Source organism: Dreissena polymorpha, chromosome 15 (assembly GCF_020536995.1).
Source record: "Dreissena polymorpha isolate Duluth1 chromosome 15, UMN_Dpol_1.0, whole genome shotgun sequence".
Classification (NCBI taxonomy): Eukaryota; Metazoa; Mollusca; class Bivalvia; order Myida; family Dreissenidae; genus Dreissena; species Dreissena polymorpha.
In genome coordinates, this window is record NC_068369.1 from 9413938 (window position 1) to 9486026 (window position 72089).

The following is a 72089-nucleotide window of genomic DNA, read 5'->3' on the forward strand; positions in this document are numbered from 1 at the left end:
TCAAAAACTAGGTCACGGGGTCACTTAGTGCGTTTTAAACCGAAAGTTTGTCCGGACCATAACTATGTCATTTATCGTTAGATTTTAAAATGACCTGGTACATTAGTTCACCATCATGGGACGGTGTGTCATGCGAAAGAAGTACGTCGATATCCCCAATGTCAAGGTCACACTTGGAGTTCAAAGGTCAAAGTGCTTGTCCGGACCATGACTATGCCATTTATCGTTAGATTTTAAAATGACTTGATACATTTGTTCACCATCATGGGACGGTGTGTCATGCGAAAGAATTACGTCGATATCTCCAAGGTCAAGGTCACACTTGGAGCTCAAAGGTCAAAATGGCTATAAATGAGCTTGTCCGGGCCATAACTTTGTCATTTATTGTGATACTTTAAAATCATTCGGCACATTTGTTCACCATCATTGGACGGTGTGTCATGCGAAAGAATTTCGTCGATATCTCCAAGGTCAAAGTCACACTTTGAGTTCAAAGGTCAAAAATGGCCATGAATGAACTTGTCTGGGCCATAACCATGTCACTAATTGTGAGATTTTAAACTCATTTTGCTCATTCATTTTGTTCACCATCATCGAACGGTGTGTCATGCGAAAGAATAATGTCGATATCTCCAAGGTCAAGGTCACACTTAGAGTTCAAAGGTCAAATATGACCATAAATGAGTTTGTCCGGGCCATAACTATGTCGTTGTGAGATTATAAAATCAATTGGCACATTTGTTCACCATCATTGGACGGTGTGTCATGCGAAAGAATTACGTCGATATCTGCAGCGTCAATGTCACACTTTGAGTTCAAAGGTCAAAAATGGCCATAAATGATCTTTCCGGACCATAACTACGTCTTTCATTGTGAGATTTTAAATTTACTCGGTGCATTTGTTCACAATCATTGGACAATGTGTCATGCGAAAGAATTACGTCGATATCTCCAAGGTCAAGGTAACACTTGGAGTTCAAAAGTAAAAAATGGCCATAAATGAGCTTGTCCGGGACATAACTATGTCATTCATTGTGAGATTTGAAAATGACTGTGTACATTAATTTTGTTCACAGTCATTTGACGGCTGTCATGCGAAAGTATTCAAGAGTTCAAAGGTCAAAATTGCCATAAATTATAATGGCATAATAATTCTTAAAAATCGCCATAAATTAGCTTCTCTTGCTTTGTGAAGAAAGCATGCAAAATATTCAGTGTCAATGCAGCATGTGGGGGTATACGTCACGTCTGTGACAAAACTTTAGTTAGCTACTGCACATGGGTCCGTGAAGTTCATGTTGAACACGTGTCTTTCCTGGTTCATAAGTGTATGCGCCGTTTCAATTTTCTTTTTTTTAATGCAGTTATTGATATAGGGAAATATCCTAGTAAGTTTTGATATAAGGAATGCGATCGAATTATTGGTATCAATAAACATTTTTAGCAAGAAGTAGTTTTTCACAAAGAAATCTAATTATTGACCTAAAACATCAATTCTTGAAAAAAAGAAAACGAAAATTTTACATGATACATATATAAAGTTCGTATAACTACGATTATGTTTAATTCTTATTGTTTTTTAATGCAACCCTTTCCCGTCTTTCAATCCCAGTCGCTCATTCCGACGTTATATTCTTGCAAATTTGAGAGTCAACAACAGGCGGATTTCCTGCACACCATGCCCGCATTTGTCTTGAAAACACGCTTGTTTTACACGCAGATCAGTGCACAACTCGCTTTGAATGTAATTATCAGGCCTGGTTTGTATCGTTTCTGGACATTATATGTCTACGTAGATCTATATTTTTATAGAGGCTTATTGTTATAAATATGCGATTAAATGATGTCCAGAAATGACGTCTTGGTATAAAAAATCTATTTCATGATATCAGAAAACACGGCAGATTTATTGATATAAAGACTTGTTTCTATTAAAAAGAATAATGATATCAATAAATTCATGTTTAATATCAATAATTCATTTTTATCAAGATATGTCTAAACAATAGTAAATAGATTAAGGATTTAATACCATACGTTTGTTTATTAATAATATTTTACATGGTCACATACATTATTGTCCAATTTCATTCCTATTTCGGAGGTACTTTATAAAACGTGCACGTACTGGTAATATCTTGCGTACAATGTTTAAAAAAATAAATAAAGATATGTTAATGCCGCGTAACTTAAACAATAGATTGATTTTTAACCTGCCATTCAATGATGACGTCATAATGTTGTTATATATGACGTCACATTGAAGTGTTTACAAATGGCGAATAATTTTCACAACATCGTTTTCTTAACGTGCTCATTATTAATATTATTTACCGTTCGTGTATCGAAATGCAGTCCCGTAACACCAGGTATGTTATAACGACAACGCTCTTAAGAAATGGATGCGCTACGATTAATTCATTCCAGTTAACCCATTATTATTCTCCTTCGATCAAGATAAAACAGATCTAATTTTGAAACGTATGCCATGAATGAAAGATCAATTTTACAAAAAATAATAAGGATGGTTGTTTAGGCTGTAGCTTCTTTTCGTACTTACCACCACAGGCACATTACGAAAGGACCGAGAGTCATCGCTCATGGTCAGACCCAGATTCAAGCGGTGCCCTCGAGGGTCTGTCCTAGGTCACATTGTCGGGAGTTGTATTATAACCATGGACCGTTGCTGTCGTTCATTCTTTTCATATAGATACATCGTCAGTTACAAGCAGCATTACAATAATGTTGCCATATTACTGTCACGGAAGCAATTTAGTCGTTGCCGAATGGTGTGAAAATTGATTGGCCATTGTATACTTGCATTATTTATAACTTTTTTTACTATTGCACCTCTATACACATTAACTACTATTATTTTACCAATTGAACGCTTAAATTACTGTTTATATTTTCTCGCGCACCGTCGTACAGATGTCAATATGACATACGTTTGTAGATGTTTATATATGGTCACTTTAGAGCTAAATTAACTGAATACCCAAAATGAACAATTTAAACACACGTGAGACATTAACGATTATATTTAATTGTGTTTCTAACAAAAATAAAGGCAAACTTAATAAGATAACTGACCTATTTGTATAAAGGCATCGCAGTAGTTCGAATTTTTCACATGCTTTTAGTAATTCAGTTCCGTCTTAATTTTGAAAAGAACAAACACTTAAATTATGTTAGGATTTTTATATAATTGATTATCAATGCCCCTTAGTCGACTAGTTAAATAATTAGTTATTTAACACACGACTTGTTACTATAAAACTAACCCGGGTTATATATGAAATAACATGTATATTTCTTCAATTCCATTATCCGGGATTGCTGAATATATATGACATGGCATAACTATAGCTGCAACAGGTGGACCTTTGCCAAATGTCGAAAGTAGTCGTTCCACTGGGGCCTCAACAGATGGACCATTGCCCACGACCTCAAGTAGCCATTATACTGTAGCCCAACCAGGTGGACCTTTACCAACGACCCCAAGAAGTCATTTCAGACAAGTCATACCCCTCGTCCTGAATAAACTGGGTTTGTCAGCTACGATACTTTCTCATGGTTAAAATTTAAATGTTTAATACCAGGATATCTTAGATTATACCCAATAGTTGAACATCTAAATTGCTGTATCTTACATTTTAGAAATGAAAAATTAAAGGGGCATTTTCACAGATTTTAGCATGTATTGAAGTGTGTCATTAAATGCTTTATATTGATACATAAACACGTTGGATCTAAAAAGCTCGAGTAAAACAAACAAGAATACACTAAAAGAAAGAAAAAGAAATCTTCAACTAGGCTCGAACCACTAACCCCTGGAGTCAAAGTCTATAGCTTAGACCACTCGGCCATACGTGCTCATTTGTGTGTATGTCAGAGTTTATTTACAGGTTATCGCTGAGTCTTCGCGACTACCTTATGTGCTGCAAATTAAACCCCGGCTGCCCGGCTTTGTGCCAAAAAAATATTACTAATTAGTATTTGTTTTGAGTACAAATACACCATTGCACAGTGGCAAATGAGACCTTAATGTTCACTGGTAGTCATCATTATCATCACAATCATCGCAAGCAGTACCATCATCATCATTATTTATATTATTCTCCTTACTGCCACCCGGCCATCCGTGCTCATGCAACGAGTGATGTATTTTATACTCTATATTAAGCAATCCTCGTAGTATAACAAAATATAACGACAACAACAGAACTCTCCAAATTATTCAATCGTTTCGCGTTGCAACGCTTTATAATTTTCAGGTTTTTAAATCGTCAAAAGATATATATAATGGATATTTTAATGCATTGTAAATGTTCAGTATTACTGTTTCCTCACAAATATCATAACTTTAACTTAAGTTTGCGAATCTCAAACATTTTTTTTAATTTTGTCAATTTTCCAAAACGTGAAAAGGTCCCTTTAATTCTAGTTTATATTGTAACTTGCTTAACTTCATTTGAACACATGTATGCTGATGTGACTTGTATTTCCGTTAAAAAAATCCTGCGACACTGTCGAATTAATGGAAAATATAATTTTACTGCAACTGTTTAGACGTCTCAGAGATGAATGATCCATGCGAACCCAACCCATGTCTGCACAGAGGACAGTGCCATCTGAACCCATCCCATAAACCCGAGAAGTACATGTGCGCATGCCCACTCGGCAGGATGGGACAGATCTGCAACGAAAGTAGGCGATATGATTTCGAGAATTCACATTTGAAATTGCAATAGGCGGGGAGCGAATATACTTATGATAAACTATGCTTTTTATGATGCCCCTAATAGTTTTAGGCATTCATTGTTGTATTTGTGTGTCCGTTAGTGTTGTGATGATAATAAAGAAAATAATTGTGCGATTCATTTGGCAGAATTATGACCCTTTGTCTTTGTTTCCACTTTAAAGTATATTTAGTATCAATATTTTGTTGTTTCAACTCCTCGTTAACTACAGAAGAAATCACCCTTAACCTTTCGAACTTGAATGACCTGAATGCGCAGATGCGTGTAAAGACAGGAATTTCGACTGCAAGAAGTTTTGATTGTCACTTTTTCACTGTAGAATATATATCTTCCTGATTTTGTTTTATTTTCAACTTCTCTATAACCTCTTGGCAGATTGCGCTCAAACTTTCTCAGCTTAATAACCTTAATCTGTGCATGATAGTTAAGAAAGGAAGAAAAGCTGTCTCAAAGTTTTGCACAATTTAGCTCTTTGTCTTTTTAACAACTGTAGAAATATAGGGTATTTGTATATGTCTAGGCACGTATTGTAGGGTCATTATTGTCTGAGGCACATTTAAACTTGTCTTTAACCTAGTCAGGGTTCGCACAGGGCTTGAAAAGTGCTTGAAAACGAGTCCAAGGCTTGAAAAGCCCTTGAACAAAGGTTGGCCTTGAAAAAGTGCTTGAAAAGTGCTTATTTCATGTAAAAAAGCCTTGAAAATGTTTATTTATGCTCAAAATTACTTTTATCATCGCTTTAATTATTTTACTTAAATCGTTCTTAAGGGAAATATTATGAAAATTTATCATAAATTCCTTCGCGCAAAAAAGTTGAAAACGAAATATAAGTTTTGTACACTATTTAGTACGAAACGTTATGTGTACACGTCACAGATTATGTGTACTACGTCAGAGGTTCTCCATTGTGATCAATTTTTGCAAGTGAAAACGCAGGGATGGGGAAGTGTCATTTCAAACCAGGGTGGTTAACTGAATAAGAGGAGAGAGCTGGAAGAACTGGAAAAGGAAATCAATTCTGTTAAAGACAAAATGTTATAGTAACTGACTGCTGTTCAAATGTAATGAACTAGTCTGTTTGATGTGAGCATAGAAAAAGACAATGTGTTTGTTTGTAGTAACTTAAAAGTAAATACAGTACAGCCAATGCGGAACAAACGTATTTCGCGATCCGCGGCGGCAAGGCGAAACGAGTCGATGCCGCGTCAGTCGTTGAAGCCGCGTCAGTATGCGGCGGCAAGTCGCATTTCGCCACGAAACTTCGCATCTGTCCGCCGAGGCATGCCGCGATCCGCGACATGATGCCGAGTCGATGCGCATCATGAAATAAAAAATCTTTTTAAAATTTTTAGTTACATGTAGTTAACAAATTTTGAAAGAACAATTATAATAATAATTAATAGTGCTGCAACAATATACCGGTATATCGGTATATATCGCAATACGCAATCCGCATATTGTATTGCGATACGATTTTCATCATACCGGTACAAAAATTTTACAAAAATTCATTCACATTCCGTCCAGAAAAGCCATCCGAAATAACGATATCAAGGTAAACAAAGCAAAGCGGTGTGAATAAAATTTTTACGTAAAAATAGCATTCTAAAAAGTGTATTATACGGAGTAGCGTTGTTACATGGGAGCATTCCTTCGATGCTTTTGAACAGATTATCGTTAAATTAATTGCGCACAACTGTGAATGTTTCGTTCGATTCTGAATTGAGCATTTTTAATTTGTAATCCAAATTTCGGAAACACACTTCCAAATTTTAATGCTTACGCGACAATAAAAAATATCGTCAAATAAAAAGTGCTTTATCCTTTGTCTCAATAAAAAACGCGCGAAAATTATGCAGACATGTAGAACGTCGCATGAAAAGTATGGGTGTATTTTGTACAAAAACCAGAATAAAACATCTGGATATTTTCGCAAAACATCACATCAGGCGAATTACGCGTGTTCAGTGAAAACAAAAACGTCCCGGTAGGACGTTATTTCATCACATCTTTAAATAGTAACGAATGCCATAATGTTTTTGATACTTAAGAAAATTTGCGAATGTTTGTGTTTCTTGTTATTCTAGAGCACATTTATAGTAAATATTTACCAGAATTTGTTTTAAAACTGGAGTATACGGGATTATCGGGTAATTGGCGAGTTATAATTCTGGTACAAGTTTGCAATATATTGCGATACGGGTTTTTGTACTGACAATATATTGCAATACGGTTTTGGGCGTATTGTTGCAGCACTAATAATTAAAATCATAATAAATTTATTGTGCGCGGAGTGTATTAGCATATACATGTAAGCATAGTTAATGTGTCTGGCCAATTAAGTTTGTTTCCCGCCCGTAGTGTATGTATTTCACACATAAACAATGTCACGTAATTATGTTTTCGCACATACAAGTGGTCAAGGCTCCAGCATATGGTGGATTTATAAATTAATTGCATGTTGATTTTGCTATTATATTTAAGCTGAGAAAATTAGCTGTTTGAAGCCACATCAATAATCAAGACGGTGAGGACGTATTTGTTGTTTTGTTAATTATCAGCTTATTATAAATATTGTTTGAATATGTGTATGTAAACACATTTTATTTTGTTCATATTATACAGTTAATATCGCTACTAATTACCCGATAATTCTGTATATTCCAGTTTTAAAGCAAATGCTGGTAAATATTTACGATACACAAACATTCTCGATATTTCCTTAAGTATCAAATACATTTTGGCATGTGTTACTATTTATAGAGATGATGAAATAACGTCTAATCGGGGCTTATTTTTCAACTGAACACGCGATTTACGCGTGACGTGATGTTCATGTATTTATACAACACAAAATACACCCAAACTTTCCAAATGACGTTCTTCATGTCTGCATAATTTTCGCGCGCTTTTTATGAAACAAAGGATATTTTAGCACTGTTTATTTGACGCTAGAATTTGCTAAAGGTCGCGTTAGCATTATAATTCGGAAGTGTGTTTCGGATTACAAATTAAATAATGATAATCAAACGAAACATTAACAGTTGCGCTTAATTAATTCTACGCTTCACATACATGTATGTACATATAGGTGGATAACTTTTCACTCGATCCGCCGCGTACGTATGCGGCGGATTTACTCCGCGAAAGTACGCGAGGTTAATACAGACTCTGCGTCGTTGCGCGGATCGATGCCGATTGCCACGGCGATACGCCGCGTGAACACACGATTCGGCGGCCGCGTACTAATAATCTGGCCGTGGCGTAGCCGCGGATTATGTTTGTGCCGCATTGGCTGTACCGTACATATGTGAGACTCATTGACTTATGGATGGATAACCTGTATTTCTATGTAATAACTAGAAATAACATGTATGAGTTATTGTGGAATAAGTGTAATGTGTTTGAGCAAATAAAAAAAAGATATTTACTATGTTAATCTGGTTTGAAAATGCAGTTTCAAAAAGAAACTAACGTACGGTTCTCGGCCTTGAAAATGAAAATTTGGCCTTGAAAAGTCCTTGAAAAGTGCTTGAATTTAGGTTTGAGATTTCTGTTTGAACCATGCTAGTGACCCAGTATTTTGAATATATTTAAAGCTCAGGTTACAAATCGTTCTAGGATTGGTAACGGGCAATGATGCTAACATTTGAGCCGCGCTGTGCGAAAACCGGACCAAATGCATGTGCGTTAGGTGTCATCACAGACTAGCCTGTGCATTTCGTACAAGCTAATCAGAGACGACACGTCCCATCTGAATTTCATTATCGCTACGAAGAACAATATCATAATATCGGAACTTGCCTTCTCTGAAAAGCCTGTACTGACTTTGCGCACATGCATTAATTAATGATTAAGCCCTGTGCCTAGCGTCTAGAAAAAAAGGTTTTGGCAAACAGCGTAGACACAGAAGAGATCTGGGTCTACGCCGTTTGCTTAAAGGAATTTCTGTAATAAATATTCTAAATATAGAAATAAGTATACTAGAAATCCATAATTTTGAAAATACATTGATCCAATTTAGAAGGATGAGAGAGTCCACTAGGCTTAAATGGGTAAAACAAGATATGTTTATAATATACGTTATTGTTGTACCGGTACTCACGTGAGAGGAATTTGTTGATTTGATATAATCTTGTAAAAGATATGCAGAAAAAAGTCAATTTGATAAGACTTGTATCAAATGCAGTGCTTCGTTTCTTAATAATGGCTTAACTCGATGGACATAATAAAAAAAAGATTTTAATATGTTATTTAAATATAATTCAGGTGTCGTCCCTGATTAATCCGTGCGGACTGCACAAGCTTATCTGGGACGACGCTTTGCAAACATGCAATTATCGCCGTTTTCATAGCGCGAGGCCCGTATCATTCTGAGATTGTTTCTTTTCCTTAGCCGTATCGGACTGTGACCGTCTTGACTGCATCACCCTCTCTGACTGCCTCTCCACGCCGGATGGCGCTCTGTGCGTCTGCGATTCTGGGGACTTTGGGCATTTCTGTTCATTATCCATGCGGAAAACTACGGAATGGCGTAAGTATGGCTACATCTCAAACTCATCGCGGTGTTATACACTGCATTCACAAGTAAAAATCTTCAAGATCTAAACGGATTTAAATCTTGTATTTCTTTCTTGTTTTGTGTAAATCTTGTTTTTTCATAATTGTACTGTGAATGTATGTTTAATAGTTTCAACTGTAACATGTAAAATAAAACAAGTGGATTTTGAATCGTATAAAATACCGATAACAATAATATTATAATTTGCAATCATCACGTTTAAGTGTATTACAATTTTTTTGCCTAATGAAGAGATCTATAAAATAAGACCCGTCATGCGGAAATGGATCTTATGACATATGCGATCAGCGCGGGGCTACCATGTCCGCTATTGAGACCACGAAACTGTGTGATATATACCGGGCAGCAATTGTGTAGGTTGGTCTGGAGCTACGCTTGCCACAGAATAAGATCCATCTTCGCATGACGCGGCCAAGATCACCTACTATATCGGAGAACTCGGTGTGAAGGGTCCAATCCACCTTTATCACTTAATTAAGTTTGACCTGTGCGTATTGCACAGGCTAATCTGGGACCACACTTTACGCACATGCATCAAGCTCAGTTTTTCCCAGAACGTGGATTATTACATGTGTATGTCTTTTCTAGAGAAAATTCGGAAGTCGCTCTTGGTCCAGACAGTGGTAATTTCGGAGGCCATTTTGTTTGGGATGGCGGTTGTCTTCGCTTTGGTTTTCGTCAGTTGCCTTATCCACTGTTGTCGTGTTGCGAAACTGCAGTAAGTGACCTTTCTGAGCCAGATGGTATGCTTGTTTTATGCTGCGCCATTGTTTTCAGACCATTTCTGTGTTCTTTTACACATGCATGTTGTTCAATTTTCCCTCGGCATCCGGTAAATCGACGGTTTTAGTATACACATTTAACTTGAACATATCAAATAACGAAATGAACCATTTGAACTGTACGTTATCAGATGGATCACTGATATTACGTGTATATTGTTTTCCAAAGAATCTAAGATATCATTTAATCATGTAAAATGATGATTTAACTTCTTCTGTTTGCAATTGTTTTGTTGTGCTGCTATTGTTCACAGCCAAACCCACATGGAGATGTATAAAGATGTTGTCGATAATGGCAAAGTGCCAACGGAGGTCCCACCGGGCTGGCCGGAAGTTAGTCGTGACCTCATCAAGACGACGATATGCTGTGGGAAGTCCTCTCTGCCAGTGAATTATGGAATTTCGATAACAAAGTCGGAGCAAAAGAACAAGAAGAAAGATAAAGATAAGGAAAAGAAAAGCAAGGAGAGTAAGAAAGGAAAAAAGGACCGAGACGACCAGAATGACAATTACCATAGAGGTATGACCCAATAATAATAGCCACGCTATGTGGAAACTGGTCTAATAAATGTGCGTAAAGTGTCATTCAAGATTAGTCTGTGCATTCCACACAGGCTTATTAGGGACGACACGCTCTGCTTATTTGGTAGTGTACGTTCAAATGAAGTTTTTTTTTAATCCAGAAAATCCAGTCTAGGCGGACGATACTTTACGCACGTACATTAAGCCCGGTTTTCCCAGAGCGCGGCTAAATTATAGAAAGCAGTATTGAGCTAAATCTTCATATTAGATATTTTAGTTTAAACCAATGAAATTAATTTCTTCAATGTTTGTTTTTGCCTTCTTGTGGTCGATATTCTATATTATGTTTTTGTGTTGTTTTTTTTATTTGAACTACCGGTAGATCTACCCCAAGTGAAAAATTATATATAGACATGTAAAGAAATCATTGGGTGTTTAAATTTCGTGACAGACTTCTCCGATGGAAACAGCGACACTGACTCGGTCCTGTACGACCGGAGACGGACGACCGACAGTCGCCGACGTGTTTCAAGGCACGCGCGATAACTCCAAAGAGGAACGCGCGTTAACTCCAACTGTTTAGAGAGTCGATATGTTCGGGATATAATTGCAGCAGCTAGATCTACTTTGAGCGGACTTGTTTAAAAAAAAGACACTGGGTGCTTAAAGAATTTCATTTTGTTTCGTGTCATTGCTTCTGTTGTTCTGTTATAAGCGATAATTTAAACTATTTCAAATGTTCATGTATTTTGGCAGGTAGTCCCTGTTATTGACGCTGTGGGCCATTTCACATGTTTTGGCAAATTACCAATATCCAAATAAGTGTCATATAAAAAAAGACATACTGAATAAGTTCAGAGAAACGAAAGATCTTTTTTTTATTAATAATCAATTGAAATTTGAAAAAAATAAAGCGTTTGTAAACGCTTTTTTCAACGGTAATTTGACATATACAGTGTACGTGTATTTATTTATATAATTATCATCATCATTTCCTTGACCGGTCTGACCGTTTGAGGAGGATATGAGAGACGAGGACACAGAGATCCTCCGCCAGCCAGGTCTTTTGTAAGCTGCTATAAATAGGTCATCCATGGGAAAGGACGTTTACTCTTTCACATTTTCCATCCAGTTTTTATTCTGACGGCCTCGACGTCGACCTTCCTATATGGTTCCCAGAGACACAGTCTTGCACATTGGGTCATGTCTGGTGGGATGTCCAAATCAGTTTCGCGGCCTTACTTTTTTTATCTGTTGATGATGATGCTGAGCATGACTTTGCTGTGATGGCTGGTGAGGCTGATGGTGCGATAGGGCTCACACAGCTTGTGGTTGCCCTTTTTCGGTAGAGGGATGACCAGAGACTGTGTCCACTCGTTGGGCCACTTCTTCTCCTGCCATTTTTTCTGGCAGCGCTGCGGTCGTTTCCTCACCTCCATGTTTAATCAGTTCAGAATTGATGGTGTCCACTCCCGGAGATTGTCCTGCTGTCAGACTGCGCACTGCCTCCTCCACCTCGTCCTTTAGTATGGACGGACTGATCACCAGGTAAGACAAACTTATTTTACTGTTCCTTAACAATGTTCGTTTTGAACTACAGGTATTCCACACATTGTTTTGTTGTTAGTTAACGCATTTAATGACATTTAAAAAATGTAAATATTTAAAACAAGTCCCTGTTAAGTGACTGGTTTTCACATTCAAATTTACGAAGTATGTGCGCTGTAGCGTTCGTTTGTTCAATATGAGGGTTCTTATCCCAGATTCCGCTTTTTTTCAACCTTATTCCTTGATTGTATGGTCTTTAAAGAAAAAACAACTATTCCCAAAAAATGTACTCTGAACAGTCTTTGAATATTTTAATTTCATAATGCCAAAATACGTTAATCTGTTAACAAGTATCATAATATACATTTATTATTCTTTGCTACGATCTCGTTATCGATACTCTCTATCATATATATATGGGTCGTGCTCGCGGAAAAAGGGGTGTAATGCATGTGCGTAAAGAGCCGTCCCAGATTAGCCCGTTCGATCCACACAGGCTTATCTGCGACGACACTTAACTAAACTTGATTTTTGCTACGAGGATACTTTTTTTAAACGAAAAATACCATAGAAGCGGAAAGTGCCGTCCTTGAATAGCCTGTGCGAAACGGACTTGTTTGAAAATATCTGGGCTAATATCTCAGGCGATTCTGGGACGACACTTTACGTACATGCATTTAACTTTTCTTATATTAAATAATAATAAGGTGCATCAACACACTTTTCGATCATCTCCCTTTGACTACCACATGTTAACTGGTTCCCCGTTGAATATAACCGTTGACTATAATATATATACATAGAGAGTAACGATAGATAAGGGGAGGTAACCAATCTATACCACATGATGCGATGCGGTTTATCTCCCTTTTACTACCCTATGATACAATACTGGTTATCTCCCTTTTACTACCCGATGATACGATACAATTTATTGGGTTCATACATTAATTGCTATTATTGCAAACTCAAAAACCTATATTTCAAAAGTATGGGAAAATCTGGAGCAGGACATGTAAAATACATAACAGAACCTTGATTTAAAAAAGGACAGAAAGTGCAAATTTCATTAAAATACCATATTTAACTTAGCGCATCATAAACAATACGATTTTAATCTTATCATCTTTAGTCTATCTGCTGGCATGCGAAAATGTATGTGTTGGATTGATTGATTAAAATTAATTAAATCGCTTTCTGGATTAACGGGGCTTAATGCTAAATGTGTCCCACAAATTGGCATGTGCAGTCCTAAACTGAATTAACGCTAAGAAGAGACCTTTAAGCGAAAAATACCATTAAAAATACCATTAAAAATACCATTAAAAATACCATTAAAACGGAAAGTGTCGTCCCTGAGCAGCTTGAGCGGACTGCTCAGATTAATTTCGGACGTACATTTATTTAATCATTATTGTCCTGAAATCGTTTTGAAATTTTCAGTTTAATAATTCATTGCTTACAATATCAATCTACTAAAGAATTGAGTCAGGAGCTTCTAATTAATAATAATTAACCTTCAATTCAATTAAATTCGGATGCCCATCACATACTGACTTTTTTTTAAAGTTTGAAGAATCAACTGAACGGAGATTAATTGTCTGCTACAATGACAGTAAAATTTGGCTGATCATATAGAAGGCATAAAGACGTAATAAAATCTTTTTATTTTAAAACATAAAACATTAAAATATTCTGTTAATTTTTAGAAAGACCCCGAAATTACATTATTACCTCTAATGTTGACAGTTTTATTTTCAAAACTTACGCATTTACTTTTCTTTTAGTTTCACATTTAAAATAAGACACCAATATGATATTCATAAATAAATAAAATACATTCAGAGACATAATTTCTGCAATACTTGTATTATGAAAAAATGTCAATAGACTTACTAATTCACAAGTCGATTAAAAACCTCTATAAAATGTCAACACCGACAAGAACTTGCGTACTTTAAAGCTAATTCTTCAACTTCGTATTATTGTTGTCATAATTTGTGATCCTCCAAGAATAAATGCCAGACAGTATCTCGGGGCATTATCTGACAATAACACTCGATTCGTACTTCGCCATTCCTAATCAAGACGAACATTACAATCGTCCAGGATATTGAGAATTAATCATTTAAATAGGATACGTGAAGCTATTTTCTTGGCTATCTTAACAAAAATCTTATTCTAATACTGTTATAAGACGTCCTGATTCGCAGATACTCGCTCGAAAGTACCGTCATTTACGTTTATAATTAACTGGAAGGGATTTTCGGATACATCTTTTGCCGGACATGTCGTCTGCTAAGACGCCTTTATAGCCATTTGCTGTCGAATTATTGTTCCCTGGCGTACTGGGAAGAACGATAGCTTTGCAAGTCTGACTACCAGAACGATCAGAAGACTTAGTGAATACCATTAAACCAAATTGAAGACAATTTGTTCGAACCCGGTAGTCGTTTTTCTGTTTGTTTTCCTGTTGTTTTCATTGTGTTCACATTGGCCATCGAGTTTGTGATTATCGGCGACGGGAAAGGAATATAACAGCTCCCTGTAACTGAGCTGTAGAATGTCAAATAAATTAAATTGTGGTACTTTCCCCCAGCTTTCGTCATTATTTCCTGTATTAATAATTAGAGATGGTAAATATGTTCTTACCTGGTACTCGGCTCGCACTAAGTACGCATGGCACACACTACATTTTGATCTTTTCTGGTACTCGGCTCGCACTAAGATAGTAGGCCTGGCACACACTACATTGTGATATTGTCTGGTACTCGGCTCGCACTAAGTTAGTACGCCTGGCACACACTATATTTTTATCTTTTCTGGTACTCGGCTCGCACTAAGATAGTAGGCCTGGCACACACTACAGTGTGATTTTGTCTGGTACTCGGCGCGCACTAAGATTGAATGCCTGGCACACACTACATTGTTATCTTGTCTGGTACTCGGCTCGCACTAAGATAGTACGCCTGGCACACACTACATTGTGATCTTGTCTGGTACTCGGCTCGCATTAAGATAGTACGCCTGGCACACACTACATTGTGATCTTGTCTGGTACTCGGCTCGCACTAAGATAGTACCCCTGGCACACACTTCAACAATATTGTCGGACGGGATGGTTAATTAGCATTTAGGTTAACTAACAAAACAGATGTTCATCCACGAATCGCAACGTCTAATGAAAGCAAATACCAATTGAATGCTATATAACAAAGCATATGTGAAGCTGGCGACCGGTTTGTGCTTAGATTGAAGAGGCCGGAATTGAAGTAAATTCTGGGCCTGGCAGTCCAGTTGGAATTTTAAACGGATTCCTTCTTTGCTAACTGTTTTCGTGTTGCAGAGATATTGTTTTGTAACACTGTGAGAGACCGTGTTAGTGAAAAATATATCAATTAAAGTTTAAAACGAAGATAACCAATGTTGGGCTATTGTTTTATTAAGTTTATTATACAGGTTCTCATTGCATAAATTAGCCTGGTGACATACTTTTAAGTAGTGATATTGTATACTTTATATGATATATGTCTTTTTTTCAAATGGAATATGCATGTTTTATTGCAAGTTTGATGCACAGGTATTTTTTAAGTATGATACATCATCTTATTGCACTGTATAACCTAAACTAGAATTAAAGAGATCATAATAGGACGGAGTCGTACTACTACAAATAATGGAGCAAAACGTTGTAGCGATGGGTTAGTGGGACGAATCGTTACAGTATCGTATACTGTCAAATAAGTAAAGAGACGCAGAGATAAGTGGCACAGGACAACACAATTCATTTACTGGTAAATTAACCCTTCACCACTTAGATATGTCTTTAACGCGTTTGTAGTCCCTTAGACAGTTAAATTCAATTAAACACCTTTCTTACTGGATTAAAGTTTTAAAGGCTTCATTTCCAATCCTTAGATGCGGATGAGCAGCAATCAGCATAAAATCTGAACAAACTGCGAATTACTCGCAGGCTGTTCTCGTTTTAAGCTGTTTGCACATAGCCACTTTCACTTTGCTACTGAGTGGGAAAGGGTTAATGAACGGCTTATTTATGAACTTTTTCGAAGTTTATTCATACACAAGTTTGCATCCGTTAAAACAATGGTTGTTGATGTGCGTCTAAGTTTCTTATGTGTATGACCCATCCACTAAGTGTGAGGGGCAGGTAATCCAGACTGGCTCATGATATTAGCGTCGTTATGGGAACACTGGGCTTAATGCATAATACAGTAAGCCAGTTTTCTCACAAGGGGGCTTGTGTTAAACTTAGCTCTATCAAAATAATTTGACTTGGTAAGATAAATTACGATAAGGACGTGTCTACCTTTATAATTACTACAATAAACCGAGTCTTGTTGAGCGCGGAACCGTGCAAGGAAAATAACATCTTAAGATTTAAGAATGCCCCAAATCGAATGCATGAGGTCTATGTATGAAAGGATACTAGAAATAGAAGTGAAAATCCACACCTAAGCAGTCGAGCCGCAACGCGGAAATTCAACAAAGCGGAACAAAACGGTTAATGACATATTTTTGTTACGTTTTTTTCTTCCCTAACATATGATTATTTCATGGTGTCAATATGTTCTACAGGTTTTAAAACAAATGTATGCATCAGAAAATAATGCGTCGGCAATGGTCTGCATTCCTTAACGCTTGATTGACAGATCCAATCTTTCAATAGTTTGCCACGAATTGCACGAGTCTTACAAGCCTGTTATACAACAGTCCGATAGTCAGATACAGTGCGCGTCTCCAATGGCGGATCATCTCGATGTTGGAACCGTCGAATTATATCGACTTTTGAATTATCGCTGCAAATTCCAGCTATTAGGTTGTTTCTGAAAGATTTTCCGTTTTAGCATTATCTTTTTTTCTGTGGCGGAAAGTCGGCGTTATCGAAGAAACCCCACCTTTCTGGTAGTGTGACCACCTACCGAACTAACATGTTTCTGCGAACTTGGATTGAACCCTCTGGTCGCCTACGTGAGAAGCGCGTGTACCAACCACCACGCGAACGTGACCGCCTGGCGTCGCCGTTATGTGTGAAAGAAAGTATATGACAATTGTTATTTGACATTAAAACGTCATACGACCATCGTGTACGTATAGTAAACATAAAATTAAAATCTAATGCCATTATAAAATCAATGAAACAGTTATATATGTTTCTCCTCTTCTTTTTGCAGCACAAACTATATCTACTTCCGGCACACACTGATGAGCGGTAAAAACCGCCCGTCAAAACATTTACCTGTGTGCTTCAAAAATGGATAAGTAAATGGATAAGTAATTTATCAGCATCTGTCAACTTAAATGTGTTGCAATAAAGAAAATGGTATGCACTGAAGAGTAGTCATTACACTGCACGCTGCATCGCGTACATAGGAACAGAACGAAAGCCTCTGAAGGTAAGCTTGGCGGACGCATCGAGGTGTCATTGGTGACATCTTAAATACAGGAATATTAATAATCTGTCAAGGTGTTTAGACAGGCCGGTTTAGAGAATAGCATCCTCAACTAATAATGGACTAGATAATTGCGTTGAGTGAATGAAACAATTGTCAGATGCAATACCTCAAAGTATGTTATTCATTTAAGACATATATTAGAACAGGCAAGTGTAATTGTTCTTTCAAAGTAAGTAAGTTAGATTGATATCGTCATTTGTCCGGTGTGGAATATGTTAACACGAGCACTTATTATTCAGCAAATTCCCAAAAAAACAACAATTTACCGATTCTTTGACACATGATGTATAGGTTTTAACTGTTTATAACGTATTGTTAACATATAAAGACATTATCAGGCCGAAAATGCATGTGCTCAAAAAAACCAATTTTTATCGACACTTAATTTTCGCAATCTCAAACCAAACCATAAAAATTAACCAGATACGCTCCAAGTTGCGTAAATATTAAATAATAACGACATTACCGGATGTTTGCGGGAATCGTGTATCGTCTCCTTCAAATCCTCAGATATTTAAAACAATAGGTATGAGCCTCGCTCTGGGAAACGAGGTTTAAAGCATTTGCGTAGTGTCATCCCAGATTAGCCTGTGCAGTCCACACAGGCTTATAAAAGAAAAACATTTCCGCTTATGCTTAATTTTTGTTAAGATGATACTTCAATTGAACAAAAAAAGTCCGTAAAAGCGGAAATTATCGTCCCTGATTAGCTTGTGCGGGCCTCTCAGGCTAATCTGGGACGACACTTAAAGAACATGCATTTATTCCCATCTTTCCACTGCGCGGCTCTTATTGATATCGTATATGATGCATAGTCAGTACCGGTAGTCGTTTCCCTCTAATGCAATTACTCATAGTTATACTAAATCTGATTAAACAATCACGAGTCGGAACATGTGTTTGTTGTTGTTTGTGCTTTCTAAGTAAATTTGTTGTGTAGCTTTTTGAAAAATCTGAAATTATACGGTTTGAATTACATCTTAAGTAAAACCTAATTAGTGTAGACATCTTTCTTATTTTTGTCGTAAATGAGTCTATTTGGTTGACACTCTCTTCACGAGTTGCTAGATTTAAATGCATTCATTACAAATAATTTAATCAAGTGTCAAAGGCGGACGCGGGTTTGTCTTTGCCTTTAAATTGCACGAGTTCAAACGCTTTTGCGACTTTTACGACGAACAGTTATTACGAATTAGGCATTTCAAAGGAGTTTTAATTCCTTTACTTAGATGTCGCCAACCGGGAAGATCAAAGGCGATTTTTCAAAGTCAAAGTGAATTTAAACGCATATACAGTAGCTTGTGTATTCATCTAAACAAAATTAAATTTAATTCATTTATTTTCCTTTTATAACTTCTTTTTAATTCCAATTTCACGGGCTTAAGCGGTAAAACTGTAAATTTGTTTTCTGAATGCAACGTAAGGTCCTGTGCTATTAAATGGCCAATATAATTTTATGTACGCCAGATAAAGGCATAATTCTGCTATCATCTGAGGTGCTTCTGTTTTCTCATACAGGAATAACAACATCACAGCAATTCGACATTTACGCTGAAGAGCGCGTGAGCAGGCACTTATTAGCGAATGAAAACGGTCTTTAGGGTCACATTATGTTCCCCGGCGGTCAAGTGCAATGACAAAAGTTCAAATTCCATTAATTCCTTTCAAAACGCTTATCCGCATTGACATGATGAATTGAGTTGTGTCTATTGGCTAGATTCTCGATCGATTCGATTGCTTGTAAGTTTTATTTCTTGTTGTATTCTATTTCGTTTTGTCGCCAGTTTCACATGGGGGTAATTTTACACTGCAACTCTTGAAATCTAAAATGCATACATGGCTGATATTTGCGTTTTTGGTTTATTTTTAGGACCGAAATCCCGACCTGTCATATGTTTTTCTACTACAATAAATATCATGCCGCCCCCTTGACACATACCATGATACATTGAAATTAGGACGATACCGTTTGATTCCATCAGATCCTATTCCACCTAAACGGTCCCATCCTATTGAAACGATTTCAGAATGCCCCGTCTCATAATACGATATGAGCCTCGCTCTGTGAACACGCGGCTTTGTGCATGTGCGTAAAGTGTCGTACCAGATTAGCCTTGTGATGATTATTTAGGCTAATCAGGAACGAAACTTTCACATAATGGAATTTTTCGTTTTAAAGAAGTGTCTTTGAAAAGAAAATCCAGTCAAGACGCAATGGGTCGTCCCTGATTAACCTGTGCTAACTGCTCATGCTAATGCTGGACGGTACTTCACGCACGTGGATTAAACCCCGTTTTCCCATGGCGCGGATTTTATATTTTCATCCACTTCTGTAGCATAGATGTGCATACGATATTGCTTAGGTCAATGAATGACATTATATTCTAGACTTATTTGATCTTAATTGTCCTAGGGCTAAGGTTATGCCCATGGACGAGCAGGAATTCCAGGCGATGCTTATCAGATATAGTTTGTCTCATTGTTCACAGTACATAAACTCGTCTTAGTCCTGTTGATGGATTGTGATCCCAGCATCCCACAATTTATATCGGCCAATTTTATTCGGCTTTATCCCGTTTGATCCCATCCAGCCGTTTCCCCCATATCACCCTTTCTGCTCCCGGAATAAAGTAGCTTCGATCTAACCAAAGACCTATAGAATACAGTATTCTATAGGTCTTTGATGTAACGCTTATAGTGGATCACTTGTTAGAACATTTGCAAAATATTTTAAGGTACTCTGTCAGCATCAAAGTAAGCGTTTGTATTAAAAAAAGCACAACATTACAAATATTTTTCAAATTTAGCGCCATTAATGGCATACGTTATTTTATAAAATAAGATGTGTCGTATGTCTGATGTTTCTTGAAATCGTGTAGCCAGGAAACTAAAAATATACATAAAGATTAACTATATTTATGTCGGTGCCTCATTCATAATCGAATTTAAATCGTAAATAGTAGTTTATTCCTACAAATGAGCCGCGCTCTGTGAAAAAGGTGTTTAATGCATGTGCGTAAAGTGTCGTCCCAGATTAGCCTGTGTAGTCCGCATGAATAATCAGGGACGACACATTCCGCTTTTATGATATTTTGCGTTTACAGAGAGTCTTCTTTTAGCAAAAATCCAGTTTATGCGGAAAGTGTCATCCCGCGGACTGCACAGGCTAATCTGGGACAACACTTTACGCACATGCATTACACCCCTTTTTCACAGAGCACGGCTCAAATAAATACCGTTTCGCAACTATCAATTGCCCACACACATTTAAAAACCCGAGCTCACGATTCGCGGCCCCTAGGACACCAGAAATGTTCACACACCCTCATCAACAATGTTCACAACTTACAGGAGCAAGAGTCACGATTTTATCGCACAAAATTTATCACACCTACAGCACGATCTATTCTTACGTTATTAACATACTTCGCGTAACAATACCACCGTCTGCTTTGATGTGGCGCTAAGATTATGTCAAACATATTGCCTGTCCAAAGGCCAGATCAGATATAAACCGGCGGGTGGAGGAAACGTTTTAAACTCGTGCATTTAAAACTGTAATTGAATTTGCGAACAGAAAACGGATGGAGCTAGATAATTATTGTGAATGGACACTAGTTTGCGGTGTTCGTCGTACCAATTTCAGTGATTATGAAAGATAAGAGGCGTATTTACGAACCTAAATGATTCTGGCCCCATAAGGGGTCAACGTTGTAAAATTTATTGCCCTTTTGAATTCGGCATCTGATTAGAGAACATAAAGAACTACAAAACGTATCAATTACTTTTCAATTGTTAAAAATACATAGTTGATTTAGCATCTGGTGTCGAACAACTTTGTTAACAGAGGCGGTGTTAACAATATGTGGTTGATCTGGTAAAATGTTATCTTGATGTATGTAATTTAACGAATTTACCTATGCATCTCTTTAATTAACTTCTAAACGAGCCATTATTATGTTTAAGGTACGGGCTGTTATTAAACTTAACATAACTTAACAAACACAAACCAACATGGCCAAAACAATTACATTGAAAGAACGTTTTTTAATTAGTAAATTCATTTACTAAATGAAATACGTAAAAACCAATATCGATATTATGAATGGAAAAGACACCATTAATTGAATTAAATCGTTTACACATAATATCAATATGAATAAAAACAATCCATCTCGAATGTAGTTTCATTGCAATTGAATTCATTATTGCAATGCCTATATGAATATTAATCACTGAATGATATACATAGTATGTCGTGCACTCACTTCGGGAAACATTATTTCAAAGTATGTTTTATAATGCTTTTTTTTTAAATGTATTATAATGCTTAAAATGATCGAATTCGTTTTCATTTATCTTTCTGGCGTTTATGTGAGCCTTAATGCACAATGTTCAACCACACCAAATTGAGTGCAAAAAGATGGTTGTTTTATTATCACCAATTAAGAAAATTAATTAGTGCAAATCAAAGTCTCTGTCACTATAAAATTTAATTAAATGCTTTTTAAATTGGCATTCTTTTAACGAACGTCAGTTACGTCTGTTTCAATGAATTATTTTTGTTCATTAATCATACATTTAATTTTATAATTATAAATGCTTGGTGCAAACGGTATATATAAGTCACGCCTGGGAAAACAGGGGCTTATAGAATGTGGGTAAAGTGTAGTCCCTGATTAGCCTTTCAGTCCGCACAGGCTTATCAGGGACGACACTTTCCACCGCAATTGGATTTTCCTTTAGAAGAGACTTCATGTGAACTAAAATTACCATAAAAGAGAAAAGTGTCGTCCATTATTAGCCTGTGAGGACAGCATAGGCTAATCTGGGACGAAGAAGAGACTTCATGTGAACTAAAATTACCATAAAAGAGAAAAGTGTCGTCAATTATTAGCCTGTGAGGACTGCATAGGCTAATCTGGGACGACACTTTTCGCACATGTACTACGCCCCGTTTTACATGGGCATAATGTACTTGCGTAAAGTGTCGTCCCAGATTAGCCTGTGCAGTCCGCACAGGCTAATCAGGAACGACACTTTCCGCCTAAATTGGATTTTTGCTAAGAAGAGACTTCATTTAAACGAAAAATGTCATAAAAGCGGAAAGTGTCGTCCCTGATTAGCCTGTGCGGACTGCACTTATCTGGGACGACACTTTACGCACATGCATTATGCCCAGTTTTCTCAGAACGCGACTCATATTATTCCAATATGGCGCCATCAAATGTCGAATAGTTAAACTGTATATACTAAGTTAGTAAAACGTGTTTTGTTACTTGACCAATTTCAACGCGATGTAGTTTTTAATCGTTTAAAGTTGTCCGTAAGATAACAAATAAGGAGTTGTGCTATATTTTGTACATAATTTATTGTGGACGGCTTCTTTGACACAAGAATTAAATCGAAGATTTGTTAAAACGGATATTAATTGTTTTATATATACTATTAATATTTGGTAAATTTGCAAGTGTTGGACGATAAGTACGGAATTTAGCATATACGCGCGCATTTATGCACAGTTTGTATAAAAAATATATATTAATATATTTTTTATATAACCGGTCGGTATTCGGGTAACGTCGCATAAAAACGAGGGGTGTGTTACATTGTATAGATGAAAGGCGAAGTAATTTTTAAATATTCCATTCATCTCTTACTTTAAAGGAAGTTCTAAAATTATTACAGTGCGATAAGTGTAATTAGAAAAAAACTTTCCATTTTTCAGTCATCTTTTATGTCGCAGAATTTTAAGTTTGAAATGATCAATAAACAATGTATATACAAGGTTGTAAAGACTATCTCCAGATCTTATCCCACGATCAGCTTGTTAATTTATTATCGAACGTGTAATCATTGCAGAAATGCAGGTAAATGCGTGTAATTGCTTGCTAATTGGACAAAGTATCAGCAGTCAAAGAAGTTCGACATACGCCGATAATATTTCGCCACTGGGCATGTACAATATGTATTACGAGAAACAATGTATAGGCAATATTGATTCTCTTGTTATTTCTAGGTGACTGCGGAGTTTTAAAACGCTGTAGAAAGGTACAAATCTTCTATTAAAGAGAATGCTTTCGTCTTCGAAAACCTTGATGAGAATTACAGCTTAAAGAAAATAAGCTAGAGTTTTAATCGCTTCGTGCGAAAATATGCGTCAAAAGAAACATGCGGACAGCGTAGCTTTAAACCAGCCTGTGTAGCTCCTGACCAGTCTGAACATCCACGATTGCGCCGGCTGGTACGGGGCTAGACTGGCCCCATATGGCATAAGGTCGATTTTTGAATGACGCAGCTCAGATTTGTTTCCGCCTACTTTCCTTGTACCCTTGGTCGAACACCTTATATATTTTTTTTTAAATATTTATATAAATTATATTTAGTTCATTCCCCTGCATAACATTTCAAGCAAAAACATACGTTAATAAGAGTTGTGATGGGTAAATATAGATATTAAAATATTGTGTGAATATATGTGCATATTTATTATCAAGTATACATATAACTGTAGAAGATATCAATTAAAAATGATCATGCATACACTTGGTGCGGAAAAAGGTAAGCATGTCAACGCACACATGTGCATCTTGACAAATAAAGCTCTCAACGCTGATATTACAACTCATTCCATTCTAGAGGAATCCTTTAATGTAAAAGGAACATAGACCAATATACAGACAAAAAGGAAGAAACAAAATTAAATATTTTAGGTCTATGATCTAAGTTACTTTCACTTTATTGTACTTAACGAATTTAAGACATTAAAAATTATTAATTTATCTTATATTTTATGTATGAGCCGCTTCGTGCGAAAACGGACTTGAGGACACGTCTGAACAGTGCCGCTCCCCGTATCCCCCCCCCCCCCCCCCACACACACACAAACACACTGAACAAACCCCCAAACAAATCCATTTTTTGGCTATCATTAAAAGTACCACTGAATTTGGGAAGACGTTCGAACAAAGACCGGGTCACATGTAATGTATATTTTAAGCAAAGGGTTGGAACCGGGGTGGTTTTTCATAAAATTCGAAGCAAACACTCACAGTGACACTATATTCATGTATGTATACTGTAATACAGTTATTTGACGCACAATAGCCGGTACTCGGTATAATTCAGACCACATATGTAATACGATTCCAATCAATTGGCAAATATTTGAATTGATCAAATAATATTTTATTCAAATAAATGAATTTCATATTTACTTAACGTTAAAAGCGTAGTGTGCTAAAATGAAGTAAATTGAGAAAGTTCGAATTTATCTGTATCGCATATGTGTGAATTAGATTACCAAAAATAATGAAGCGACTTTATATTTTCTTGGCGTTTGGCAATTAACAAAGCCATTATAGTGTATGAAATATTTTTGTAAGTAAAATGTATGTTTTAGAATATAATATGTCTTACGAACGAATATTAAAAAGACGCCCGACTAAATTTGGTTTTGGAAATTACTTTTTCGTTTGTACTTATTGAAGGACAAACTAAAAAAGGGAAACTTAATCTCAGAAAGGAATCTAGTTAACAATCATTATGGTTAAAGATTTATTTTAATTAACGGTAAATATCGATTGTAAATATAAATTTCCATATTAATTATTCTAACGATGAATATTGTCCCTTAATATTCAATTACGTTAGGAACGGAAGCGTCTATGCGGTATCATTTGAAGTCTAAATAATTAACTTGTAAAAGACAACGCTTCTAGTAATTAGCAGAACATATTACAATGTTTTACAACGTGTAATAGACGTTAATTTCATTTTATTACAATGTCTCGATATGCGGTTCGGTCACCGATAAAGAGCGCCGCCCCTCGAGGCAATCCGCCTCATGATTCGCCAATTAGTGATTGTAATGCGCGCTCCGATTGGTCGATCGTTAATTGTCCAGAATAACGTCTCTATCTGACATGCGCATCGAGCTCCGCCCTCGATTTTGCATAAAAATGATGAACTTTCGTGATTTGGACATATTCATTTACATGTTGTTAGAGAAGACATCATTCAAACAATAAAACAAGAAGCTTCTGTCTGTATAGACTCTGGTATCCAAACTTCAATATTGTGGTGTTTTACCGACGTGGTAGTTCGTAGATAATATATATCGCTCTCTTGGATTAACTTTACATTATGCTGACAATGAGTTGCGAAATTCAAAATGTTAGTGTTCGCTCGGATGAACGCTCAGACTGCGGGAGCGACGCCGAAAACACTTCCCACGTGGTAGACTATCGACTGGGCGCTAATATGTCGCTGCCGATATCCACCCCCGTCCGCCCGGGCGGCCGCCGGACGTTCGATGCCCGGGACTCAGACGAATCGTCCTGCGATGAGGACGGAGAGTGTAGCCCGAGACCCCCGGGAAAGAGGTTTAAGCCGGACATGTTTGAGGACGACGGTGGAAAGGGGTCTATGATGTTTAAAGGTAATCTTGACTGCTCCAATGTTTCAAATATAATTACACGTCTCATGACAAAAAATAATTACTAGTTTTTCTAGCAAACATGTTTTAAAGATAAACTCATTGTTTTGTCGCAAACAATACAAATCAATTTTAAATATAACATCAATGGGTTTTCATTTGTTTAAGTGTGTGTTGTATCGTGTATTGTTTCATTTATTTATTTAAAAAAACTTTATCATGAGTAGTGAATGGAATTCAAAGTTTCCAAAAATGTTACATAAGACTATAAATCATGCAAATTGCATGAGTCATTGAATATTTTAATAGCAAAAAAATTAAACGATAACAAGTATATAATAATTTAGTCAATATTCTTCATATTACTTAAACTGATATATTCATCTTTTTCAAAACATGCTTCGTGAAAAATAATGAAATAATGAGAACGATTGAATATATTTTGACAGCGTAAGGTTCGGTGAAGAATAAAAAATATTGTCACGTTTTGAATCAGTAAGTCAACCTTTATGTGTGTCGTAAATTAAATTTATTTCAACTGTAATGTTTCTTATATTTCAATTGCGAAACAGTATTTCCTTTTGAGGCATCGGCGACGCAAAGGAATATAGATGCTTGACAATTATTATTATAATTAGCATCGTAATCTAAAAAAAATGTCAAAACCGACATGCTCAATATTACTTAAATCTATTGCTATAAGAATCAATTTCCATATCTATAATCACCTGTCTTAATAATATCAGAAGACGTGTCCTGTAGATGCTGAGAACACTAAAAAATAAGGCGCAGTGAATATTATTACAAAAAAGTGGCTTGCGAATAAGAACATTATTCTCTCATCAAAAGTATACCATTAAGGAAAAAAAGATGATTTGTTAAGTTTAAAAAAGTATATGAACCTTGCTCTGTGAAGAGGGGTGTGATGCATGTGCGTAAAATGTCGTCCGAGATTAGCCTGTTCAGTCCGCACAGGCTAATCAGGGACGACACTTTCCGCCTTAACTGGATTTGTTTTCAGAAGATACTTTCTTTAAACAGAAATATCATAAATGCGGAAAGTGTTGTACCTGATTAGCCTGGGACAACACTTTACGCACATGCATTAAACCCCTTTTTCACAGAGCTCATATAATTGTTTCACCTCTTAATAAAAATGAATACAATGCTATTTAAGGAAGCTGAGTTTATCATCAGAAAGTCTGACATAATTAGGAACCGTTCATCGCTCCTTGGTAAATGAAATGCTACACAATCATCAACAATTCGTCCCGATGGATTCGATGGCAATGGTCAAATCATGTTGTCCATGCATATTTAGTGAATGAAAACCAGAGAAATAATTATCGGACAAAATTTGTCACTTAGTGCAAATTATGTATGCTATGGTTATTTTGAATGTTGTAATGAGAAAATTGGTATATATTCTCCAAGAAAAACGTTATTGTAGGTGTTGACAAGCGAATTGCCGTGTTCTGTTTGGTTAATTATTTCTTACTTAGTCAATTGGCATCGTGTAAGATTGCCAGTCAGCGGAAAGTAATTGTTTATGAATAATGAATATTTTACGTATCTCCAAATTGGAGAGTTGCTTAAGGGCAGTAATTAGAAAAGAAATTACTGTAAAGAATTAATTATTTACACATAATATACGCGAACAGTCAATGAAGGCGCTAATACGCAAATAATACAAAAATGCGAGAAAGAATAGATACTCGTGCAATTACCGACTTAATACTGCTAATTCCTAACAAAGAGATGATCGAATACTGCTCTTAAGGTCATTGACGACTTCTTTGTAAGTTTTGATTGAATTAAATAGGCGATCAATTACACCTGATTAAAGGTGATCTGGAAATAAAGGATCAAATGCGGACCTCAATTTCGCCGCGTCACTGATGCATAGGAGGCATCTTTTTATTGCAGACGACACATCGACGCGAACCGTCAACAAAAGCGCGCGTGCTAATGTTTTCGTTGACGACAATGGTAGTTTCGTTTATAATGGGATCAATAGATTAGAGGCGTTAATTTTAGACAGGGCCATCTAAGACGTGTTATATTTTGTGTCCATTTTAAACAGATTAACATACGGTCGTTCCAATTGATGGATCGTAACCTCTTCTTTCCATATGTTTGTTGTCTTCTAGACATGTTCATTTTGATCTTCAATATGAAATTTGCACTACAAAGTGTGAACTCTGCAATTGATAATTATTAGGTCTAACATAATTATGGAATAATATAATTTACAATGTATGACTTGCTTAAAAGCGATAACGTAATATATTACCAAAATATTATATGATTGTAATATAACATGAAAAACCGAGGAGACTTGAACGCGTTTCCACATTTATATGGTTGTTATCCAATATCCGGCGTCCGTCTCCTTTTAGCGGGTTATCGCACTAGATGCCACTGTTTATCGAAGCTTGATACTACCGTGCTCAAATTTTTTATCTTGAAAATACCTGGAATATGATCGAAATTGGGTCAAGTGCAACGAAAAAGTAGGTCATCAGGTCAAATCTAAAAACCTTGACCTCTGCGAACTCCAACGGGCCCTTTAGGTCCATAACCACCTTTTTGGTATATCACTTATATTATTTGCCAAACATTATTTCCCGATATGCAATACACATAGTCTAATGCTTTTCATATAAAAGTAATTATCTCCAATGAACAGGTTGGTGACCACCTAACCGAGAGTTACAAGAATCCTTTAATCTTTTAATTTGCCGACGATTGATCGTAATTAACTCCTTGCAAACCTGTTTCTTCTTCCTTCGGCCATAATCACACAGGTTCTGAACGTTTTCTGATGGTCCGTGACTAAAATACACACGTAATCAACAGAAATCTTCATTATCTCGATTATCCCCCATGAATACTCTCACCACAGGAAATACATAGAGCAGTTCCGGTCTTGTCTAAGATCTGAGTCGAATGGAATTTCGCGGAAATCGTTATCATCCCTAAACTGTCCGCTGAGACAAGGTAGTTGATGAAAATGAGCGGCTAAAAGAGTTTTATATCTGTTTAATTGGTCTCGATTCGGGGTCTTTTACAAATCTATTAGTCCAGTTCATTTAACACGGGGTTGCGGCCATTATGAGTGACTTCTGTTAGATAACGGGCGCAGATAAAACGGACTGCTTTCTGATTTAGCGGAGTTTAATGGTTTTAACAAGAAGGTGAGGCCACACAGAACGACCACTGTGCGGACTATATTTACTAACACCACTAAAAAGCAACATAGAAACATTCAAACTGCAGCAACACCTCCATTCTAAGTTTTAAATCAACGCGAACTATTTTAAACACTTCAAATGATAATCACTATTATATACATGATTGATTGTATTTTTAAGAGAGAAGTTGGCATACAAAAAAAATATTGAAGGGCACAAATTTAAAAAAAGTTACTAAAAAATTAAGTGGACGATCTATTTATACATTCTATTTTAACATGCAACACGGACAACTGTATATTTTAATTATCAAACATAAATATAAACAGCCATACAATTATCTTTAAAACCATTACATTCACCAAAATGTAACTTCCTGTTTTGCAGACGGCCTTCTGGACGAGAACGGTATCCGGCGGTACAGAACAGCGTTCTCGCGGGAGCAGATCGCGCGCCTCGAGAAGGAATTCTTCAAGGAGAATTATGTGTCCCGGCCTCGCCGCTGCGAGCTCGCACAGGAACTGAACCTACCGGAAAACACTATCAAGGTGCGTACGCGTTTTTCAAGACGTTACATTGCTTTAACATCCATGTCAACTTACTTAAAGTTTGTTGGTCTAAGTATATATAAACTTCTTATGACGTAATATATTTAGTATGTTTATCGATTAAAGGGAGGGGAATCGAGGGGCTTATTTTGAATCCTGATAAGAAGAAAATGAAAATGGCGATGATCGTAAAATAATTGTTTTATCAGTTGATAATTCATGAAAATACAAAAATCTGTTGTATTTTTTGATGGAATATATTCGCTGTGCTCTATTTCCTTGCTGCACATTATTTATAAGAGTAAAATACTCGTCAGTTATTGTACAAAGGGTGCAAACTACATGTATTCTATTGTTGTTAGACTATCAATACTTGTAGATAACTAACTTCCAAAGGGTTCTTTCCTAAAATCATTAACAATTTGATTGAAATTGCTTTTCTTTCAACTTACTTTTGTTGTATATTTATAACTCAGTCAGTAGTTAATCTGTATAGGCATTCAATGAAGCGAACCATAAACTTGGTATGGCAAAAGTCTTCGAAGGAAAATAGTCCTTAGAGCATCGAACTTGGATACTTTTGACGGGCGCCATTTAATAATTGTAATTCGTTGCTTGTCAACCGGGATGCTTCAGTCAAAATCTCAGTTTATTACATTATAACACATACACCTTCAAAGAGCGGAGAGTTGCTTTGAAAGATTTGTGTTTCGTCCTGGGAAGGTAGATAACATCGTGTCGTAATAGGGGTATAATGGCTGAAATAGTCCGTTTAATTGGTTTATAGCTTTGCTAACATCTTCATAATCGGCCAAACATGGGTGAAACGAAGTTTAATCGCCGATAACGACGGAAAAATAAAACAACTACGCAATTTTGCGAATAATGATTGTCGATTGAACAATTAAAGATTTTAAAGTGTCTGGGAAAGTTTTTGTTAAGTTATCTTTAAACGAAATAAGAATCGTTTTCTATAAATCTTGCTAACAAATCTGAAGTCGGAAACGTAACATATGGGATGACAGTTTAGTCTCACTCGGTGGGTATGAATTATTAACTCGCAAAGGTTGAGAGATCACTGCGTGTTAAAAATTACGATGTGCTTTAAAAACTGTGCAAATCTGTCATCACATAAAAATAATCTGACGTCCCAATTGGTCTTAATTGTGGCATCTAAGAAATCATTATCACTCATCTTTAACTAATCTCGTCGTATTGACTGTCTCTTCCGCGCAGGTGCCCTCAATTTATGTGGATCTTCATCGGGTGTTAAGAGATATTAAACATAACTTTCATTGTTGTGTTCGTTAAGATTCGTAGTGCGTGCAGCAACTGCCATCTGTGTAAGAAAAAGAAAACCTGGTGTAGGACAAAGACTGTTTTGTCCAGTTATGCCGTACGCATCGGTTATACAGATATGTATATGAAAAGATAAAATATTTTTTGAATAAAGCTTTAAAAAATGCATCTTTATATGAATAAAACGTATGTGCTTTATTGTGAGGTTTCTTAAACAATACAGTCTGAGGTACCTTTATATGCATCTCTTAACAAACTCTTATTTAAATGTATTATTTTGTCAGGTTTGGTTTCAAAACCGACGTATGAAAGACAAGCGACAGCGTATGGCGATGGCCTGGCCCCTGGGCATCGCTGACCCCCATTTGTATGCCTACCTCGCAGCCGCCGCCGCCTCCTACCCATACGGAATACCTCAGCCATCACCCATCAACTATTACAATACCATCGGACTCCAGCGTCCGAACCTCCCTCAAACGATGCCTACGTCACCAGTGACGTCACAAGGTCTAGGCGCTCTCGGACTTGGACAATATCCGTTTCCCAATCCGCTGCGTCCGCGCCAGGATCCGCTCCCCGGAATGTCGTCTGCGTTCTTCGGGGGACGATGCCCCACAATGCCTCCTCAGCATCCGTTCCACAGCACGCCACTTAACGGAAGTCACTTCCCCCACGAAGCCTCCCCACAGATGCTGAACACCAGCGGTGCTCTGAACTCAAGTGGTGGCTCGCTGTCACCATCATTAGAAGACGCCGGTTTCCTGTCATCCACCGGAAACCCGATGCTCAGTGTGTCACTTAGCTCCAACCAGAAATCGCCGACATCAGTTTCCCCTGTGTCTTCGGACGTGAGTTCAAGAAAGTCCCCCAGCGACACAAGAGTGAAAAGCACCAATCGTCAGTCGATAAATACCCCGCCCACATTATTCCGGCCATTTGAGGTTGATCGCTCTTAAGGCAATTGTAACCCACTATATTTATAGATCTTATGAATTCCGTTGTAATTATTAATCGGCGTCAATAACATACACATGATACGCATATTATGCACACTATGTTGAAGATGACTGTGTTATGTCGCTTGTAAATGTTAATTAACCCTTTGCATGCTGGGAAATTTGTCGTCTGCTAAAATGTAGTCTGTTGAATTTCTAAAATTAGCACTTTCTGCCATTTTATAAAAGAATACTATCAGAATAGCAAACAGTTTGGATCCTGATGAGACGCCACGTTTTGTGGCGTCTCATCTGGATCCAAACTGTTTGCAAAGGCCTTCAAAATTCGGTTCCAGCACTGAAAGAGTTAAGACACGTTCATCCAATTAATATGTTTGCGCGTCTATTGACCTTATGGCTACTGTGTGATTGAATTTTCACACAAAGAGAACTTTTGCTTCATTGTGCAATACCAGAAAACCAGTACCTTCAACATGCATCATTATAAATGTTTGTCCATATTTTTCATGAAACATTTACATGAAAGAATAGAAATCTCAAATTTGTATCACTGTATCATTGAATCACAGTTATGAAAATGTGAATTGAGATATTGTACTTGTCGTAAATAACTTTTTGACTGAGTTCAATCACTATCGAGATTTTTTTTATTTTTTGTTTTGTACACGTTGTTGCCGTTTTGTAAATAAACTTACATATTTGAAATTACATAACGTGTTCCTTATAAACCCATTTATGCCTAGTGGACTCTCCCATTCTTCTCAATGGGATCAATTTATTTCCAAAATTAGGGACGTCTAGTATATTTATTTCTATATTTAGAATATTTCTTACAGAAATTCCCTTAAAGCAAACAACGCAGACCCTGATGAGACGCCGCTTCATGCGGCGTCTCATCTTGGTCTACGCTGTTTGCCAAGGCCTTTTTTTCTAGACGCTGGGCATAAATGGGTTAAATTCGTATAATCTTTTTTCCATAAGGTTAAATCTAGACTTAATTGGGATATATACCTCTACAGCAGAAGGGGATGAAATTTGCTAGTAGAGAGACCTAGTCGAAATGTCAAAAAAGAGAGACGCCGCTATTTATTTAGTACGTGAAGTAAGGCATAACAAGAGAAACAGAACGTGCTTTATTAATAAGGAATGGTTACAATAACAATAGCAAATCAATTAATATATAAAGCCTGTGGCCATCTTACACTTTTTACAATCTTTATTAACCCTACCCTGAATATTTGTGCATATATTCACCATTTGCTTTCTAGTAACATGGGCCTTAGCAACAGTTTACCCTATTGGTATCAGAGGGAAACTTTTCAAAATCATATGTATCCTTATTTAGGTCATCAATATAAAGATTCGAAAACCTCATTAAACATTTTATAGCGCTGTTTTATTGAAAACTTTCGGTAAAAATCCAATCGTGTCATTTGATTGAAAACGGGTCGATCATCGTTGTGATTACAGTTTTAAATACATTGTTACTTTTGTGACCTTTGTTAAATGCGTGTTTGATTCTCCTATTTAAACATTTCGATGTTTATGTCTCCCCTATCATTGCCAAATCATTGCTATCATCGACGATGATCTTTTAACATCATACGACACCGAAATAACGTTCTATAGACATAAGACATAAACACGTTAGCTCGAAATTCCATAAATGCGTAATTTGTCCAAAAGTCGACCGTAAAAAGCCAATAAGTCAATTCAATATTACGTGGATAAAAGGTCCGGGGTGAAGCTGAACAGTCCGGCACCGAGTGATGTGGTAATTTTAATGATCGCACCGTTTGCTTTTCTGCGCGTCGATTGGTCAATGGCGTAAATAGTAATTATGTTATACATTATGATATATGAATTGGCCACAATCAAAGAGAAAAGTCAAGGTCTGAAGTCGAATTAGTGGTGATAAAAGTGGGTAAAAGGAGGCACCACTTGTGCGGTGAACATGCGATCTAGATAAGAGGAAATAATTCGATCCAATGGTAGAACTAAGCTCCCTTGGGAACTATCATCAGGTGGTTTGGAACGAAATGACTTATTCCTGTACAGACAGTACAGTATTATTCCTTTCCCAGTCTCTCTTTTGTAAAAGATGCGATCGTAGTATTCTGCAGTGATTGAACCAAAATGTATAAGTAAAATACATATGAGCTGTGCAAAGGGGGTTTAAAGCATGTACGAAAAAAGGCGTCCCAGTTTAGCCTTTGCAGTCCGCACAGGCTAATCAGGGACGACACTTTCCGCCTAAACTTGATTTTTGCAAAGAAGTTACTTTCTGTAAACGAAAAATACCAAAAAGCGGAAAGTGTCGTCCATGATTAGCCTGTGCGGACTGCACAATCTAATCTGGGACGACACTTTACGCATATTCATTTAATTCCCTGTTCACAGAGCAAGGTCCATAATTATTAATATGAGTTATAACTGTTCATAAGTAATTTGCACGGAAATAACGTACGGTCTAAATGAAAAAAATATTAAACTAAAAAATAACCACATATTATTATAATATTATAACTTAAAGGCTTGTGACCATGTTATTCTTTTTTATTTTTAATTCTTTTCCACAACTATTCGGAACCATTCATTGCACAGGCTTACTCGAGCACACCTCAGAATAAAGTCAATTTTATTAGCTGTAATTAACATTTAACCTTAATTATAATTTTGATGGATTATAGATAAATTGGATGTAGACCATTTCGATAATATATTGTTGGACGGTTTTATATACTGGTACATGCATGAATATGAGTCTGGTTCTGGCAAACCGGGGCTTAATGCATTAGTGTCGTTCTAGATTAGCTTATTGAGTCCGCACGCGTCTAATATTTGTATCTGTTCTGCATATCATAAAACAAACGCACCAGTAAAGAACGCCTTTGCGTATTTCCGACTTTGTATTGAAGACTTTAATTTATTAAAAGACTCGTTTATTACCTGTCAAACTAATGAACATAAACGCGAATTGCTTTGACATGCTCTTTAAATAATTTATATTAAATATTCGATTTACGACCTTTTAATGAAATGTGAATAATTAGAGCATTTGAAACAAAACATTTAAAGAACAGCGATCACATTTGTATTTAATTACTAAAAGAAGAAAGCATAATTTATCGTCGTTATCATCAGCAAGCTATTTTCAACAAAATAAAAGTGATAAAACACACGTTTTTTCCGTTTCACTAATATAACAATAACAGCCAGAAAGAAAAGCAAGAGATAACATAAATGATTCAAAATGTCGTTCAATGTCGTAAAACGGACGACATCATGCAAAGCGAACTTATAAAGTGAACAAACTGCAATTAAATCACTTATAAACATGTATCTTGAAGAACAACATTACGACCAAGGTGTAATAATTGGATCATCAAACTGAAATAAAGGTTTTAATCAGCGTCAATACGTCATTAGTGTCAATGCAAGTGACATTGAAGCGATAACAGGGAGGTATTAATAAAATATCGACGTTCGATTAAGCTGGTTTCTCACACTGTCGAACGCTAAACTACGTCCGTCAATCTTTACGTTTGACACGTGACGTCTTAATTTATTTTCGGACAGGGAGTTATTAAGAATGGGAATCGCTTAACAAAGTGGTCCAGTAGATCATAATCTGCTATATGTCAGCCATTATAACTTCATTTAGAATTGTCATTTTGTCACATTTAGACTATAAACAAAGTATATACATTGTACACTGTAAATATAAGAACATATTTTCTGATATTTTGAATATTTTTATTTTCATTTTGAATTTATCGACAGCTTATTAAAACATAAACCTTGTTGTCGTTATTTTTAAAATGGCATTCTCGTCTTTAAATGTCCCTTCAAAACCGTTAACATACATAAAGTAAAATAATATAAAGTAAGCAATTTTTATGTGTTCTTATATATAAATGCAACGTTTTTCTACATCAATAAATTGAGACAAGTATTATAATTTGAATTACTTTTTATAAACAAAATATATAAAAGCAGACAAGAGTCTCCTTGTAAACGATCATCAGTAACACAGACAAATGAACTCTATATTGAATATCGAGCGCTTACATTTTAATACACATAGTTTAACATATCTAGCAGTATCTTTATTTATCTCGTTTCTAATATTTGTTATTCATAATACAACTGTTTTAACGTATCGAATACCGTTTCGTTAGCAATGGAATAACGATATTTTAAGAGGCTATTAACGATGGCCTGTATTCCCACGTGCATGAACTTTTACTTTGCTATATCCTATGAAAGAAAGCGCATAGTGGGAAAGTTGAGTTTATTGTATTTTAAACTAAAACATTATTTTTAGGTCCGTATTTTTTCAATACTAAGGCATGGACAATACTAGTATATTCACTGTGCGCTAAATAGTTTTATATGTGTTATTAATTAATTTGCATTTTATTATTGTTATAATAAGTAAATGCATTGCCCCCCCCCCCCCCCCCCGTAGCATATGCGTACAAAACATGTATCGTCCTCTTGTTCTCATGATACCATGATAATGTGCGAACCATTCCCCACCATAGATGTTACATGTATTTTTTTACAATTTAAAAAACAACAGACTGATATCAATCAACATATCAAACAGATGGTGCACACAAATAAATACACGTAAACGCGTCTGCATCGATATGGAGTCGGTGCGCGTGCTGGGACAGACTAACGTCGCCATAGCACCCCGCCCGGCTCCCTGTCACAAAACCAAGTCTGGGACATCAACAACATTGAAACAGAAACTCGAGTGTTAAAAACGTCAGCGCTTGACAGAATTAAGGCATTTTGCAACACTTCGAGTGGTGGACCCCTTCAGTTTTCGATAGGTTGTATTTTCGGCGCGCGCTGCTCAGAACCACTGGCGCCAGGGTAAGACTGTTCGATACATGGCTGTCCTGTTCGCGCAAGGTAAGCATAGAGGTTAACTCTCTGTAACTAGTACCCCCGTTATCACTCTCTGTGAACAAGCTATATATATTTAGTTGTTCAAATAAGTGGCCACTATTCCAAGACGTACTTTCAACGGGTTATCCAGGTTTCATCACGGTCATGAAATAAATGGGCCGTGCTCTGTGAAAAAGGGGTTTAGTGCATGTGCGCTTTTTTGATATTTTTTGTTTAAAGAAAGTCTCTTGTTAGCAAAAATCTAGTTTAGACGGAAAATGTCGGACACTTTACGAATATGCATTAAACCCATTTTTACCGAGTGCAGCTCATATACATTTATTATTTCAGGGCATTTCACTGCCCATTTTATCCTTCGTTCACACATTTGTACAGAATAAAAATATGAAGTTTTGTGCTGACAGACGTGATCAAGTGTTCACGCATGGACACAATGAATTCAATGACGCTGTGTGCACAACCATATAGGTTTCAACATTTGAAAATACTGGCTACTGACGGAGAACAATTTTAATTGCTTAATTAATATTCCGCTAGTTTCGGTGATAGTATTATAAACTATTTTTTAGTTATATGTTGTATTCACATATCATAAATGGCCGGCAAGCCTGACCATACTTTGATATGATTCCCACATGTGCAAGTATAACCATACTGAGATGTGAAACACATTTATGCATTTAACTTATCTCGTTCACTTTTATTTTTCGGTGTGAGATTAAGACAATACAATTTAAATCCTATATCCAGAACATTGTCACCAAAGCGCGTGTTAATTGAACTGTCAAAAGTTCCAATTCAACAAATATATCAAATTTAAATGGACAGCCTGACGAGAATTTGTCAAATTTGATATTATATAGACATATTGAAACATTAGTGTTGACTTATGGCGAGTTCAAGATGTTTTGACGTACCGATATGTGGTCGCCAGATACAAAGTCGCTGCAACAAGCATACCGTGCATTCATACTAGATTTTTTTCCGCAAAACTAGTTTTAGTGGACACCAATAAATTGCTGTGTATTATGTCTCGCTACATGAAGGTGCACTTAGTGTTATCCATACATATGTGCGTTAAAAGTCTATAAGCCGCACTTAAATCACATTCTATACATAGTACAATAGTTAATAGCAAAATTTAGAATTCACGCAGTTCATAACGGAATTCTGACTTTTGAATTATTATTGTTTGCGGATTTTTTTTTCTTTTCTAGTAGGCATGCCATTTTTTAACACACATACACTACATGGCAAACATAAATAATCATGTTAAATGAAAAATGTTTTTATTCAACGTTATGAAATTTTTGTTATTATTTTTTCATCCGCAAACTGTACAACATTCCCTTTTCGACAAGGTCCGACAACTTTTCCTTCCACCATACTGCAATTGTTCAAAGATATCAACTGCACACAAGAGTGAACACACAATGTTAAAGGGATCTTTTCACGCTTTGGTAAATTGACAAAATTGAAAAAAGTCGTTTCAGATTCGCAAATTTTCGTGTTAGTTATGATATTTGTGAGGAAACAGTAATACTGAACATTTACCATGCTTTAATATAGCCATTATATGCATCTTTTGACAATTATAAAACCTTAAAATTATAAAGCGTTGCAACGCGAAACGATTGAATAATTTGGAGAGTTCTGTTTTTGTCGTTAAATTTTGTAGAACTACGAAGATTGCTTATATAAGGTATAAAATACGTGCATTAAATAAGTGTACTCGGCGGAATAGCTCAGTAGGCTAAAGCGTTTTTACTTCAGGACTCTGGCAGGACTCCAGGGGTTACTGGTTCGAAACCTGCTCCGGGCAATGTTCTTTTCCTTTTTTTAATTTTATTCTTGATTTTTTTTACTGGAGCTTTTACGATCCAATGTTTTCATTTATCAATATAAAGCATTTAATGAATAAGTTAAAAAATGCCAAAATCTGTGAAAAGGCCCCTTTAAGCAAATATATGACTATGTGGCCGTTATTATTTCGCTTTTATATAATTAAATTGTACATTTAAGATGATGTGCAAAATGTTATTACAGTTTAATTATTATTGCATACAAAGACACGTTATGTATATACAATTTTAAAGACTGAAAGTTTAATAAGGATTCATTTTGATGGAAATATTTTGTGAAATAACATAAGGTCCATATGTTATACAGAAAAGAATGAAACTATTTCGTCTAGAAAATTGATCATTATGGTGGTACGTCACATTTAATGCGTAATAAACGTTTCCAATAAACGCATGTTATGCAAGGTGATAAAATGTGTATTTCTCTTAATGAAATAAAAAGAAATAATTTGCATGCCGATATGACGGGTCGTTTTGTTAATTAATTTATCTACACCGAGATCAAAAGAGTCGGTCGGCGTATTACTTGAACGTGTACAAACATTACGTCATGTATACTGATCACGGATCAAAGGTCAAGCCTTCCCGTGACATGTCACACTGCCTATCGACCGACAAGCTCAACGGTTACATTGTTTTTTATTGCTGAATATGTGGTGCTCCTTTGGTTTTCTTGAATTGCCGATGTCATGTACACATCAACACATTGATTTTATTTTCATGCATCTCTTTGTGAAAGCGGTGTGTAGATATTTCAACAAAATATCGTTTTGTTTCCTTTGCACATATATCTTTTATGCATTGTGGATACGAGAAATACAATTGTATTTATGTTTTATTCAAACACTAGTTCGAATTACACAATTTCCAGGTTTTCATATTATTTTGTTTAATGTGACTGGATTCATTTGTCTCAAAAGTCGTGTGGTAACAAGTAAGAAGGTTAAAACCTTAATCAAATTATGTTAAATGCATAATGAGTAAATACAATTGAAACATCATTATTTTTACAACTCGTTGCAATTGCATATACCGATACAGTTTGACAAATTGCTATGGTTTACTTCATGATCGGATTCTAATTGGAGCCGTTCATTCATGACAAAAAGTAATTAGCATATTAACATGTAGTAACCAGTCACCCCCAGCAAAAAATAAAATAATACAAAAAATAATCATTAATTAGTTTGTTCTGCGTGCGCCATTAAAAGATCGATTTGAGTGGTATATAAGATTAATTGAACATTATCATCAATGATGATCACGAAAAGAAAATACGTTTCATCATCAGATCTATAACATTTATCATTACATCATGGGGGGGGGGGGGTCATTATAAGTTAAACAGTCTAGAGAAGTCAATGTTGATGACTGTTTCCCACCCACGAGCTGCTATCACTGACTTTTTAGTATCCACACCCAAGACTGGTTTCACACATTTACGTCATAAATATATGCAAAGAAAACATTCATCACCAAAACCCATCAGGTTTGACAATACAGGTCAGGTTTTAATGACATTGTGCGAAAATTAATTCTAAAAATCGACGTGTCTCGACACATATTGATTACTGGCATATTTATGAATATAGTAAGGACAGTGTTATTGTGTTATGCATTACTCTTATAGTTCTTATTAGTATATTTATGTTACTTTTGGGCGATTTTAATGAAACGGTGTCTGTATGCCATTTTGGCAGTTTCAATTCTCAATCGTCATAAAAGATAGTAAAAAACTTTGACATATACAACGATTATTGAAGGAAAGGTTATGACATCGTTCAAAAAAATAACAATAACTACATCACGTGGTCAACACTTCTCACATCAACAGGAACTAGCCCTAACGCTGTTTTTTTTACAGAATAGAACACTTTCCGTGTTTATGGTATTTTTCGTTTAAAGGAAGACTCTTCTACACGAAAATCCAGTTTAGGCGGAAAGTGTCGTCATTGATTAGCCTGTGCGAACTGCACAGGCTAATCTGGGACGACAATTTACGCACATGCATTATGCCCAGTTTTTTTTTCAGAACGCGACTCATGGTTTGATACCATTTTGTCATCTTTCTATATAGATTAATGTAATGAAGCTTTATGCAGAAACGTACGGGAAATAAATATTACAATACCAAAGTGAAAAGCCTGTTTTTGTTTTGCACGTCAAATTTTTGGCTACATATATTATACTATTAAGAAAACGCGCTTACCGGTACATGATTATTTATATTGCAACACCATTGCATTATGTAAAGTGTTCGTGGTTGTATTAATGCTACGCACCGAGAAGAACTAGGACACATTTCAACTACCATCACCGAGCCACGTGCCACGCCGCCATGTTGGCGTTATTTTTGTAAGGACCCCTATCCATCATGTGTACATGCGCCAACACCATTGTCTATCCCCTCCCTCGGAAGGGTCACACATACAGACAGATACCCGGCTTCTGAGTTTACGAGGCTGCACACAGGGATGTGCAGATAACTTAATTGAGTCGCGCTCTTGGAAAACCCTGCTTACATGCAGTTGCGTGAAGTAACGTCCAAGGTTAGCCTTTGCAGACCTTACAAGATACTCATCGACGACGCTTACCGCATTTATGGAAATTTTTGTTGACAGGAAGTCTCTTCTAAACGAAAATGCAGTTAGGCGGAATAATTATAATAAAATAATCATTTTATAATTTTAAATTGTACGTGGCAAAGATAATATCTGGATGTAGGCACAAAGTGGGCAGAGGGTTCACATTCATATTTCAAATGTTGATCCATATTTTTTCAGGAATAGTTTACCTCATGACTACAGAGTCTTATGCAAAACATTTTGTTTCTTGTTTGAAAATTGACTAATATAAGTGTCGGTTACTTAAGTTTGAGTTCAATTTCCTTTTGCATTATAAGATTCACAACAACTTTTATTGATGTGACTTGAGGACATCTTAACCGCTCGCGGGTTTTCATTGGCAATAGAGTTACAGAAATATTCGAGTCCTAAATGAATTTCTTACAATTAAACTTCAATTTCCTGCTCAATTAAGAAATAAAAAGAAAAAGCAATAAAATAAGTTTACATTAACATAGATAATTTTCGACCGAATTCAGTGCCTATAGTTTTTGTATTGCTAATTAAGTCAAATTACATAATAAAAGGACCTATTAATATTTATATTTCAACAATAATGTCAGCGTTAGAATGCCATTCAGTTCTGCAGACTTTTGTCTCCAAAAAATATCGTTAACGCCCGCAAGAATGTAATAACGTTGCATTCGCAAAAGACGTTTATCGCCCGACGTGTCAATTTCACTGCATCATTTTTCAATTACGCTTTGAAGGTGTAAAGGGGTCCAAAAAGAGACATGAACCTTTGGGACGTCTATGATGTTTAACTGACATTTAAATGATTTGAAATTATTACACCTTTTGACGTGTTTTGGGTGTATTACTCGTAATAACAATTAAGACAAAACGTTTAATGTTTCAATATTTTTGTATTTCTCAAATTAATCTTTGAGTGGTTGACACAAGCCTGTCATCTGCAAGAATCAAGACGAGATTATTATTTATGTGCATAAATGTACGCATGCAATTACCACACAAAGTAGGGGTTATTAATTATAATGTTTTACTTTAAAGTAGAGTGAGACATCAGCCGCAAGTTTGAGTACCACAGTACTTGAGAAATGTCCCAATTGCTGGTAAATGCACGTGAAAATCGGAGTAGCTTTTTAGCACTTAACCCATTTATGCCTAGTGGACTCTCTCATCCTTCTAAATTGGATCAATTTATTTATAAAATTAGGGATGTCTAGTATATTTTATTATAATATTTCTTACAGATATTCCTCTAAGCAAACAGCGCATACCCTGATGAGATGCCGCATCATCTGGGTATACGCTGTTTGCCAAGGCCTTTTTTCTAGACGCTAGGTATAATGGGTTAAACTTAGGTGGACTTTTTCTGTTAGTTTTTTGTTTAACATTACAAATACATGTATATCTTGAGTCACTAAGCAACAAGTTAAAAAAAAATCGATTATTTTTATTAACATGTATCAAAGAAACTATCTGGATATAAGATAGGTAACATGTTTTAACACCATTAACTAACCATGAGACAACACCTTCAGCAACTCTGCTACTATTACTACTACTACTACTACTACTACTACTACTACTACTACTACTACTATACTACTACTACTACTACTACTACTACTACTACTACTACTACTACTACTACTACTACTACTACTACTATACTACTACTACTACTACTACTACTACTACTACTACTACTACTACTACTACTACTCATGGAACGCCTTCTCTGTATATTTTTACATGTTGTCTATATATAAGAAAATTATATCTTTATATATTTATGCTTTATCTGTATATATTCAAATTATGTATTTATATATTATAATTATGCATATATATAATGGTTACAGGCATTTATATAAAGACATTTTGCCTTCATATAAAGAAGTAATGCCTTTATATAATGGAAGATTATCTGTGTATAATACATTTGTATCTGCATATTTTTACATTTTATCTATATATATTAATGCTTTATATGTATATATTCAAATAATGTATTTATATATTGTGATTATGCATATATATAATGGTTACAGGCATTCATGCAGAGTCAGTTTGACGTAATATCACAAGTTTTGGTATTATAAGACAGTGAAGGCGTACTACTACTACTACTACTTCTACTACTACTACTTACAACTACTACTACCTACGACTACCACTACGGCGAATACTACGACGACTACATACGACGAATACACTACGACGACGACTACGACGACGACTACGACTTTCTAACACGACTAAGACGAAGACACGACGTACGACGACAACTACGACTACGACGACACACTACTACTCTACTCTCACGACCTACTACTACTACTACTACGACAACACACTACTACTACTACACTACTACTAACTTCTACTACTACACTACTACAACTCACTACTACTACTACTACTACTACTACTACGACTCTACACTACTACTACTACTACTACTACACTACTACTACTACTACTACTACTATACTACCTACTACTACTACTACTACTACTACACTAGCTACTACTACAGACTACTACTACTACTACTACTACTACTACTACTACTACGACTACTACTACTACTACTTCTACTACTACTACTACTACTACTGCTACTACTACTACTACTATCTACTACTACTACTACTACTACTACTACTACTACTACCTATTACTACTGACTACTACTACATACTACTACTACTACTACTACTACTACTACTGACTATTACTACTACTACTACTACTACTACTACTACTACTACTTCTACTACTACTACTACTACTGCTACTACTACTACTACTACTACTACTACTACTACTACTACTACTACTACTACTACTACTACTACTACTACTACTACTACTTCTACTACTACTAATACTACTACTACTAATACTACTTCAAATACTAATACTAATACTAATACTCATATTGCTGCTACACTTATACCACTACTACGGCCAAAACGAACCATCACATTTAGAAAACCGCACATAAAGTCAAAGTGTTCATATCTGCAAAAATCAATATTAATTAAAACATTAATCATATTCCAGACTCTTGATTAAAATAAATGGCATTTTTAACATGAAAGCGCACAGTTACGATTGTCATTTCTTTATCGTTTTAATGCACTGGTATTTAAGAACTGTCAAATATTCAGCGTGCATAAAACGGCATTATATGACTCATATAGATTTATATGTGCATTTTAATTTAGTACTAAACATGGAAAGGCGATACAAAGCGGATGTTCATGTTCTTCTGGCCAGGCTTATCTTGGACGACACTTAACGCTAATGCATTATACCAGGTTTTCCCAGTGCGAGACTCACATATTAATTATAATAATGTCAACATATAAAAATATGATATTATGAATTTATTTTTTTAAATTATCTTTTAAATAGACATGATCAGAAACGTACCGGTATATGATACTATTTATGAAATTGACGCCAAATTGTGTAAACCATTCATGACGCAGTTGTTAAAATTATAAATAAACATTTAAACCATTATTAATATTGTGAGAAATGTTTCTTTTTTTATCATTAATATGTATTTAAAAAAAGTGATCATTGTTGCACTTAACCCAAAAGTATCATTTGAACTGATTTATGTGAATGCAAGCATATTGTCGCATATTTTAACGTAGCGTTAAAATGAGTACACCTTTAAAATTCCCGCTGGCACAACAGTGAAATATCATATTCATATTAAAGTAAAGCAATTTACTTGCTGAACGTATCAGGTCTATACAACGTTAACGAGACGAAATACTAACGAGCTGTACCTTTCACGCGTGTCATCCAATTGCGCAATGATGTCAAGACGGTCCGAAAATAAATAAATAATGCATATAAAAATGTCCTATAACGAGAAATATATTTCTATTTTCTTGTGCTAAGTGGGAATGTAATTGAATTTGCCACTGCGATCAGACGCGATGATGGAACGTTTGCCGTGATGACATTCGTCTAACGGCCTAACGTAACGTTCAAAGGTCACGTCATGTTTCATCGTTTGTCTGGCGGTACATTCGCGTGATTTCAGCAAAGGTCTACAATACCCAATACACAGGCTTCTGACGTTCGAACAAGCGTTTTACACCTGAGCTCTCCGGAAACATGGTTTCACATCAAGAAGTCACCGTCCTTTCTTTAGCGGTATTGCGAAGGGAGTTGTAGAAATTGTTAGCTGTCGGTGGTATATTATCTACTGGCATCGATTTGTCGCAGCGGCGATTTGACTTTGATCACATCAGATAGAGCCGTCTAACCAGTATATCATCTATAAAACAATCTCACGCAAACACCAACATTCGTGTTCAATGTAGATGACTACATAATGAAGTTGATGTTCACTTATTCTGTAGTAAAGGTATTAAAATCTTGCCATTTGTAGAACTCAAATACACATAACTCCGAAAAAATGGTTTCACACCAAGACGGCACCGTAGTTTCTTAAGCGGTTTTGTGAGCGGAGTTCCATCAAACGTTAGCTGATTTAACCATATTGGCGTCGCACTGGAGTGCGGCGACTAGTATGTAATGCGTTTTTTTATTCGCTTATAGGAGGAGAAGTTATTTTACGGATTAATGTATATATCTTTGTTTTAAGAATATCTTGCATAGTGGTGATTTTTTTGTGTAAATTAGTGTAAATAAGTACTGCACGTGTGCCTGTTGCATTTAATGCAACATTTTTCGTAATTTAAGTAAGGTTTCCTGTAGGCGAAGATCAATCACTTCAATGCTTCAAAAGCAATTCAAACAGCGTTATAAATTTATTGAAGTTTTTTTGCTGATATAATTTTTTTTTATAGATAATAATGATATGTCACCATGAGTTAGAGCCCTATTTAATTGATAAATTGCTATAATTGCCTCTTTTAAAAGCCTCGTTTTAATTATTAAATTCTAGAACAATAAGTAAATCACAGATAAATCAGTGCAAAAATTGCGTTAAATGGTTACGTAAAATGTTGCATGATAATTAATAATGTAGTTTATCAAGTTTAATGTGCTCTACTAATTCCTATCGTTAATTGATTCATTTGGTTTGGTTTGGTTATTTTGATGCATGCATCAATGGCAATGACATGGCATAATTTGAAAGTCTTACATTGTGTAGGCACGCTCTGTCAACGGATATGATTAGATACATACAACGCACCAAGTTATTTTTGTAAACGTTATTTTAATATTACGTTATGATTTAAAGGGGCCTTTTCACAGATTTTGGCATGTATTGAAGTTTGTCATTAAATGCTTGATATTGATAAATGTTCACATTGGGTCTAAAAATCTCCAGTAAAAAAACAAGAATACAAATAAAGGATTTTTAAAAAAGTAACCCTCAACGGGACTCGAACCACTGATCCCTGGAGATATGGAGCAAAATTATATTGCTCAATCCACTAGACTATCCGCTCTCATACCATTAACAATGTATGTTTTACCTTATATATGCAATCCTTGTAGTATCAAAAAATACAACGAAAACAACAGAATTATCAAAATTATTAAATCGTTTCGCGTTGCAACGCTTTATAATTTTCAGGTTTTTAAATCGTCAAAAGATGCACATAATGGATATTTTAGAGCATGGTAAATGTTCAGTATTACCGTTTCCTCACACATATGAAAACTTCAAGGAAAATTTGCGATTTTGAAACATTTTTTTTCAATTTTGTCAATTTGCCAAAGCGTGAAAAGGCCCCTTTAAATATAAATGATAATTATTTATCACACGAAATTCAATGGCTTTCTTTTGAAAACAGATGTAATTATTAAACAAGTATAATATTTTTCAAATCTCGTCATAATTTAACGCCCTATATCGACGACCTGATAAAACTGGCAAAAAACAATAATTACAATTTATGATCGATATCAAACAATTATTTGACGCATAAAACACCTCACTAACCTTTAAAAAAAGTCGTTTAGTTACTCTGGTTTATAAATATGGAAACACATACCGGTAAGTAATCAACAATCTCTCACTCTTAAAACTTTCAAACACATAGGCTTATAAATATTTCCCTATTGAGGTGCAAATCGAGTCTCACGCGTAGTAACATTTTCTGTCTTTCTCTTATTCGAACGCCGAATACTCCATAAGTGTCATATAATTACTGTAAACTTTATTTCTGCAAACACAATAAACTTGTAAACTACGTTACCGAATGTTAAGCAGCAGTGTAATGGCGGACGCGGAGAGAATTCAGGGGAGATAATTATGTAATGACTAAATTATGGAACGGTCTATATATGAAACTGCTTTTTCTAACTATTTATTTCGCAAGGAGGTGCACGCTATTTCTTCATAACAGTTGTGTGATTTCATATCCTATTGTGAACACTGGTCATGAATGTTGTTTTCTGTAATTATAATATTTGCATATATCAGCCACTTTCTGTCAATCGTAAACTATTTCAAGAAAAATTTATTTCACGTTGTTTAACACTGACTTTGTACAATAATGTACGCGGCTGTTCTTGTTGACTTCTTGTTATTGTTATTTGTCGTGTTATTTAAGATATGATAATTGAATGTGTGTGTATGTGTGTGCGTGTATGTGTGCGTGTGCGTGCCTATGGGAAAATGTAATCAACAAAGAAATTAATATTCTGAAATACTTTCTGTAAATAAATAATAGTTCTTTGAGATCATTTCAATAATGAAAGAGAAACTTAATATTATAAGAGAAGTCATGTAATAAACTTGCTTTTTATGGCACTTCTATTACACTGTAAAAGTGCTCTTATGTCCGTCAAAGTCTACATGTTCGCATGATAATGCAGAAATGCATTATTCATACCATAGTTGTTTGAAGGCCTCATTGAAAAAAGATTGCCATTGTTATACTATTTGCATGACTTTGTATCAATGTGTTGTCTTAAAGAGTTACCTTTGGAAAATAAAGGGATTATTATTATTATAATTGTATTTAATATGAAACATAAAAATAACATACATTGCTTTTAAACGCGCGTTAAGTAAGTGTGCTTACGATCAGCGCGCAATTTTTGATTGCTCGCACGGATACTAAACACATGAACAAGCATACACGTTTACCAATCTCCATGCAGAGTTGTCGTTCCGTGCTATCACCAATCTCCACGCAGAGTTGTCGTTCCGTGCTCTCAATCTCGGCCATTACAAGGAAATCATACCATATTTAGTAAGATATTATTTTTTCTTTAAAGGGGCCTTTTCACAGATTTGGCATATAGCTCTATTGATGTTTGTCATTTAATGCTTTATATTGATAAATTTAAACATTGGACCTAAAACATTTCCAGTAAAAAAAACGAATACCATTAAAAAAAGAAAAAGTAACCCTCAACTGGGCTCGAACTGCTGACCCCTGGAGTCCTGGAGTAAAAGTCTTCCGTTTCGACCATTCGGCCATTCTTGCTCATGCTAGGTAGAGATGTATTTTTGACGATCCTTCTTCAGCTCTTCTAAGTTATCATACCATGAACAAATTCTTCACAATAACGACCTATGTAAAAGACCGAGCCAATCCGATTGAGTTAGGCTGAATGGGTCAAGTTCCACACGGGTACTACTTCCCCGTACCCCCAAAACTTGTTTCGTACCCAAATTTTTTGTGTACACAATTTTTTCTTTGGCATTATTTTCGTACCCAAAATTTTCGTACCACATTTTTTTCGTACCCAAAATTGTCGTACACACATACACAATTGTGGTGATGTAGATAAACTTAAATTGATGCTATTATATCCATCCTCTTCAAAAGCATCGTCGCACCAGTACTGTCAGAACTTTGATCTACTTTTTATTAGCAATCCTCGTAGTTTCACAAAATATAACGACAACAACAGAACTTTCTAAATTATTCAATCGATTTGTGTTGAAACGCTTAATTATTTTTAGGTTTTCAAATCGTCAAATGATGCATATAATGGATATTTTAGAGCATTGGAAATGTATTACTGTTAACTCACAAATAATATTACTAAAACGAAAATTTGTGAATCTGAAACAACTTGTTTTTAAATTTTGTCAATTTACCAAAACGTGAAAAGGCTCCTTTAAGTATTATTAAGTACTTATTTAAGCATTATATTAGAAGTATTATTATTTTCTCTTATTTTTTGAAAATAGTGTATAAATTAAGGTTCATAATAAAAAAAATATATAATTACCTTAATTAAAAAAAAACCGGCAAAATTGTTGTACCACATGGTTGCTTATGAAGGCAAGGATTGGATCCAGCTTTACTGGCTCCAGTCAAATCTCTGCTCTCAGTGACATTAAACTATTTCCATAATAAAATCAAAGTGATTGTGTTCTACACCGACTAATCGGGGATGACATTTGCGCACGTGTTTTAAGTCCTGCTTTCACAGACAAAAGGTTATATTTTAAGAAGGCGTCGAGACAATTGATCATGCATTCATGACGTTTTCATAACAATTAAATTTCGAAATCACACACTTTCGTTGCTTTATATTCCCCAATTTAAGTTTATTTGATATGCAACCAAAATATGTCGCATTGGGATATTTTTCTGTGAGTATACGTCTTAATAAACGAGCCTCTTTATGTTAAACCTTTGCGTGCGATATCCATCATGAGCGACGATCTTTTGCAATTGAAAACAAAACATTATTCAATGTTATTGCATTAATAATTGATGAGCATGTATGATAGATTGCTATTGCAGTTCTTAGAGTAGTGACATTGTTTGCTATTGCAAACCTTGACATCTTCACTTTTAAATCTAAAAGTATCTTCGACGACAATTTCATGCGATTATCCCAAACGAACATTACTTAAAAAATATGTCGAATGATGTTAATGCTTTTACACATATAACCTTGGTAATCTTCATATTTCAGCTTTTTTTTTAAATCCTTGCGACCCGTAATTGTTAATCTTTCTGTGGTTCACCGTTCGTTCATTTTACCTCAATTTGTTTTTGTGCAAAAGAAAACCCTTTCGTTGGAATGGGCGAGTCTATTGAGGTATCTGATCAGCGGAAGTAGAATGTAAGAGGTGTATTAGTTAAAGTAACCACCGATGCCTGAATAAGAATTGCCATACCGAACGCGGCAATGGCCAGACTGAGCAGGTGCTGGACAAGCATTTTCATCAGCTTCCCCACCAAGTACAGGCTCTACAAGTCCCTCGTAGTCTCCATTATACTCTACGGCTGCGAGACCTGGACGCTTCACGCGGACACAGAACGCAGGTTACAGGCATTTGAACATAAATGAAGTCGTGTTCTGAGAAAACTGGGCATAATGCATGTGCGTAAAGTGACGTCCAAGATTCGCCTATGCAGTCCTCACAGGCTAATCATGGACGACACTTTCCGCTTTTATGACATTGTTCGTTAAAGTGAAGTATCTTCTTAGCAATTTAGGCGCAAAGTGTCACCCCTGATTAGCCTGTGCCGACTAAACAGGCTAATCTGGGATGACACTTTACGCATAGGCATTAAGCCCAGTTTTCTCAAAACACGACTAAAATGTTTCCGAATACTGCTCCGCATCTCCTTTAACGGAGCACAAGACCATCAAGTACGTTCGGAACACGAAGCCAACACTTTTTGGTCCATAGGAGCTCCTTCTGTTGACCGTCAAACGATGACAATTGGCTTGGTTTGGACACGGCACCAGGCATGACTCTCTGTGCAAGACTGTTCTCAATGGCACGCTAGAGGAAGGTCGAGGCCGTGATAAGAAGAGCTGGATGGATAATGTAAAAAAATAGACATCCCTTCCCACGGATGAACTACTCTCAGCAGCAACAAAGACCTGACTGGAGGATCACACAAAGACCTGACTGGAGGAGCACACAAAGACCTGACTGGAGGAGCACACAAAGACCTGACTGGAGGAGCACACAAAGACCTGACTGGAGGAGCACACAGAGACCTGACTGGAGGAGGACACAAAGACCTGACTGGAGGAGCACACAAAGACCTGACTGGAGGAGCACACAAAGACCTGACTGGAGGAGCACACAAAGACCTGACTGGAGGAGCACACAAAGACCTGACTGGAGGAGGACACAAAGACCTGACTGGAGGAGCACACAAAGACCTGACTGGAGGAGCACACAAAGACCTGACTGGAGGAGGACACAAAGACCTGACTGGAGGAGCACACAAATACCTGGATGGAGGAGGATTTCAGCACACAAAGACCTGACTGGAGGAGGATTTCAGCACACAAAGACCTGATTGGAGGAGGATTTCAGCACACAAAGACCTGACTGGAGGAGGATTTCTGTATCGTCGTCCCTCATTTCCCCCAACGGCAAACCCGGTCAAGGGATTGATGTTGATAGTGATGATTAGTCACAGGAACTTGTGCACATATTTTTGTATTATATAATACTTATTTACATTCAAAACATTAATATTTGGAATGCAGAAAAAATAATGGTTTCTTAAATTCTGATAACTAGTAATAGTGTTAGTAAGTGTTTAGACATACACCAGGAACCTGTACATCAGTGGCGATTAAAGTGCGTCATACAGTAATTTAAATACACATTTGTCACAATTTATTTTGAAATTCAAGAACAAATTGGCGTTTGATATTATCGTGGACTTTATTAAGACGAATTGCATATTTATTAGTTGATATATGTTTAAATACATGTAAGTTGGTAATAATGCAAGAAATGTTTGATGAATGAAGTACTTAATACGATCTCAATTAATACATTACTAGGGCATTTTTATCAAATGTTTTTTTAATTCATACAAGAAGCTTAAGTGTATAGATGACTATTGGAATACATTGCTTCTAATGCAGCCATCACCAAACTGGTATACCTCGTATATTAAGCAGGGGCTCTACTAGCTTACCACGAGACTTGTCCGCCGAAAATAAACACCTAGTGTTTGCGTACATGTATTTCGAAGTTTATGAAGCCCGTCCGGTTGTGAGGTTCTATTATGTTTGGAACCGGAGTGTGTACCAACACGCCCACCGACTCAACTATCTATACCCACGAAAGTTGGGGCGAATTGAATTGAGTCGCGTTCTGAGAAAACTGTGCATAATGCATGTGCGTAAAATGTCGTCCCAGATTAGCCTGTGCAGTCCGCACAGGTTAATCAGGAACGCTTAAAGGGACCTTTTCACGTTTTTGGTTAATGGACAAAATTTAAAAAAAAGTTGGTTCAGATTGGCAAATTTTCGTTTAAGTTATGATATTTGTGAGGAAACAGTAATACTGAACATTTACCATAGTCCAAAAAAGCCATTATATGTATCTTTTGACGATTTAAAAACCTGAAAATTATAAAGCGTTGCAACGCGAAACGATTGAATAATTTGGAGAGTTCTGTTTTTGTCGTTATATTGTGTGATACTACGACGATTGCTTATATAAAGTATAAAATACATCCTATATTGTATGAGAACGGATGGCCGAGTTGTCTAAAATGGTAGACTTTTACTCCAGGACCCCAGGGGTCAGTGGTTCGAACCCTGTTGATGGTTACTTTTTTTATTTTTTTTAAATTTTACTTTTCATTTTTTACTGGAGCTTTTTAGATCCAATGCTTACATTTATCAATATAAAGCATTTAATGTCAAACTTCAATACATGCCAAAATCTGTGAAAAGTCCCCTTTAAAGAGGCATTTTCACGTTTTGGTAAATTGACAAAATAACAAAAATGTGTGGTCGTGTATTGCATGGAAAAAAAACGAGGTACATCGACCAAACTCAAATGCGTGCGGGATCGGGAACTGAATGGGGATCGTCTAAGTAAACAGCGCTTGTACTAACAACCGGGTTAAGCGGATTCCTACATAATTTGTATCTGTGATTTATTTTTAAAGTTTGAATGATTTACGAACAGAATGGCATTCAGCAAGGTAACCGCAAAATCGTCACTTCTGTCTTCGCTCTTAAAGAACCTAACGCTTCAAATGCCCACGCGTGTTGTGGTTGTTTATGAAAAGTAACTCTTTTTACAAGGCATCTTCACTTGTTACTGAAATGTTTCACTTATCATTTGTGTCACTTTCTAAGGCATTCGCTTCGGGCAGTGCGCTACAAATGAGGCTTAGGGTTGCGAGAGACAAAACGAGCCAACAACTAACGGCAAGTAATTAACTTTTTGACAAAAGAAATTATTTTAATAATGTCACATTCCTGATGACAGATCGAAAGGTAAAATTTCAAACGTTAACAGTTTTTGATGATTACAAGTACAGGAACAACAAATGCAAACTTGTAAATGTTAAATTGTCAATCAGTTAACTCCAATAAATTAAGATGTAGCGTTCGACACATTTTGCAAGTGACATCGTGACGTTCAGACTAAATACACATTTAGGCGGTATTGCTGATGCAAATGGTATATGCTGCCGATTAAGAATTCAGTCGTTCAAGTGTTTTATGGTGTTTTTACCATTTCTAATGAAATAGTGTAAGGCTTCATGTTATTGTTTCCTTGTTTTACGAAATAGGTCATGAAATTACTTATTTACCTTGCAGGCTACAAATTAGTAAATAGGTATAAATGCGCACCGTTTCACGAACGAGTAAAGCTGCCCATTACTTTTGTTAAACAATTGAAAACACATAGATTCGATTAACACACCCCGAAATCAATCCAATGTCTATTGAGTACCACCATTCAAGGATGATGCGACATACACCGACTCCGTATCAAACGCTGCTTTGTTAAAAGACAACTAATTAACCGCGACACACACACGCACACAGAGCAGGCTTATTGTATGTTAATATGTCAATGTAAGTAAATAATACTCCGCAATAGTGGTTGTTTTTTGCCCTAGTATACACGGACTTTATCAGTTCCAATTTTAGCTACTTAAATCCAAATGCTACATTTGGGCGAGTCAAAAATATAAATAGTATTTGATATTTCAAATTGAAAACTAAATGTGTTGTTTTTTTCAAATCCAGTTATGTGTGCTTTCAGTACTGAGTCAATTTTGAGCCTAGCTTTATTTATGTACTGTTTGAGTTTATTTGAGCTTAGCTCTATTTACGTACTGTTTGAGTAAATTTTGAGCCAAACCTTATGTACGTACTGTTTAAGTAAATTTTGAGCCTAGCTCTATTTGCGTACTGTTTGAGTAAATTTTGAGCCTAGCATTATTTGCGTACTGTTTGAGTCAATTTTGAGCTTACCACTATTTACGTACTGTTTGAGTCAGTTTTACAGCCTAACTCTATTCACGTACTGTTTGGGTAAATTTTTAACCTAGCATCATTTGCGTACTTTTTGAGTCAATTTTGAGCTTATCACTACTTACGTACTGGTTGAGCCCATTATTTAGCCTAGCACTATTTACGTATAAAAGTATGGCCCAATGATCCAAAGACGAAAAGATTCGACATGCATGTGCTTTAAAGAAACATTTTCACAGATTTTGGCATGCACTGAAGTTTGCCATTAAATGCTTTAAATTTATAGATGTAATCATTTGAACAAAATAACCCCAGTAAAAAAACAAGAATCAATTTAAGAAAAAACAATCCCTAACTGGGCTCGAACCAGTGACCGTTGGAGTAAAAAACTCGCGCTTAAACCACTCGGCCATCGTTGCTCATGTACTGACTGGTGTACATGTATTTTATACTTAATACAAGCAATCATCGTAATGTCACAAAATATAACGATAACAACAGCACTCTCCATATTATTCAATTGTTTCGCGTTTGTAACGCTTTATAAATTTGAGGTTTTAATTCGTCAAAAGATGCATGTAACGGATATTTTAGAGCATAGTAAATGTTCAGTTTTACTGTTTCCTCGCTAATATCATTACTACGACGAACATTTGCAAAGCTGAAACATTTTTTTAATTGTGTCAATTTACCAAAACGTGAAAAGGTTCCCTTAATTATTGAGACACCGATGGGATATGATCATCGTGAGTATAAGCCCCCTATTCGTACAGCGCTGCAAACTGTTTTGACGACTGCCTGTGTAAATCAACCGAGCCCGAAAGAACACAGAATTAACGATACAGTCATTATGATAACTTAACCTTCATTTGTTACACTCCACGTGTTTTAACAAATAATGTCTCTTGAACTCTGCGGCGACACTTTCATTCGTATTCTTTAATCGCTGTAAATCACGGTTTTTGCAAAAAGTCGTGCATTTCGAAAGGAATGTGATGGGAAGTTTCTGTTTTTATTCAGTACTGTTTCGTTGCTGTGCATTACCATGTTTGATGTCATTCTCTTCATCGTAGTCAATATAAAATAGTAGCACTGATAAACACAATCCACGGGATTTTTGTATGTTCATATTTGCTTCAAACAACTTACATTAATACCGTGTTTTTTTCTCAAAATCTAGGTGCGAGTAAATACACTTGTATATGTCATGAACTGAAAGTCATTTTCAACACATTATGTGATCATGACGTTTCTGTGATCCATAATGTGTTATTTCAATATTATTATCATTAATCCGGTTTAGGCATGCTACTTAACTGGTTTAAACCCAAAATGTACTACATTGACCGTTCTATAGAGGTGATCCTTGCTATAAACAGTTTTATGTTTACCCGGTAATACCAGTAACGTGTTGTATATACTGTCCTGCATTCTAAAGCCGATCGGTCACTTACCATATGATCCGCGTTATGAGAAAACTGGGCATAATGCATGTGCGTGAAGTGTCGTCCCAGATTAGCCTATGCAGTACGCACAGGCTAATCAGGGACGACACTTTCCGCTTTTATGACATTTATCGTTTAAATAAAGTCTCTTCTTAGCAAAAAACAAATTTAGGTGGAAAGTGTCGTCCCTGATAAGCCTGTGTGGACCACACAGGCTAATCTGGGACGACACTTTGCGCACATGCATTATGCCCAGTTTTCTCAGAAAGCGACTCGTACATTTACCGTGTTCCGGGATAACTAGATTTCATGCATGTGCGTAAAGTGTCGTCACAGATCAGCCTGTTCACTTCGCAATCAGGGACCACACTTTGAGCATATAGGTACTCTTCTAAACGAAATCCAGTTTATGCGAAATAATTTCCACTGATTTACAATCGATTAATCTATTGAGATTGTGATAATGGCTTTGAAATGGTTTGTCTTGTGTCTAAAAAAGCCATGTCTGCAATAGTATACCTTCACTCCTTGTTTTGGAATTTGTTTAGGCCTTGGCATTTTGGTGTCTTTCTCTTTCTTATAAAAATTCCACGATATCAACGTTTTCAACCAAATAGCAAAATAATGTGTACAAAATCAAGCCTGAGCACATGTTTTACCGGTGTCTGACATATTGTATCTAAGCGAATACACACATTTAATGTCTTGAAACTTGTTGATGACTGAAGGTTTACGCCAAGCCGCTTTCAGTAATGGACCACATAAATAACAAGGTAAATGAATGTGGCAACTCGGCTCATGTCAGCTGAGAAATTATTATGAGTCCTAAAATGATTATTCGCCATCATCTCGTTGGTATCACTGTCAGAATAAAACGTGCCCATGCCATTCTCGTGAGACAAACCGCTCACTTTTTGCCAGTAAACGTTAATTGTGTTTAAAAGCGCGTTCGTGAAGCGATGTCGTTAATTTAAGAAAAGAGGCTTTTATTGTCGCCTTCATCATTTTCGCTCTCCGCACCAGGTTCCAATGGGACAGTTCTTGTATTGTTCGTTTGTTTTTATATTTTCTAGCCACTTGACCCATTTAAGAGCATATTATACCCACGGTCTCTTTCCGCCATCGTACCGGTTATTTTATTTACATCAAATCACAACCCCAATATACCATAATGAGCATGCACCAACGTGCTTGATTGAGGAAAATATCCTTTCTTCAACTTGAATTCGCATATAATCATAAGTGGGCAATTCTGTAAATGTTCAACGCATGCAAAGCGAGAGTTTTGAACCGGGCAAAGTACCGTACATCACCCTTAATTACCTTTTTGTCCCCTTTAAACTAAAATGCTATGAATAAACATATTAGCCACGTTATGGACTTTCCACCTAAAACTGGATTTCTCTTCGAAGAAGAGACTTCTTTAAACGAAACATACCATGGAAGACTAAAGTGTCGTACCCGATAAGGCTGTGCGGAATGTACTTGCTAATACGGGACGACATTTTGCACACATCCATAAAGCCGTGTGTTTTTGTTTCTCAAAGCGAGGCTCATGTTAAGTGAAGTCTCTTTATAATTAGGGCTCGACTTACACGATTGATTACTCAAATTATCAAAGTCTGTCAAGGGAACAGTCAGTACTGCCTTCTGAACACGATCCTTTTTAGAAGCACTTCCGTGAACTTTTATATTCCATTTTTGACATATTATTATTAATTTTAAGCCGATCTGACTTTTTTTACTGATTTTTATTGAAAATCATTCAATGCCAGTAGGTTTGGGAACGTTGGACCGATTGTTCGCTCACTGCTACTTAGTAGCTTTCATCACCCTTGGAACGAATCTCCCGCGCCCGGGGTTTTCCGTTCAGGTAATACTCTCAAAGTGGGCGATAAGGGTAATACCGGGCAATACTTCTTTTAGTGTTTTCTTTTGCAGTTTTTATTGTTTTGTGTCGTATTAATATGCTCAGAATCCCTACAATATCGTTAAGAAAATAACTACGTGGAATACAGAATGAATAACGAGATTTGTTTAACATTCTGGTGACGAAAATATATGATTCTCATTTAAGGAATGTTGGAGAACAACACTGCATCCTGTAGACATGTACGATGACCCAACCGCTCTGTTAAACATTTGGCATATAACACATTTAAAACAAACGAATATAAAGAACAACTATCAACTTATTGGAACATAGTATACAATGCAATCTAAGCATGGAAAGTAGATAAGCCTTGCTTCGGGAAAACTGGACTCAATGCATGTTCGTAAAGTAAAGTATTGTATAATATTAGCCTGGGCAAGCCGCACATGCAAATCAGGAACAATACTTTCCGCCTTCACCAGATGTTCATCTTTTTTAAAGAAACTTTCTTTTAAAAAGAACTTCCATAGAAGCGGAAAGTGTCATCCATGATAAGCCTGTGCGGACTGCACATGGTTATCTTGGATGACACTTTACGCACATGCATAAAAGGGGCGGTAAACCCCGAAAAAATAAAAGTTCTAAAATACCGTCATTAAATGCTTTATATTGACAATTTAAACATTGAATCTAAAAATCTCCAGTAAAATATCAAGACTTTTTTTATAAATATAACCCTCACTAGTGCTCGAACCACTGACCGCTGGAGTCCTGAGTAAAAAAGTAAAAAGTCTACCAATTAGACAACTCGGCCATCCATGTTCATACAATAAGTATTGTATTTTATACTTTATAGTTTATACCAGCAATCCCCGTAGTTTCACAAAATATAACGACAACAACAGAACTCTCCAAATAACCTAGTAGACATACTCAGTAATATTTTATTACCGAATATACTGAAAATATGAAAACAACATTTTTCAATTAATGTAATATACCAGTCGTGATATTTTAATCAATATAAACTAATAATTGTAAAAATACGGTTTTTTAGAACTTTTCTTCGTGCTATATTATTATCATATATAACAATCTGATTGACCGCCCCTTTAAGGCCAGGGCCCGTATTCACCAAACAATTCTTAGACTTAAGTCTAAGAATAAAGAAAATTCTTTAAATTAGAATATTCAAGAATTTCTTTAATAGTGAGTCAAACTCTGCTGTAAACATCTCTTTCTATATATTGTACTTCACATAGACCATTTTGTTAATGACATTATCACCAGTAGAGTCCTGTATATATTCAAAAAATGAACACATATTTCTTGGTTCTAAGTCTATTCTTTATTCTTAAGTCTAAGAATCGGTTGGTGAATACGGGCCCAGGTTTCCAAGAACGCGACTCAAATGATCAAAACTGGTTGAATAAGATCAAAACAACTTTGTGAACAACCTAAGTTTGTGAAACACCTAAGTTTGTGAATATTTATCTTCGGCATGACCATGTCGTGACATACAACATAGGCGATCTACCACCATCCATTACAGGCGGACAACACTCCACACTAATTGCCCCGTAACGCATCACTCCTCTCGACGTATGCTTCAGGAAACAATCACGAGCGGTTAATAAGCATCTAATGCTTGTCACTTTGTCTTATTGGGGTTATGACTTTTATTCTGTTCAAATTTATATTCCATGTCATTCCATGTCAAACAAAGCGAAAAGCAAAACTGTTCCCGTACCTTATGACAAGCACGCTAGCAGGACGTTTGTTGGTGTAATTATGTTGAACAATAGCGTGTCTATACACGCATCGTTTGATTTATTATAATTAACATTTTATGTTACATTTAATTACGATATTTAATCAATTATTATCCGAATCGCCAAAGTATAGATTAATGATTCAACGACACGTATAATTCTAATTATTAACACGGGAGATTTATTTTCGGTACTTTCTCTTAATTAAAGCTTAATTAACATGGATAATTATACATTGAGCTCAAAATGTGACTATGCTTTATTAAGACTAATAATTTAGATCTATAATGGTGCTTACATGTATATTGCCCCACTTATACGCAAATTAATGCAGCATAGATTTTCACACAAACGTGAATAACTCCACGTACGACACTAGCAATGTTTCTATATCACCATCGACGAAATAACATCTCATGATATAGCATTTGCTGCATTGCTGAAAGAAGAAAACATATGATCATGATAGTGACCATGGTGACGCCATTTTGCTTATTTTCATGACGGCATGGCATGTATTTAGTGTTTGGTCAGTTATTTTCATTTAACTGTCTGTTTAAGGATGCCCGGGTAGCCTTGTGCACCGCAACCGGTTAACTTAACATGTGTGCTTCCTCAACAGTCGCTGTTCAGGGGCGACCCTGAAAGTGGGCATCTATTGACTGACGATGATGGAGACGATGACGATGATGAAGATGCTGAATATCAAGTTGACGCTGATGGTATAATGACTACAATGTTAGGTATGATGTGGGTTTTTGATTTTGCTATTGTTGCTGCTGCCGATGATAATGATGTTGTTGATGATGAGGGTGCTAGTGCTGATGATAATGCTTTCGATGATGGTGATGACTCACTTGGATACTCGGCACACTTGACTCTTTGAAAATGTGGAACTTTAATTAAAGTATTAAATGTAGCGGAATTCGTGTTAAAGAGATGTCATTAACAACATTAAATTTGCACCGAACTATCTAAATGAATTGTCGTTTTGTGAAATAGAGCAATGTAATAGGTTATGCCAGGTTTATACCGAAATTTTAATTATGCATATGATTACTGTCAAGGGGTGCGATCGCGTGAAGTGATACATAATGACGTTATTAACGATTATTATTTGCCTAATTACGGAAGACTCGACATGTGACTCGTAAACAATGCGGAAACGGGCTAAAAGAAACTGACATTTTGTGCAAATCTAAGCATACTCATCTGTCAGGTGCATCATTCACTTAAGACTATTTTGCCTTTGTGCTAATACCTGTTTAAAAATATACAAGATGATAGCGTGTAACAAAAGCACTATTGCGATTGCGTGAAAGCTATGATTATCATTTTACATTAATTTAGTAGCGTTTAACACATTAGCCCATGCAACATGAAACATTTGGAAATATGGTTAAGATCATACAAAGTTAACCTTTTAAACGCATTTTGACGCATTTGAAGTCCTTTAAAAAATCAAATTAAATTCAAGTTACGTTCTTAATATAAGTTTGAATGCTTCATTTCTAACCCTAAGATAATGATGATCAGCATAAAACCTGAACAGGCTGCTAGTTACTCGAAGGCTGTTTTGGGTTATGCTGGTTGCAAAAGCCATTTTCACTTTGCTTATGATGGGGAAATGGTTTAGTATGCATATATGGAAATGGGCGTTGTACTGGTTTCTTTATCAAGATTTTATTATTTAAAACAGTATACCGGGTAATACATTTTAAATACAAACGCTATAACAATTTATTGGTGTGGTATTGAGACTAAATTTGTTCCCCATCCCACCACATAAAACAAGCTGAAGTCTTTAAATGGATTTTCTCTCAACTGCAATGATTTTTATTCGGACCTTCTGGCGGAAAGGTTCTCGGACATTTCTGTGGCCTTAAGAATGGTCAAAACGTTCTTAATCAGCTAAGCTGGAAACTAAATGGCAATGGTAGATGCGATTCGATTTCCACCGTTCCAACTTCAGTTGACGCGTAAATAAGGTAGCCGCGCCGTTAAAGGGATCTTTTCACGCTTTGGTAAATTGACAAAATTGAAAAAAGTTGTTTCAGATTCGTAAGTTTTCGTTTTAGTTATGATATTTGTGAGGAAACAGTAATACTGAACATTAACCATGCTCTAATATAGCCATTATATGCATCTTTTGACGATTTTAAAACCTAAAAATTATAAAGCGTTGCAAAGCGAAACGATTGAATAATTTGGAGAGTTCTGTATTTGTCGTTAAATTTTGTGAAACTACGAAGATTGCTTATATAACGTATAAAATACGTCATGAATGTGTACTCGGCGGAATAGCTCAGTAGGCTAAAGCGTTTTTACTTCAGGACTCTGGCAGGACTCCAGGGGTCACTGGTTCGAAACCTGCTCGGGCAATGTTCTTTTCCTTTTTTAAATTTTTTTCTTCATTTTTTACTCGAGCTTTTACGATCCAATGTTTACATTTATCAATATAAAGCATTTAATGAATAAGTTAAAAAAAAAGCCAAAATCTGTGAAAAGGCCCCTTTAAAGCGCACTTTCGGTTCCAACGAAGACCATATCATTCAAATATGCACAGCTGTATTACGCAGAAACAAATGAATGTCATCAGTACCAAATCGAGTAGTGTACGCTACCTATCACCGCGAGTCGTGTACTCACTTTGTCAACACATTGTTGATACCGCATGTCTGCCACAAAATCTTTTCTACCAGATTTTTGCCACCATATTTGGCATCTTGTTCTGCGGTAAATCCACCACTGGTATTTGACCCTGTATGTCCATCCAGCTTTCAGAGACGCTCTTAGACGGCAATTAAGGATATAGACACACCGCTGGTAACTGATAAGCCATATTCGCGTCTACTTGTAAAATGTCTGCAGGTTCGAATACGGGGCAATATGACGTACTTGAGAACATTAATTAGTTTATTGTTGATAAGGCTGCGCAGTAAAGTTATTGCATATCACATATGTTCATGCAAATGGCGTGTGTCGACCTCAAATAATCATTTTTTTTGTTTAATCTACTTTTTATTACATAGTTGTTTTTTCTACATTAAAATAATTGAATTAGAAATAAAAAACGATCATGACAAAATACCATTTTCATATCGTTTGTATTTCTTTTATTTTAGCATCATATTGGTTTTTGCTTTCCTATTAAATAGTTTTAATCATCCTTATACCTTTAACTTTTGATAGAAAAAAACCCAGCGCGCATATACACACACGCACGCATGCATAGTAACATAGTAACATTTATTTGATTTGATTAATCATTATCCATAAAAATTTCAATTGTTGCCCAAATCTTTAATAACTATTACCAATACGAAATTTTAAAACCAATAAAATCATCATTATTGAGAAAGTTATGTCGTTCTTTGAAACATTTTTGCCATCAACTCCAGCGTAATTTTTGCTGACACCCTAAACATTCATGTCGACCTATGTCAAATGAACTCACACCAACAATTCTCTGAAACACAAATATCAAAAAATAAACAAAGACTTATGCCTTAACTCAGATTGACCCAGGTCGTCGAGACACCGTTCTGTTGATATATCTTATATCAAGTTAATATCAAGATAATGAGAAGTGGTTATTTTAATTATGAGAATGATGTCGTGGGCTTCTGTGTGTTTTGGAAGGTTGTTACAGTGCAGGGAATAAAAGCGAGCGTTACATTAATTGATGGAACAATCCTTCCTTCCTCCTTCCTTCCTTCCGGAAGGAAGGGAGGAAGGAAGTAAGGAAGGGGGGAGGGAGGCCTTCGTGAAGGACGGAAGGCACCGGAGGAAGGAGGAAGGCAGGAGCGGAAGGAGGAGGAATGAAGGAAAGTGACGGAAGGAAGGAAGGTCCTTGGCAGGAAGAAGCAAGGGGGGGGGGAAGGAGGACGGAGCTAGGAAGGGAGGCTCCTTCCTTCCTCCTCCCGGACTTCCTTCTTCTTCCTTCCTTCCTTCCTCCCTCCCCTCCTTACCTCCCCCTCCCGCCCTCCTCCCTTAATGCATCCGCGGAAACAAATCGTAAAGTGGGTTAAGTGCAGTCTGCACAGGCTGATCTGGGACGACACTTTCCGACTATACTGGATTTTCGCTAAATAGAGACATTGTTTTTTTTCCAAAGCTAGGTGTATATGAATACCGGAAACATTGGGCAACACTAACGATCAATTAACATTGGGCAACACTAACGATCAATTAACATTGGGCAACACTAACGATCAATCAACATTGGGCAACACTAACGATCAATTAACATACGATTCCGGAAAAGAAACCTGTTAGGTCATACTCACCTTGCGGGTGGGATGATGAAACTTTTATGACCCTTCATTACAGATGCCGTCTGTCAGTCAACACCTGCTTGTGAAGTCGAGGTGCCAAATGGAATATAAATACCTTGCTGGGACGGGCATTTAGGGGCAGTTAAGGGACCATAAAATACGATAAGCTTATAGATTGTTAATTGTTGTGCTTCTGTTGCTTTCGATAATGTACTTGGACTAAACTTGATAGGATTCGTTTAGGATAATCTTAGAATCGATTCATACATTCAAGAATGATATACCAATAATAAATTTAATAGCACACGGACGACCATAGAAAGCGTTTTTTTGAATAATTTACAAATGTCATAAATCACCAAAATGACTGAAAATATAAAAGGAAAAATGTCTTATGTATCTTTTTTTAAGGAATTGTATCTATACATAAATTAAGATGTCCATGCATGTTTGTTATATAAAAAACACAGTTTAATACATTTTGTAATAATAGTGTTGATTCGTTTTAATCAGGTTCTACATTGAAGTTATTTTACTTCAAATGTAATTGTATCTATGAATATGTTTCAAAGAAAACATTTACTTTATAATTTGCAAATAGCCATCATCTTAAATATCACCTGCTATGTGTAGCTTTAATAAAGTTGTTAAAAAATATATGTAAACAAAATGTTTGTGGGAGAAAAACTTTGACTTTGCGTACATCTTAAATTTTACCAAAAGGATAATCTTACGTCTTAATTTTTAAAGCACTATTTTACGAGCACATTTTGGTATCCACCCGAAGCCTTTCATCTCGATTAAGACACTCAAAGCTGAAATGGATCGAACACAGCCAAGACACAATTTCCTCCTCAAAAACACGAAGAGCTTTCGGAAAAGGTAGTTAACTCTGTCAGACGTGAGTAATGATACCATTTCGTCACGTGTATTCTAATTGTACTTTAAATATGTTTTTGTCCATCTCTTTCTTCGGACAATCGCCTGATCATGCTCGTAATGAAGTGCGAGAAATAACTGATGACCAGTGTCTCAAAGGTTGACCCCTATTAAAATGGCCAACGACAAAAACAGACCGGCTCGACCTGTGTTAATATATCAGATTACTAAGACGCTAGAAGGTCACCGTGGAATCGAATCTCGAACAATACTTCAAAGATACATTAAGAGCAATGATATTCGTAATTTAATTAGGTTTTCAATGGTCAAGCCGACAATGCCCGTTTGATTCGTGAATAGCTTTCTAATAGGTATGGAGTAATCGATCTATCATCATGTTCCCTACTGCGCATGCGCGAACGAGAACGAGGTGTGCGTAACAGAACAATTTGCTCATCAAAAGATGGCCGCAGCGGGAATAAAATTAAAACGAAGACATACGAGTTAACTCCTTCATGTAAATCATAATTAATCAAAATTTGAATTACCGCTACAAACTGATATCTCACCGAAACGTTGACAGTTAAACGGAGTTAAAGGCAATTTGCTAATGATCGATGATACAATTGATTTATATGACATCGCCACCAATTATCGCAGTTCTTTGATAGCGCTTTATATTAGTATATCCTGAATATTATAATATTATGACAAATATCCAACAAATTCAAATAAGAGTGTGCTGTTGATTCGAGACATATTTGTAAAGAAAGTGATTTCGCTGATCACATACGAAATCGAATGATGTATAAACTTGTTTTTTTCTGTCAAGATACTTCAAAATTGCAATTCGAAATTTTATCGTTCATAAATGCCCTGAAGAAAGTACCACACATACTTCTTGCCAACATTCAAATATGTTTTGTTTTTCTTAAAGTGAAAGCTGTTACCGTGTATGTTCTTATTTTACCGAATTTGTCGTCAAATGGTTACAGTCCTGGGATTTAGTAAGTTAATGAGGTAGGAGTGCTGGGAGGGCATCAAGGGTTCTAACATAATGAAGCCTCATGCGTGGACAAAAAACTCGTAAGCTTCGAAACACACTTAACATGGGGAAATAATAGAGCTAGGACTGTTTCCGGAACGGGGCGTCTCCCGTATCATACACTATAACACGTTACCCAGCCAACAATTATACTGGAAGAGGGCAGCGACTGTCATATGGGTCGAAATGCGGATACAGACAACAAACGTTTATAAATAAACACATTCATTTGTTACGCTCGTGCTGTTGCTTCTATTTTGTGGAAACGTTTGGATAGTTTTATTCTGTTAGGATAATTTTTTTCTTCTCCATCATATTCTTCTAACAAACATTTGTTTTAGCAATCAGTGGTTGAATGCCGCGTTATTTATTGCTTAACATTAATACATATGGTTCATTTGATTCATATGTAATGTATCATTCGGTAATTAACGAAAGTGCAAATGCCAGTTATAATGATGAGAACAAATCAATTACAACTTAATTCAATTTAATTACTCGTTTGGCTACAAAAATGTTCACCGACGAAGGACAGTAGACACAGGAAGCCATAAACAATATAATTGCCCATTATATTTCTAAGCAATGTGACCTCAAATGGCGTCGTCTCACCCTAGTCGTTGAAACGAACACTGTTTGAAAAGAAAGAAACCATACAGCACCCAGACAGTTTCTTGACAAAGCATCATCTTTGATTAATGACTCTTATAATAAACACTTCTTTAAAAAAAAGAAAACGTGTCTTTCAACAGAATGAATCCTTCATTGCGAAGAAACAAATCAACAACTTACGGACAGAGTCTAGAAATGTACCGCCCTGTGTAAGCCAGTGTCAACTCCGGCTTAACACATAGTAAAAATGCCTCGACATGATGAGACGTTGATAGGAATGTCACATTTCTAGGAATTTTTTCGAGAAACATAATGGATTATTTGTGTTTTCTTTTTGTATTTAATGTCTTAATTTGCAACTTGTCGATCTGGTGTCGCACTGTCATCATTCTCTGTTCTTGTAACGGTAATTTAAATTAATGACTTCAAATTCATATTAAAACAAAATGCTTGAAATGAATTAAAAATCTTCTAAATTGATTTCGAAAATCGTACGACAGATAAATACACGTAATACACTTTGAAAACTCAAAACGTAGAATAGAGAACATTGTTATGAGGACGGGCAGATCATTTTGAGGAACCTTGCACAGAAAAACCTTCATTGTCAGTAAAACTATTAAATATATATAAGTCGCGCTCGGTGAAAAGGGAGTTTAATGAATTGCGTGTCGTGCCAGATAAGCCTGTACGGACTGCATAGGCTTTTCAGGGACGACATTTTCCGCTTCTATAAAAATTTTCGTTTAAAGACCCCGTCATAGATATTTATCCTGTCACATGCCTTTAAATCAGCCCGATAACCAGATAACCTAATATCCCAAAAGATATTAGGCTAGATGACCACGTGACCTCGAATATCCGTCAGTTGCTGTCCGCGCATGCGCACGCCTGCACTATTTTCTATTTATAAAATATACTTGTTTTCAATTAAAAAAATTACAACATACGTGTAAAGTACTGTTTGTTTAAAAATTATTATTTTAACAGCATAATTTCGTCTTTGTGTATTGAATTAATAACGATTTACTCGATTTCTGTGTTGTTTAATAAGACGGAAGCTAGCCTAAGCGTTTTGCATGACCTTACGTCACATTTTTTTTGCTGCGGCGTGTTATTTCCTATATTAAATATTTAAACACAAAACACTGGAAAACTATATATTTTAGAAACATTTTAACGAATGTTGTAAATGTGACAGGATAAATAGAATAATAGGTTGGTGACGTGGATGGAGAATGGTTATCTGGCTCGTCGGAGGATCTTATCGGGTGAGCCGAACTTCCTCCGACTTGCCAGATAACCATTCTCCATTCACGTCACCAACCTATTATTTTCTATTTATCCTGTCACATGCCTTTAAATCAGCCCGATAACCAGGTAACCTGATATCCCAAAAGATATTAGACTAGATGACCACATGACCTCGAATATCCGTCAGTTGCTCTCCGCGCATGCGCAAGCCTGTACTATTTTCTATTAATAAAATTAACTTGTTTTCAATTAAAAAAAACAACAAAATACATGTAAAGTACTGTTTGTTTAAACATTATAATTTTAACAGCATAATTTCGTCTTTGTGTATTGAAATAATAACGATTGACTCGATTTCTGTGTTGTTTAACAAGATGGAAGCTAGCCTAAGCGTTTTGCATGACGTGACGTAGCAATGTTTTTGTTCGCGCTTGTTTTTTTCCCATATTTAATATTTAAACACAAAATACTCGAAAACTAGATATTTTAGAAACAGTTCAACGAATGTGACAGGATAAATAGAATAATAGGTTGGTGACGTGGATGGAGAATGGTTATCTGGCTCGTCAGAGGATCTTATCGGGTTCGCCTTTGGCTCACCCGATAACTTCATCCGACTTGCCAGATAACCATTTTCCATCCACGTCACCAACCTATTATTCTATCTATATATGGGTAGAATCGTAAAAAACGTGTTGTTATTGAGGATAGCACTGAAAATCCGATTGAAATCGGTTGAAAACAAACAATATAGCGATTTTTATTTTGGGGTCGAGTACGGTTAAGTACGAAAACGACCTAATTAATATTCATGATTCGACACGGTAATTCAAACTTAAACAAACAAAATTGCGGATACGGGCAAATTTAGCGGAGAGAATGTAAGAACAAATGCAAAGACATCGCTTACAGACGGAAACTGAGTTGCAACGCAACGTTTTCGCTAATTCTATTTATTTATCTTCCATATGCTAATTATTTTTAGCGAAAGTGAACTATAGATATGATTTGCATAACTCGCGACGCTGCAATGATTTTCGCCTATTGCATGTATTTATGATCATTTATATATTATTTTATCGATTCAAAACCGATTTTGACCAGGTTTTCGATGTCAACCTCGATACAATATATTTCAATGAATTTGTGTAAAGGTTATTTCTCGCTATACGATTTATATGCAAAACAACGATCTATTCCGCGAACTGGGATTTTAAAGAAAGTCTCTTTTTAGCAAAAATCAACTTTAGGCGAAAAGTGTCGTCCCTGATTAGCCTGCGGATTACACAGGCTAATATGGGACGACACTTTACGCAGATTCATTAAATCCCCTTTTCACAGAGCGCGGCGCATATACAAATGCACATTTTTCTTAACCCAAATGTTAAATCAACATGTGTGCATGCGTATACTTCTCTGTCATGCAACAAAATAGAACGATTGTTAATTGTACTCGTAGAAGCGCTGAGTAGCCACTGTTTAATACTAGCACCATTTTTTTTTACACAATTTATTTAACAATTATGGACATACAATTATGCTTGATGAATTATGATAGACTATGCAAGCAAACACTGGAATTGTTTTGCATTATCTTGTTCTCTTAAATAAAAAATATGTATTATTATTATTATTATTATTATTATTATTATTATTATTATTATTATTATTATTATTATTGTGGCATTCAATTTCAAACGTTGTTGTTCTGGCTTTAAAATATCAAATATTTTGTCATCTGATAGCGGTTAATTTCATGAGAATTTTAGTGTCGTATCTAATGTTCCTTCCACAAAACTATCGCCATATCTGGAAACAAAAGAGTCTTTGTTGCTTTGAATAAGATCAAACAATCTTTTATGATCTATACGTTTGATTTTAGACCATTTTCGCGTAAGAATATCTTACTTTAATTTAAATCGGTTGACTTGATTCCTTTCCGACGCCAAAATTCTTAATCGATTAACTCATCAGACATTCGCTACTTTCAGTTTTACGCTGACATAATCATTTAATGAAGATTTTAAACACTTCTTATCGTTTCATCTAATTTAATGAAGATTCACATTTTGGACATTATTTTACAATAAATCGCGACAAAGAATCATTTATATCCCCAATCTTATTTGAAAATACTAACATAAAAGTTCTCAATTGATAACCATAGAAGAGATAATAAAGTCGTTGTAGCAAAATAATTTATTTTATGTGGCATTTTATGTGGCGGTGAACACAAATCTCCAACTGTGTTTGAAACTCGATTGTAGTATGCTGTTAAAACATTTGTCATAAAAATGGTTGAAAAAAAATACAGACTACACGCGTCGCATTCAGCTTTAATAACGAGCAATAAAATCCATCAGGGTATTTCCTAAACACCGACTCTAAGATGTCAGTGTAACGGCACGTGAAACTAGATGTAAACTTCAAAATAACGTTTGATGTATCTACGTTTATAGATAAATAATCAACGAGTTGAAGTTTTGGTGCGGACTGCACAGTCTTATCTGGGACAACACTTTAAGCACATGCATGAAGCCAAGTTTCCCCATAACCGGGCTGAAAAAATGACATCAATTTAACGATTATTGTAAGACAAGCATATTATACTTTCATTTGATTTGAAGCAAATTCAGAATTTAAACCCGCGAAACATATGCATATCTAAACTTCATGTATTACTGTACATAAAACTGGCATGAAGTACCATAACCTCCCAAGGACAGCGCAAGTCGTTCTACCTAGTCATTATTACCTACAATAAATACATCATATGTACAAATGGCCCTGTGCATACCTGCTACATCTATACTTCAGTGTCAGGTGGTTAACCGTCCGAAAAATAAATCTGACGTTTATTTAGCGTTTAAACTTGCCTAAATAAGTTAATGGCTTCTTTAACGCCACAATTCGCTTAGACCAGCTGACATTTTTATTTTCGGAATACTTCGGTTTTCATCTCTTTGTGGGATTTAACGCTTACTCTCTACTAAGGCTGATAGTTACAGTAGCGTTTATGGCTTAATAATTGATCTAATTATACATTTTGACAATTTTACCATAGGCGAATTAGTATATGCATAAATTTGCGGACACTTGCTAAAATTGAATGTTCATTGGAAAGTGATTTTTTGCATTAAAAGCAGTTTAAAGAAATTGTTATTAATTCAGGAATGGTCGGTTTAAATAGATTATCAATTCAATGACAATATTTTAATGATTTTTAATGATGGGAAATATCAATTTAAGCGATATAGTAATGTAATTACTATTTTAGAATGAAAATCCTTAAATTGTCAGAGTGTTGTTAATCGTTCATGACAATTATGGTGCTTATTCGATATATCAATTATTTAATTTCCCGTATTAATCCTGGGAAAATGTGCATTAAACACCAATTATGTCCATGTGGAACTAATTCATATTGATTCAATAAACCCAAAACAAGGGTCCCAAATTTAATGCGGTACACCCAAACCGTTCCTATATTCGCTATATATCGGTATATTTAAATGGATATACAGGATTTCGTAAAAGAATTACCATGAACATTATTCAAAACAAGGGTCCCAAATTTAATGCGGTACACCCAAAGCGTTCCTATATTCGCCTTATAACGGCATATTTAAACGGATAGAAAGGATTTCGTAAAAGAATTACCAAGAACATTCTTGATAAAATCCCACTTTTCAATTGTATTTACTCTGTTTTACGTACGTTAAAAAACCATTAGCTAAAATTACATATTTTTCGTTTTAACATAAAAGAAATAATAGAAATGTGGTACCTTATTGTTAAGAAATGACTTTACGTGATTTACTTAAATGTTTAAAATAATGTATTTAAAATAGTCCACGTAAATAATTTCGTTTTGAATAATCTGTATCAATATGTTTCTCCCCCTAGTTTTATTACATGCAATTATGTATTCCCGTTATACCTTACCATGTTAACCAGTTCATAACACTATCGTCCAACTTCTATCTTCTACCATTTCTTATAAATCGTATGATGCATATATAATGTAGGTTATGGGCTTGTAGAAGCTTTACTGCTGAATAAATGTTGGTGTTTTGTTGTTGTATATTAATGTTCACATACCTTTAGGCAGTTCGTTAAATACACTTGTACTAGATATTTACAGAAGAAGACCAAGTATGTTACTTTTGTACAATAATTGAATCAGACCAGAAAGTCTATACTGATTCGTCTGACTAATTTCTTTATTTAAGCATTGAAACATAGAGCCGAAAATATATAGAGAATATG

At 35.8% G+C, this 72089-nt stretch overlaps 2 protein-coding genes across 7 annotated transcripts; both read left to right on the forward strand.

The window, feature by feature from the left end:
* Window positions 1-2248: 2248 nt before the first annotated feature.
* LOC127860649 (agrin-like) lies at window positions 2249-17407 on the forward strand. 6 transcript variants are annotated; one of them, XR_008039876.1, is made up of 8 exons: window positions 2249-2369; window positions 3370-3556; window positions 4571-4710; window positions 9160-9297; window positions 9934-10063; window positions 10382-10647; window positions 12099-12197; window positions 17390-17407. XR_008039876.1 is itself a non-coding variant. In XM_052398875.1 (7 exons), the coding sequence occupies exons 1-7, from the start codon at window positions 2276-2278 to the stop codon at window positions 12107-12109; spliced, it is 966 nt and encodes a 321-aa protein (XP_052254835.1). In that variant the 5' UTR covers window positions 2249-2275; the 3' UTR covers window positions 12110-14790. The 6 variants fall into 6 exon arrangements, 4 of the variants coding, with proteins under 4 accessions (XP_052254835.1, XP_052254831.1, XP_052254832.1 ...); XR_008039877.1 differs by lacking the exon at window positions 17390-17407 and adding an exon at window positions 17090-17104; XM_052398875.1 differs by lacking the exon at window positions 17390-17407 and having other exon boundaries at window positions 12099-14790.
* Window positions 17408-23299: 5892 nt separating this feature from the next.
* LOC127861243 (homeobox even-skipped homolog protein 2-like) lies at window positions 23300-32695 on the forward strand. The gene is made up of 3 exons (XM_052399655.1): window positions 23300-26111; window positions 29690-29850; window positions 31434-32695. Exons 1-3 carry the CDS (start codon window positions 25817-25819, stop codon window positions 32103-32105), a joined length of 1128 nt encoding a protein of 375 aa, XP_052255615.1. The 5' UTR covers window positions 23300-25816; the 3' UTR covers window positions 32106-32695.
* The last annotated feature ends 39394 nt before the right edge of the window (window positions 32696-72089 follow it).

Bases quoted from the DNA above. Each gene is read 5' to 3' on its own strand.
- LOC127860649 (XM_052398871.1), top strand. From the start codon at position 2,276: ATGGCGAATAATTTTCACAACATCGTTTTCTTAACGTGCTCATTATTA. The intron at 3,557-4,570 runs AGCTACGATACT...CTGCAACTGTTT, and splicing joins CTGAATAAACTGGGTTTGTC to AGACGTCTCAGAGATGAATG. The intron at 9,298-9,933 runs GTAAGTATGGCT...TGTCTTTTCTAG, and splicing joins GCGGAAAACTACGGAATGGC to AGAAAATTCGGAAGTCGCTC.
- LOC127861243 (XM_052399655.1), top strand. From the start codon at position 25,817: ATGCTGACAATGAGTTGCGAAATTCAAAATGTTAGTGTTCGCTCGGAT. The intron at 26,112-29,689 runs GTAATCTTGACT...CCTGTTTTGCAG, and splicing joins GGGGTCTATGATGTTTAAAG to ACGGCCTTCTGGACGAGAAC. The intron at 29,851-31,433 runs GTGCGTACGCGT...TTATTTTGTCAG, and splicing joins TACCGGAAAACACTATCAAG to GTTTGGTTTCAAAACCGACG.